The sequence below is a fragment of the Misgurnus anguillicaudatus genome, chromosome 24, assembly GCF_027580225.2.
Source record: "Misgurnus anguillicaudatus chromosome 24, ASM2758022v2, whole genome shotgun sequence".
NCBI classification, from domain to species: domain Eukaryota; kingdom Metazoa; phylum Chordata; class Actinopteri; order Cypriniformes; family Cobitidae; genus Misgurnus; species Misgurnus anguillicaudatus.
Genome location: NC_073360.2, coordinates 36,272,292 through 36,344,380, shown reverse-complemented (window position 1 = coordinate 36,344,380; position 72,089 = coordinate 36,272,292). Strand labels below are relative to the sequence as shown.

The 72,089-nt window shown below is 39.6% G+C and overlaps 1 long non-coding RNA gene across 2 annotated transcripts; it reads left to right on the top strand.

Moving 5' to 3' along the window:
- Positions 1-37,917: 37,917 nt before the first annotated feature.
- LOC141361423 (uncharacterized) lies at positions 37,918-57,098 on the top strand. Of its 2 annotated transcripts, XR_012367482.1 has the most exons (4): positions 37,918-39,194; positions 44,151-44,215; positions 54,379-54,437; positions 54,564-57,098. It is a non-coding gene; the product is annotated as an uncharacterized lncRNA (long non-coding RNA). The 2 variants fall into 2 exon arrangements; XR_012367481.1 differs by having other exon boundaries at positions 54,379-57,098.
- Positions 57,099-72,089: the final 14,991 nt, after the last annotated feature.

The window sequence follows — 72,089 nt, the reverse complement described above, 5'->3', positions numbered from 1 at the left end:
GTGGGGGGCCACGTGCGATGGGCTTGCGGCTTCGGGGGTCTGGACGACACCCCAGCTGCATTGGCATGTAAACTGCTGGGAAATGTGGGCTGTATATCTTGCGCTCGTCTGTTTCAGCAACGGGTTACGTGGCAAAGACGTATTAGTTCGCACAGACAACACTGCGACCGTGGCGTACATCAATCTTCAAGGCGGTTTACGCTCACGTCACCTGCGCATCTCGCCCATCACCTCCTCACTTGGAGTCAGAAGAATTTGAGGTCTCTTCGTGCCACTTACATTCCGGGCACGCTTAATGCAGAGGCGGATGCGCTCTCTCGGGCTGCGCGTCCCGGCGAATGGCGGCTCCACCCCATAGCAGTTCAGCAGATTTGGAGACGTTTCGGCAAAACGCAGATAGATCTGTTTGCTTCCCCAGAGACGACCCATTGTCGCCTGTTCTATTCACAAGCCGACGACTCGCTCGGTGTAGATGCATTGGCACACGCGTTCCCTCCGGTAAGCCTCATTGCGCAAACCCTATGCAAAATCCGGGAGGACGAGGAGAGTGTGCTGTTGGTGGCACCGTATTAGACAACCAGGAGTTGGTTTCCAGAACTCTCTCTCCTCGCGACAGCCCCTCCTTGGAAGATTCCCCTGAGGAAGGACCTTCTTTCTCAACAAGAGGGCACATTATGGCACCCGCGCCCCGACCTGTGGAACCTCCATGTGTGGTCTCTGGACGGGGCACAGAGGATGTGAGTGATTTATCGCAAGAGGCATCTAACACTATTGCTGCTGCGCGAGCGCCGTCTACGAGACAGGCTTACGCGCTTAAATGGAACCTGTTTGTCGACTGGTGTTCTTCCCAACGTGAGAACCCCCGAGAATGCCCGATTAGTGTTGTGCTTTTGTATCTCCAGCATAGTTTGGAGAATAGGCTGTCACCATCCACTATTAAGGTCGATATCGCTGCGATATCAGCTCACCATTCACCCGTAAACGGTAGGACAGTGCGTCAGCACGATCTGGTCATTAGATTTCTCAGAGGCGCTCGAAGGCTGAATCTTTCGCGTCCTCCCTCTATTCCTCCTTGGGACCCGTCCTTGGTGCTGAAATCACTCCAGGAAGCCCCATTTGAGCCTCTGCATAGTTTGAGTGTTAAATTTCTTACTATGAAGACGTTAACTCTCCTTGCTTTTGCTTCTGTTAAGAGGATATGGGATATTCATGCATTTTCGGTCGATGATTCGTGCCTTCAGTTCGGGCCAGCTGCATCCAGCATAACACTGAGACCCCGGCCCGGCTTCGTGCCCAAAGTTCCCACCACTCCTTTCAGAGATCAGGTGGTGAACCTGCAAGCGCTGCCTTTGGAGGGGGCAGACCCAGCCATGGCTTTGTTATGCCCTGTTCGTGCACTACGTGTGTATATAGACAGGACACAAAGCTTTAGGACCTCAGATCAGCTCTTTGTTTGTTACGGTGGTCAGCAGAAAGGAAAAGCTGTCACCAAGCAGAGGATGTCCCATTGGATTGTGGATACTATAGCCCTTGCATATCAAAAGCAGGACGTGCCTTGTCCATTTAACGCAGTGTGGCATCATCTTGGGCACTGGCTCGCGGTTCCTCGCTAACAGATATTTGTAGAGCTGCAGGCTGGGCGACACCTAATATGTTCACAAGGTTCTATAGTGTTCGTGTCGAGCCGATATCCACTGGGGTTCTTTCTACAAACTAGTTAAGAACACAGAGGGTTGGCTCGTGTGTCGGCTTGGAGCTTCTATTTTGGTGCTGCACATTTGCACCATTATGGAAGGCCATCTGGGCAAAAACGTAACAAAAACTGTTTTTGCCTCTCCTCCACCGCCCTGATAGCCGATGTTGCGGAGCATCTGCTGTCAACCTATCACTGATGTATTTTCTGTAAACCTGTGTAGGCTAGGCGCCCACATTTGTCCCCTACGTGGGGTTCATTTGTGTGTATAATCCGTGGGGTTCTAATCCTCCAAGTTTTTCCTTAGCAGAGCCTGCTCTGCATCTCTCTGCATACCATGTATTGTTCAGAGACTTTTTTGAGCAACCTGTCGGTTGTTTCATATATTTATCCATCCTTAGGGGATGGCTTTCGCAGTGTTCTAGCTCCGCTCAGTTTAGACGCTTCCCCAGTTCACTGGTTCACTATCGTGGGTTACGGAACAGGTAGTGACCGGCCTTCTGCATTTCGCCTTAGGTTCCGCCACTTTATGTGGAGGGCAGAGGGCTTTTGCAGGCACTGGAAGGGTTAAGCTGCAGTGGCGTTTTGGTAGGGATTCCCAATTCGTATATTCGAATATTTAATCCCAGTGTGTGCATTGTCTCGTGTCGGTGATTGTTAAATGCTCTGTCTGTCTACCTGTTTGAATTTATATTAAATACTGCACTTGGATCCTCTGCCTCTGATTGCATGCTTAAGCATATCATTACAGTACCAAATATATACATACAGTTTCAAAATGGGACATATTAGTACCTTTTTAAAGGATACATGTCACGATCTTGGTCTGATCGGATGCTTTGCTTTGGGTTTTGTCATGTGTCTGTGTGTTTTGACAGCCTTCATGTGCGCGTCTCTCACTCCAGTGCTCCTCCTCCCACTCATTACTCTCACCTGTGCCCCGCACCTGTCTTCGTCGCACCCTGTCATCGTACAGCGGACTCTTCACCCTGTCATTGTACAGCGGAAACATCACCCTGTCTTCGTACAGTGGATTCATCACGCGGACATCGTCCAGCGGTATCATCACCCTGTCTACATACAGTGGAGCCCTTCTCAGTCTGTATCCAGTGGAGGTCACATCTATCATCGGGTCACGGAATCTTCACTCTGTCTATGTGCAGCGGAGACTTCATCCTGTCTATGCACAGGCAGAGATTACTTCTAGACTCTAGCAGCAGGTTTGTCCAGCAGAAACTTTAACTCTGTCACCAAGCAGCGGAACAATATTGTTATTTAGCATTGGAACTTACACCCTGTCACCCAGCAGTGGATCCCTCTCAGCGCCCTCCTCTCTCTTTCCTTATTGTGCAATAAATATTCACATTTGCAATTGGATCTGTGTTTGTGTTTCTTACCCTGACAATACTGCCCCAGTGACAGAATAGTACTGTTTAGGCCAAATAGCACACACATTTTCATTCACTTCATCCCACATAGAAGACTTGACTGTCATACACCAGAGGGAATAGTAAGCAGTGAATGGTTTCAGATACCACACACATTATGTCCATCTCTGTGTTGATGCATAAGGAAGTGGCAACACATTTGTGGTTCCAAATGGACAAAAGCTCTCATCTGCAAACCACATGAAAGCTTTTTAATGGGTAGCATTTGTGCAACACTTTCTTACAGATGAGTTCATTATAAAAGGGTTTGAATAAGAATCTGTGCCATACCAAGACCTGTAGGAGTGAAGGTAAGATCAATATTTCAGTTCTCAATACCGATTGCATGAATAATCTGACAGCACAAGAATCTTTATGAGTATGATGAGTATTATGAGTGTGGCAGAATGGGTTTGTGCCCCTCCTATTTTTGTAATGTGAGGGTTTAGCCAATGGGTAGTGAGTTTTAAGGTATAAAAGCGCAGCGCGTCAATCGTAGGTGTGCGTCATTGAGGGGGGCCGTTACGTCATCAGCGCGCCGCCGCTTGTTTGCTCGAGTGGTTTGTTTACATCTGTGGTGAGTGTATTCTGTTTGGTCTCACGACACTTCAAAACAAGCTTTATTGGGGAGCTAATATGGACTATTTTCTAGTTGGTAGAGACTGCTGAAGCTGCTAACCACTGTTATAAACGTCTATTTGCTGTATGAGGAACCGAGTGTGGACAATTGAGACGGTAAGGAGAGCGTACCGTGTGTATAATGGCGTGTGTGTATAAAATGTTTTGATTTAAATCGCTAGTGCTCTGACGTGCCTGCTTTATATTTAAAGGGTAATTTAGTCTCTGCTTAGCTGGTGCTGCGCTCTTTTGGGGGTGGGATCACTAACTGATTAACCTCCAGCGTCTCTCAGTGTTTCCGATTGTGAGTATCATTGGCTGCGTGAGCATTAAGCTAAGGGAGAAGAACGAGCAGCGTAACATCATCTTGCTTTATGTTTGTAGGCGCGAGGTGAAGGCAATGGCTGCGTACTACTAAGTGCTGCGTTGCAGGCTGTATATTTCATGCTGCATACTTCCTGCTTTGGGCTGCATATTCCATACGCTGCGCTGCATGCTTCATGTTGCATATTCGATGCTCTGTGCCTCAGCGGGCGCTGCTGTTTTGTTCCTGTTTTGTTCCTGTTTTGTTCTTGTTTTGTTTCTATTTTGTTTCTACTGTTTTGTTTTCTGTGTGTGTCCTTAAACAAGGCTGAAGCGGCTCTGTATTGAGTGCCTGAAAGTTCTTTTTCTAATTTTGTTTTCAGCAGGGTTTCCCTGTCATGTTAAACTCTTTCTTTTCTTTGGCTGATATATTAATCATTTAACTTTATTTGTTTTGGTGTTCTAACTCATTTGATCTGAATCTAAGTTAATTGTTTATTCAATTTCTTTTCTTATTACTTTTACTATTATTCATATTATTTGGTTGTGAAGTCAAGGACATTTTCTATAAAAGTTTTTGGTTTTGTTTATTTGATTTGTGCAGACTCAGAGACTGGGCATTGCATTATTCCCTACACATACATATATTTGAAGCTGCGTAATGTTTTGTGACTTAATTTAGTCTAGCAAGAATCTTTATTTTGTGCAATTCAGTCTTTTGAGCTGCACTAAGTTTATTATTTTGTTATTTCTTTACTATTTTTCTCTAAACTTTCTCTGCTTGCCGCGCTCATTTCAGACACAGCGCTTGCATTCAGTGCCATTATTGTTTATTTTAATACCTCTCTTTGTTTTGGCAGGATCTGGGCGCTGGGTGCAGACGAGTGGCTCTATTGTGGTGGTGGTGTGTCCCTCACCGTGTGTTGTGCTTCTCACTGACACCAGTCTGTGTGTGTGTGTGCTATGTTCACCTGCGTGTAGTGATTTAAATTTGGCATATGAGACTGCCCCAGTTGGTAAGCCCCAGCTCCTTGCCCACAAAAGAAGTGTTTTATGTGTGATGAGTGGCCATATTTTTAATTGTACAACTCAATAAAAATATATTTTTGTACCATTTACTTCTGTCTCTGACTCCTGGCGATTCGAACCTGTGCGTGCCTCTAGGGGGCACTGTTTGTTCTTTGGTTAAAATCCCAAAGTGGCGTAGTCGGAAATAAATTTCATATTGACTGTTACGACGGTTGTTTAATTGAGTTTGTGTGCATTTGGTGCACCCCGCTAAGGACCCCTCCTGCCACATAGTGGCGTAGTCGGCAGGGTTCGCAACATTGGGTCAGAGACATTAGCTAGCTTGCTTGTTTGTATGTTGTGTTTGTGTTGACTTTTTCATTCCTTTTGGAAACAGAACAGCAGCGTGGTGCTGATTGGTGACGATTTCTCCGTGGTGGTAAGTTCATTTTTCTTTTTCTTGAGATGGAGGAAGAATTAAATGAGCTGCGAGAACTAGTAGCGCAATTAAGAGCCGATAATGCCAGATTGCAGCAGGCGCACGCGCCGGCCGAGCCGTCTAATGCACCGGCCGGGCCGTCTAATGTCGATGCCGCTTTGCCTGTTGCTCCACCAGTCATGCCTCAACCATCTGGTGCTAATGCACCAGAGCGATTAGTTTTTGTGCCTCGGGAGCGTCGGTGCCCGAAGTTTAATGGCAAGTCTGGCGTAAGCATTGACGAATGGGTCGAGGAGGCACAGGCATGCATGAGGGCGCGTTATATGGGTACATCCGAACAGGCGTTCTTTTTATTTGATCACCTAGAAGGTGAGGCCCGAGAGGAGATTCGGTATCGTCCTGAGGCGGAGCGTGGAGATCCGGTTAAAGTTATTAAAGCATTGCAGGATCTTTATGGGTGTTCACAGTCGTACGTCGCTTTGCAAGAGGCTTTCTTCTCTAGGAAGCAACAGGAAGGTGAGACGCTGTTAGAATTCTCCCTTGCGCTTATGGCTCTTTTAGAAAGGGTTAGGACTCAAGCACCCAATGCTATTACGGACGCAGAGACTGTATTACGGGATCAATTCGTGGAACACGTCTCCGATAGCGCGTTGCGACGTGAACTTAAGCAGCTGGTTCGTCGCCAGCCTTCTCTTACGATATTGGAGGTCCGTGGAGAAGCGATTAGGTGGGAACGCGAGGGGATGCCAGGGGGAGCGAGAGGGCGTAGCCAATCCGTTCCATTAGCATACGGTCTTCAGTATGGGGTACGTGGAGGGACCTCTGCGGCTGGGGAAAAGTCTCCGCAGCGGTCAGAGATGCGTGAGCTGCAAGAAATGTTACGACAGCAGCAGCAACAGCTAAATCATCTCGCCCAAACCGTTGCTCGTCTTCAACCTCCAAATGTGCGTAACCGTTCGCCACGTTCTGGTCCAGTCATATGTAGACGGTGTCAGCGTCCAGGCCATTTTGCTCGGGAGTGCGATGGGGGACGTGGTTCTCCACGCCCTCCACCGCCTGTGGTTGGACCCTCTACTAGTATGACTGGACAGTTGCGTTTTTCAAGGCCGTCGGAAAACTAGCACCCGCCGGGCCGCAGAGTCACGGTTCTGGTGGGGAAGTAATAGACTCACGTCAGGTGGGCGCACAGGGTCCGCTCTCCCATTTAATCTCCTCTTGTCCACATTTAATTGCCTCTATAGGAGGGGTCTCAGTACCTTGTTTAGTTGACACCGGTTCGATGGTGTCCACAATTACAGAGAGTTGTTTCCGACAACATTTTGAGCCTTGGGGATGGGACCATTTACAAGGCTGTCAGTGGTTGCAGCTTCGAGCGGCTAACGGGCTAGCAATCCCGTATATCGGCTATTTGGAATTAGATGTCGAACTTTGCGGCAGGTTGGTCCTTGGGTGTGGTGTCCTGGTGGTTCGGGATCCTCCTGGTGGTTTGAGTGTAGATGTCCCTGGTGTGTTAGGGATGAATATACTTAGCCGGTGTTACCAGGAGCTCTTCGGCCAGCATGGCACCGCACTCTTTGACCTCCCTGTGGTCACGCAACTCCCAAATGTATCGAAAGCTTTTCAGTATTGTCAGCACGTTGGTGTTAACAACCACTCCAAGCAGGTAGGTGGGGTGCGGATGCGTGGAAGTAGGGTGCAGCGCATCCCAGGTGGTACTATCAAGTGGGTAGCCGCAACTTGCTCAGCCCAGTATGACGACCGTGTTGTTTTGTTTGAACCCCCCGAGTCAGGCCTTCCAGCTGGACTTTTGGCCTCGCCTGCTTTAGTACGGGTCAGTCGAGGTACTGTTTATGTGCCAGTGGTAAATGTTGGCACAGTGGATGTGGTGCTTCGCCCTACCACATTAGTGGGAAATTTGAGGGAGGTCTATTTAGTTAATCTGCCTCAGGGGGTAGTTGAAGTTAAGGCAGCGTCTGCCACAGTGCACTCCCATAGTGCAGGGGAAGAGTTTTCCTTATCCAGCCAGATTGAGTCTATTGATTTAACTGCATTGTCTGATGTAGAACAGGGTGATGTCAGAGCCCTTTTACAGAGGTATCAATCAGTGTTCTCATGTCATGAGGGGGATATAGGCTGTACTCAGCTGATTTCCCATGATATACCTGTGTTGGATGATGTCCCCGTGCGCCAGCGGTACCGGCGAATACCACCATCTGAATATGAGGTTGTAAAAACCCATATCAACCAACTGATGGAAGCAGGTATAGTTCGTGAGAGTAGCAGTCCATATGCTTCACCGATTGTCTTGGTTAAAAAGAAGGACGGTAGTCTGCGCATGTGTGTAGACTACCGTCACTTAACTGCCAAGACAAGGAAGGATGCGTTCCCCCTTCCTCGGATTGAGGAGTCACTAGACTCACTGTCTGGTGCCCGCTGGTTTTCCACTTTGGACTTAGCCAGCGGGTACTTGCAGGTTCCCGTATCAGAACAGGATAGGTCCAAGACTGCATTCTGTACACCGTTCGGGCTATTTGAATTCAACCGGATGCCCTTTGGCCTTTGTAATGCGCCAAGCACATTTCAAAGGCTGATGGAGCGCCTGTTCGGTGACCAGCAATGCCAGTCTTTGTTGTTATACCTCGATGATGTCGTTGTGTTTTCCTCCTCTGTAGTTCAGCATTTGGAGAGGTTGGGTATGGTCTTGGGCCGTTTGGAAAAAGAAGGGCTCAAGGCAAAGTTGGAGAAGTGCGCATTCTTTAAGCAGGAGGTAAAGTACTTGGGGCATGTCATATCAGCACAGGGTGTAGCAACTGACCCAGGAAAAATTGAGGCTGTTGCACAGTGGCGTTGCCCTACAACTGTCTCAGAGCTAAGGACTTTCCTTGGGTTCGCCAGCTATTATAGGCGCTTTGTCGAGGGGTTCGCCAAGTTGGCGGCTCCTCTACATAGGCTGGTAGCTGAAGTCAGTGGGGGTAAGTCAGGGAAACGCAAGGGGCAGAGTTTAGCTGCAGTATGGACACCACAGTGTGAGGAGGCATTTGAGGCCTTAAAGGGACGTTTAACTTCTGCACCTATACTGGCATACGCAGATTTTTCCCGAACCTTCATTTTGGAGGTGGATGCCAGCCATGGAGGTCTGGGCGCAGTGCTCTCCCAAGAGTTCGATGGGAAAATACGACCCATAGCCTATGCCAGCAGAAGCCTGAGACCGTCCGAGCGTAACATGAACAACTACAGCTCGATGAAACTAGAGTTTCTAGCACTTAAGTGGGCCATGGTTGAAAAGTTCAGGGAGTATTTGTTGGGACATAAGTGTATCGTGTTTACTGACAATAATCCCTTGAGTCACTTGACCACTGCGAAGCTAGGGGCTACCGAACAACGCTGGGCTGCTGAGCTGGCTGCCTTTGACTTTGAGGTAAGGTATAGGTCTGGGAGGAGTAATGGCAATGCTGATGCCCTTTCCCGCCAGAACCCAGTTAGTCGGGAACTTATTGAGAGTATTGCTGCAGGTGTCTCAGTACCTGAATCATTGCAGCAGGCCGTAAGGGAAAGTAGTGTTGTGCAAGCTACAGTAAGTGAGGTGAGTGCATTGCCTGGTCATTCTGTTTCTGACATACGGGTTATGCAGGAGGCTGACTCCATCATAGGTCCCGTGTTGAAGTTTTGGGAACAGGGTAAGCGCCCAGTGGCCGAGGAACGGCACCGGCTGGCTAAGCCAGTTCTTACCCTACTGCAGCAGTGGGACCGCTTGGTAGAGGAAGAGGGAGTACTTTATCGGCAAATTTTCCGCCCTGACGGGGGGGAAGATTGTTATCAGTTAGTATTACCCAGTGTATTAAAACATGAGGTGTTAGCACAACTGCACCAACAACATGGCCATCAGGGAGTTGAACGCACTACTGAGCTCATTAGACGGCGATGTTATTGGCCAAGTATGTCCGATGACATTATACGTTGGTGCAGGGAGTGTGAACGTTGCCAGTTAGCTAAAGAGAGTCAACCAGTTGCACGGGGTTACATGGGCCATTTGTTAGCGTCAAGGCCCAACGAGGTCCTTGCTATTGATTTCACTGTGCTCGAACCATCCCATTCTGGGCACGAAAATGTTCTGGTCATGACGGATGTTTTTAGCAAATTTGCCATGGCGGTGCCTACTCGTGACCAGCGAGCCGAGACAGTTGCTCAGGTCCTGGTCGAAGAGTGGTTTTATAAGTTTGGGGTCCCGGGCCGTATTCACTCAGACCAGGGCCGCAACTTTGAGTCTGCTCTTATTCGCCAGCTCTGTGAATTATATCAGGTGAAGAAGTCTCGTACGACCCCCTACCACCCGGCTGGCAATGGGCAGTGCGAGCGGTTCAATCGCACTTTATACACCTTGTTGCGAACCCTGCCTGGCCCTAGGAAGAGGGATTGGGCCACTTGTCTTTCACAGGTACTCTTCTGCTATAATACTACCCCCCACCAGGGCACGGGAGAGTCCCCGCATTATTTAATGTTTGGACAAGAGCCTCGATTGCCAGTGGATTTTCTGCTTGGTACCGTGCCAGAGCCGATGGCAGGTAGTGTCCATAGTTGGGTCGTAGAACATCGTAGGCGGTTGCAGGTTGCCTTTGAGGGGGCACGAGAGCGCCTTAAGACCGCAGCCGGTCGACGGAAAGAACGGCATGATTTAAATGTTCATGACCAACCTTTCACAGAAGGTCAGTTAGTTTACTTAAGGGATCATTCATTTAAGGGCCGTCATAAGATTCAAGACTTGTGGAGTCCGGTGCCATACCAAGTGGTTTGTGCCCCCGAGGCTGGAGGAGTGGTGTATACTATTGCGCCAGAGACAGATTGAGCAATGTGCGACGTGTTCATCGCTCTGCACTGAAGGCTTGTGTTCGGAAAGAGGCCCTTCCAAATGGTCAGCCTGGAGTTGGGTTAGGAGATCGGGAAGAGCCCCGAGTAGATGAAGAGGGAGATGATGTTGATCTGGTTGTGCTGGTACCAGAAACCCCTTGTGTTGCTCGAGGGAGTGGATTTCCAGCACTAGCTGATTCTGTTAAAGATCAGTTACCATTAGGCCCACCCCCTGTAGTTGCCGTTAGAGAAGAGTCGGTTGGACTGGACGTAAGACCCATGGTGAGGGTAACTGATTCTGTTAACGATCAGTTACCAGTAGGGCTACCTCCTGTAGTTACTGTTCGAGAAGAGTCGGGTGGACTGGACGTAAGACCCATAGTGAGGGGAGCAGTAGGGTCTTCTAGTTCCCAGGGTGATAGGGTTGTTGCTCCTCGGCGGACAGGCCGGGCTGGAGCAGGTCAGCATTCGAACCTGCACCACCTTCCCCGGACTGTGGGTGAGATCGGAAGCAGGGCCGCAATTGGTGCAGAAGCAATTGCTGATGATACGTCAGTCTTGTTCAGACCTTGGACATAAATTATGTGGGTGACCCCGTATTGAGTCCATCGTCGGGGCGACGATGCAAAAGGGAGGGGTAGATGTGGCAGAATGGGTTTGTGCCCCTCCTATTTTTGTAATGTGAGGGTTTAGCCAATGGGTAGTGAGTTTTAAGGTATAAAAGCGCAGCGCGTCAATCGTAAGTGTGCGTCATTGAGGGGGGCCGTTACGTCATCAGCGCGCCGCCGCTTGTTTGCTCGAGTGGTTTGTTTACATCTGTGGTGAGTGTATTCTGTTTGGTCTCACGACACTTCAAAACAAGCTTTATTGGGGAGCTAATATGGACTATTTTCTAGTTGGTAGAGACTGCTGAAGCTGCTAACCACTGTTATAAACGTCTATTTGCTGTATGAGGAACCGAGTGTGGACAATTGAGACGGTGGGGAGAGCGTACCGTGTGTATAATGGCGTGTGTGTATAAAATGTTTTGATTTAAATCGCTAGTGCTCTGACGTGCCTGCTTTATATTTAAAGGGTAATTTAGTCTCTGCTTAGCTGGTGCTGCGCTCTTTTGGGGGTGGGATCACTAACTGATTAACCTCCAGCGTCTCTCAGTGTTTCCGATTGTGAGTATCATTGGCTGCTTGAGCATTAAGCTGAGGGAGAAGAACGAGCAGCGTAACATCATCTTGCTTTATGTTTGTAGGCGCGAGGTGAAGGCAATGGCTGCGTACTACTAAGTGCTGCGTTGCAGGCTGTATATTTCATGCTGCAAACTTCCTGCTTTGGGCTGCATACTCCATACGCTGCGCTGCATGCTTCATGCTGCATATTTGATGCTCTGTGCCTCAGCTGGCGCTGCTGTTTTGTTCCTGTTTTGTTCCTGTTTTGTTTCTGTTTTGTTTCTATTTTGTTTCTACTGTTTTGTTTTCTGTGTGTGCTGAAACGCGACTGCGCGTTCTCCTTAAACAAGGCTGAAGCGGCTCTGTATTGTAAGTGCCTGAAAGTTCTTTTTCTAAATTTGTTTTCAGCAGGGTTTCCCTGTCATGTTAAACTCTTTTCTTTGGTTGATATATAAATCATTTAACTTTATTTGTTTTGGTGTTCTAACTCATTTGATCTGAATCTAAGTTAATTGTTTATTCAATTTCTTTTCTTATTACTTTTACTATTATTCATATTATTTGGTTGTGAAGTCAAGGACATTTTCTATAAAAGTTTTTGGTTTTGTTTATTTGATTTGTGCAGACTCAGAGACTTTTGATTGACTTCAGATTGCATTATTCCCTACACATACATATATTTGAAGCTGTGTAATGTTTTGTGACTTAATTTAGTCTAGTAAGAATCTTTATTTTGTGCAATTCAGTCTTTTGCGCTGCACTAAGTTTATTATTTTATTTCTTTACTATTTTTCTCTAAACTTTCTCTGCTTGCCGCGCTCATTCCAGACACAGCGCTTCCATTCAGTGCCATTATTGTTTATTTTAATACCTCTCTTTGTTTTGGCAGGATCTGGGCGCTGGGTGCAGACGAGTGGCTCTATTGTGGTGGTGGTGTGTCCCTCACCGTGTGTTGTGCTTCTCACTGACACCAGTCTGTGTGTGTGTGTGCTATGTTCACCTGCGTGTAGTGATTTAAATTTGGCATATGAGACTGCCCCAGTTGGTAAGCCCCAGCTCCTTGCCCACAAAAGAAGTGTTTTATGTGTGATGAGTGGCCATATTTTTAATTGTACAACTCAATAAAAATATATTTTTGTACCATTTACTTCTGTCTCTGACTCCTGGCGATTCGAACCTGTGCGTGCCTCTAGGGGGCACTGTTTGTTCTTTGGTTAAAATCCCAAAGTGGCGTAGTCGGAAATAAATTTCATATTGACTGTTACGACAGTTGTTTAATTGAGTTTGTGTGCATTTTGTGCACCCCGCTAAGGACCCCTCATGCCACATGAGTATTTATAATGAGTATTTCATCATCAAGGATCTCCGGAATTTGTCATAAATGTACTAATTCCAGACCTCATACAAACGGTTAGCATTATCCTTGTTTATTTCGATAGAAGGATATAGAAGGATATCTTCTGATTGCTCATCCGATTTGGTACAGACATCGTCACCCAGTCAAATGTCTCGTCTGTACTTCTCTGACTGGCTGGTTGCTATCAGACATTTTATTATTGATTTGTGCTTTGTGGTGGATAAACCTGGGTTTTATCATAGCCCTCTCTTACTACCTAGTCATAGTTTTCTGTTTCGTAGGTGCATGCAGGGCTCTCTCTCATTCACAGTCGATCACTTCTCTAAAGAGACGATTGCTATTTGTATTGCTCAGTTGCACGTTTACAATCTTTCCCTTTGTAATTACGATGCTACTTCAAATGCTTGTTTTTAATTTTCAGTTACCTACCTTTATAAACAAGATTACATTTATTGTTTGCATGTTCAACCCGATTGTGGATTGTTTGTTGTATGTGTTCATGAGGACTGATGCCGGGGATGCTTTCAGGACGCCTCACTGCTGTTCCAGACAGAGAGAAATTCAAAGTGAAACTCAGTTCATAAACGTACAGGTGGACACAGTCGTCGTGTGTGATAACAGTGATATTTTTTTTTGTAAACAAACAGTTAAGTTCACAATATTTTTTCCCCATTGTGCCCATTGAAACCGACGGGGCACATTTCTGTATTATTATGTATGTTTGCACTACCTTATGTTATTGTTTTATGGTTTATGTCTGTATTTTCTTCTACACTGAAGGCTCTTGTGATAAAAAAACAATCTTTGTGTGTGTGAACACACTTGGCAATAAAACACTTTCTGATTTTGACCACTTATGGTTACTCAAGTTATTGTTAACGTCACCGTCTAAGATGGTAACAGCAATCTGACTGCGCATTAGAACCAGAGACGCTGGTTTGCTCACGGACAGTGTTTACTTTATCCAAATGAAGTTCTGAGTCACACATCCTTTTGCTCTCGTTCTGAAGACATGGTAAAATAGTTATCATCACTGGTTATTTAAATTAGAAGTGAAAACTTTCTGTTGATGGCTTTTATTTATGTTTGTCGAAATTATTAAAAAAATAAGACAATTCACTCAGTGCAACCCTGAATTGTGATGTCATTACTAATCAATTTATCAGTGATGTATGTACTGGCAATATCTGAGAAGTGCCGGAAAGCCAGAAAAAGTAAAGGTACGCTGAAGTGCCGGCCCACTTCAAGCACTGCCCTTACTGTATAACCATTTTATATCATTTATATCTACTATATCATACCACAACCAAACTATTTTATTTTAATAAATGGAAAATTTCAAACAAAATATAAATGTATTGAAATGTATGCTGCTGGAGACTTGTCATTGGCTGTTGTATTTGAATAAATAATGAGGTGAGTCTAAAAAAGTATAACAAGGGCTATTTTAAAGATGTTTTACTATAAATATAATTTTGTTTCATATCATTATGTTTTATAGACCTTTTGCGTGTTTGCAAACAGAGATGACGTTTTTTGTTGTTTTGTTCCCACATGGAAAGAACCTATATGTGGATATATGTGCATATATGAAACCTATATGCAGTTTATATGCACATATATGCTGCATATACAGCATATATGCACATATATAAAAATATATATGTGCATATATGAAACATATATACAGCTAATATGCACATATATGCAGCACATATACAGCATATATGCACACATATAATAATATATATGCACATATATGAAACCTATATGCAGCTAATATGCACATATATGCTGCACATATACAGCATATATGCCCATATATGATAATATATATGCTGCATATATGCAAAATTGAGGTGCATATATGTGCATATACAGGCCATATAGGTCTCCTGTATTGCTTCTTTATATCCACATATGAGGCCTATAAGTTATGTCTCCTATAAAGCACACTGTTTTTCTGCCACCACATTGCGCGCGTGACTTAACTGTGTTAAATAATAAGGCACGCTACGTCACCTGGGGGCACTGACCACTAATGACACCCCCCCCCCTCTTGTCAACAGGCCTGATACATATCTGTACCTAAATAGTACATATTAGGACCTCTTTAAAGGTACAACCACAGTGAAACCTTTTATACCCTTTGCTTACCCTTAGTGTACAATATATACAGTACAAGTTATGTAAAATGGCATCCTTCAATTGGGTGCAGTTAAGTAATACCAACAAATGCAAGACAATAAAAAGCCATTACTGTGTTAATATTAAATTAATGCTGAGATCAAGTTTGTTCATTTATTTTAAAATGCAGCCGCCACTCCTCATTCAAGAATCATTTATGCTTTTAGAAAAAAACTCTTGGCAACCTAATGGACAAAACTCCATTATTACCAATCCTTTCCACACCCTTTCCTGTTGATCTGTATTAATACACTTACACTGCCAGAAAGAAATTGTCAAAAAATAGTCCTTAGCTGTCACTGGTGCGGTACCCTTTTAAAAAGTAAACCTTTTTACCTAAAGAGTTTATAAAAGGCACATAAATTGGTACCAAAGTGTGCATATTAGTGACTCAAGGTTGGTTATTAAATAAATGTATATGTACTGTACCTAATTGGCACATATTAGGATCTTTTTAAAGGGTATTGCCCCAGTGACAGGTAGAAACAGCACACTACTGTTTAGATCAAATATAGGACAAAATAGTTTTTCGCTCTCATCTGCAAACCACATGATGAAAGATTTTAATGGATAGCATTTGTGCAATGCTTTATTTGTTTACAGATCAGTTCATTATAAAAGAGTTTCAACCAGAAGCTGTGCCATTACCAAAACCTGTAGGAGTGAAGGTAAGATAAATATTTTATCTCTCAATACCCACTGCATGAATAATCTGACAGCACAAGAAACTTTGAGTTTCAATATGATGAGTATACAAGTATTACAGTATGTGATTTTTTTTATTTTAAGTTGGTTATGTACATTACCAAACACCTTATAGCTATTAACACGTCTTGAACCTTGACGTGTGATCTTAGAATTGAGGAGCTGGGATGTAAAAGCCACTAAACTCCTTCAAAAAAGGGGCGATGATATTAATCAAATGCTCTTGGCTTGTATTAGGTTCATCAAATACTTTCACTTCAAAAACAGAAATATTGCTTTGTGGGCAGAATCCATTAAGAGTTTGAAAAATTCTCCTTTACAAGAAAACATGTCAGACGCACTTAGAGGGTTTTGCATCAGAGCTCTACAATTTTACTTTAACATGTAATAAATAAATATCATGGATTGCATGCAGAGATGTTTATTGATGTTAACAATGGAAAAAAACTCAAATTAAACACGCAATAAAATACTGCATGAAAATATCAATAAAAGTCAAAGTTGTTGGTCAAATTTTAATTCATCTTCCAAACCTGACCATCTGTGTTTAATTAGCAAAACAACTAACTACAGTTTAACACATCGCTCGACGAGCAAACACATATTTTAAAATTACAAACCACACACATGACGGGCTACATACATGTTGTGATTAACTTCACATCAAGTCCCCTCGAAAAAGAAGTCACCCGCCACTTCCATGTTTTATTAAGTTTGAATTCAAAATCTGTTAAGACCTCATAAAACACAGTTATTTAACTAATTTTACTGTTGCTTTTTATAACAAGTCAAGAGGAACATGTAAGAACAAGAAGTTAATGAAGATAAAACCAAGAGGCATCACATTCTCAAGTATGAGACACTTTTATATTGCTTCTTATATAAAAGGTCTTGGTTACGTATGTAACCCTCGTTCCTTGAAAGAAGGGAACGGAGATGTCACGTCATGACTGATGAACTGGAAACTCGCTTAGAGAGACCAATATACTTTGAGTAACTACTAAAACGCCAATGAACTTGGCATGCAGGTATTTGCACATTGCAGTCACCGCCCCGCCAGGTGCGTATATAAGCCGCAGGTGCAAAAATCAAACATTTACGCATTTTTGACCGGATGGCCTTCCATACTGGTACTACAGTGTAGCGTCAGTAGGAGGCTGCAAGCCGGTGCTCAGTTTTCCCCAGATAAGGAGAAAACACGAGAGGATACCGGCTCGATACGAACACTGTAAAATCTAATGAACGTGTTAGGTGTTGCCCAACCAGCAGCTCTGCTGATGTCTGTCAGTGAGGAACCACGAGCAAGAGCCCAAGATAAGGCAACACTTCTAGTGCAGTGTGCTCTCAAATTAAATGGACATGGAGTGCTCTGCAGTTTATAAGCAAGGGCAATGGTGGCTACAATCCAATGAAACATCCTCTGCTTGGTGACAGCTTTCCCTCTCTGCTGACCACCGTAACAGACAAAGATCTGAGGTCCTGAGGCTTTGTGTTTGATCCACATAGAGGCGAAGCGTGTGTACAGGACACAACAATGCCATGTTTGGGTCTGCCTCCTCCGGGGGCAGCGCTTGCAAGCTCACCACCTGATCAATGTTACACTAGAGACAGCAGGTCCAAACTGAAGGCACGACTCGTCGACTGAAAATGCATGGAGCTCCCGTACCCTCTTAACTGAAGCCAACGCGAGCAGGGTCAGAGTTTTCATAGAGGAATTATGTTATCTCATAGATAGTTCCATTTGAGTGCATAAGCGTGTCTCATAGACGGCGCTCTCGCAGCAGCAATAGTGTTAGATACCGCTTGCGGTAAATCACTTAAAACCTCCGCGCTTCAAGGGATCAAACCTGGAGATTCCACAGGTCAGGTGTGGGTGGCATGACATGCCCCCTCCTTGAGAAAGAAGGTCCTTCCTCAGGGGAATCTGCCAGGAAGGGGCTGTCGTGAGGAGCATGAGTTCGGGAAACCAGTTCCTGGTGGGCCAATAAGGAGCAACCAGTAAAAGTGTCTCTCCGTCCTCCCTGACTTTGCCCAGAGTCTGTGCAATAAGGCTCAGTGGGGGAAATGTGTATTTGTGCACACCCCGTGGCCAGCTGTGTGCCAGCGCATCCACGCCGAGGTTGCCCTCGGTTAGTGAATAAAACAGGCGACAATGGGTTGTGTCTGAAGAGGCAAACAGGTCTATTTGCACTCTGCCAAAACGCTTCCAAATCGGCTGAACCGTCTTGGGGTGGAATCGCCATTCGCGGGGGGCGCTGCTCGTGAAAGCGTGTCTGCGCTGTGTTGAGCGAGCCCGGGATTCCTCAAGAAGAGGAGATGACAGGCGAGATGTGACAGGTGACGAGAGCGCAAACCACTTTGGCGATTGAAATACGCAACGGTCGCAATGTTGTCGGTGCAAACTAATACATCCTTCCCTCGCAGCTCGGATACGAGACAAACGAGTGCTAGAAATACAGCCCACAGCTCGCGGCAGTTGATATGCCAGTGCAGTTGGGGTGCTGTCCACCCCCCCGAAACTGCAAACCTGTCGGACGTGGCATCCCACCCCATGTTGGAGGCATCTGTGTGAACTACAGCATGACAGGAGACCTGTCTCAGGGGCACATTTGCCCTCAAAAACGTTGGGTCTGACCATGGAGTGAAAGTGAGTCGATACGCAGGTGTAATGGTTACACAGTGAATGCCGGCGTGCCACACTCTCCTCGGGAATCGATGGTGAAGCCAACGCTGAAGCGGTCTCATATGGAGTAACCCGAGCGGTGTCACCGCCGCAGCTGCAGCCATATGCCCCAGGAGCTTCTGAAATTGTTTCAGCTGGGCCGCGCTCTTGCCTCGAAATTTATTCAGGCAAGTCAGGATTGAATGGACACGCACTTCTGTTAAACGTGCCGATAAATCGGTCGAGTCCAGTTCCATACTGAGAAAAGAGATCATCTGCATGGGGCAAAGTTTGCTCTTTCCGAGTTGACCCTTAGACCCAAACGAGCGAGATGCTGAAGGGTTAAGTCTCTGTGTTCGCACAGAGTCTGCCGAGATTGAGCTATAAGCCAATCATCGAGATAAGCCAAAATGGGCACACCTCTCTCAGGGGTTTTAATGCCGCCTCCACTACTTTCGTGAAAACACGGGGAGAGAGAGACAGCCTGAATGGTAAAACTTTTTACTATTATGCCCTCCCCTCCAACGCAAAGCAGAGAAACGGCCTGTGACGAGGGAGAATGGACACATAAAAGTATGCGTCTTTCAGGTCTATGGCTGCAAACCAATCTTGTGGGCGAATACATTGAAATATGTGTTTCGGCATTATCATCCTGAAGGACCTGTTTTGGAGAGTCCAATTCAGTACACGTAAATCCAAGATCAGTCGTAACCCACCACCTTTTTTGGGGACTATGAAGTAAGGGCTGTAAAACCCTGACATCATCTCAGTTGGAGGGACCGGCTCTACCGCGTCCTTCGCCAGCAGGACGTCGTCTTCTGCACACAGTACATGTGCATCAGATGCTTTCACTGTGGTGAAACGAATGCCCGAAAGTTTTGGAGTATGCCGGTTGAATTGAATTTCGTAACTGAGGCGGATAGTGCATACTAACCAACGGGACAGGCTGGAGAGCTGTTGTCAGGCACCCAGAGACCACACAAGTGAAATTAACATCACCACCGAGGTCCCCGAGGTGGGGCAGCCGAGCAAAACAGGTGAAACTGTCGGTGCGTGTGCCGTGACAGCACACACATCTCCAGTGTGTGGTGTGACACTGACCTGAGACCGCTGAAGGGTGAGATGGTCGTCTGGCCTCAGAGACGAAGTGCCCAGACTACAAAAAACACCTGCTGGTGAAAGAGGAAGAGGAGGGTGAGTTGGTGTGTGACTGTTCACGGCTCTCTCTATCCTCAGGAGACCTGGGGGAGAAAGAGGAATGCACTCTTTTTGTGGTTTTCTGGGTGCTGGCTGAGAAGCCGGCGGAACAGAAACCAAATTAAACTAAGGATTCTCCACCCGGCCCTCCTCCGGGGGAGGGAGCGGTGCGTTCACTGTCTCCCGAAAAGTAATCCCCACCATCTCCAGGTCGCCCATTTCAGGGCCGCTTGGACTTACGTTTACCTCCACGGTAGCGGGCTGAGAGGAGGGGCGAGGAAGATGTGGTCCAAGAAAGGGGAGCGGTGGCCGGACACAGTTGCATTGCAACCCCCCACTCCACCGTAGGGATCCCGACGTAACCCTTAGCGGCTCCATCGGTGAGAGAGGTGAGGGGGGAAGGCTGAAACGGCCGTAAACGGCTTGAGAATGGCAATCTCCATGTACAAGTCAGCTCTTCATGCACCTCGGGGAAGAAAGGCACGGGAGGTGTGGGCTGGGAGGCCCGGGCAGCTTCGAAGTACCAGTCATCCAGATGGATGGTTCGGGAGGAGGGGGGTTAACCCACTTCAGCCCTACCTCCTCTCAAGCGAGCGGCTGCCATCTCCGGGTCAAACTCCGCAACCTGACCAGATGGAGGAAGGATGTCCGAGTCCACTTTGGAGGGAGGGGGCCCATCCTCTGATGCTGCTGAAGTGGCGGGTCCAGAAGGAGGCCTCACGGATTCTGCAGAAATCGTAGAAAACGACTCTGCTGTCTCCATGGGGATCTCAACCGGCTGAGGACGAGGAGGCTGAGAGCTGGAGGACGAATCCCCCAACCTGTTCAACATGGTGATGCGAAGATCGTCCTTAGAGAACTTCGCAACCGCTCTGTGGCAGCGTTCAGCACTCTCAGGACGCGGGCACCATTCTCGTAGAAATGACAACCATCTCCTCAAATCCAAGAGGGTCATGCTCTCGCAGTGAGAACAAGAACCCCCCACGAACGCTGCCTCCTCGTGCTCGATGCCCAAAGACAGCATTGGTGACTGTCTTTCGAACCCATGTACTTCCCGCATCCAAGCTTACATGGACGCATAGCCATCCTGAAAAGGACGCTGATCTCCGGAAATACGAGAGAGTGACTGTTTTTAACAAGACACAAAGCTCTCTGTATCACTCTTTTAGGAAAAACACTCTTATAGATGCTCAGTTGATGATGCGCACAGGGAGAGGCAACGCACACACTGGAACTCAAAACAATAATGAAGATCACTGGAAACTGCGAGCATCCGCTGTGGTACTGCTTGTCCAAGCAACTTCAGCAATCGTTCCCAGAAGAGCAGAGTAGTAGCTTCTTAGTAGCAGATACTGTCGGCTTTAAAGCGAAAAAAGCTAATTTGTTATGTTGCACCTGCGGCTTATATACGCACCTGGCGGGGCGGCGCCTGCATTAAGCAAATACCTGCATGTCAAGTTCATTGCTGTTTTAGTAGTTACTGAAAGTAGATTGGTCTCTCTAAGCGAGTTCCCAGTTCGTCGGTCATGACATGACGTCGTAGTGACCGACTGAAAGGGAACCTGCTTATATAAATTACTGATTTAAAATGCTTATATTGTCAACCAATGTGTTGTTATGTGTATCTCTAAAAATCTAATTCTACTGTAGGTCTGGCAACTATATCAGAAGTCAAGATTTTGAGGTTAAAGAACAACAAACATCTTCATCAGTTCATCCACCACTTCTACATTTTAAAAAGTCACCTGCAATGGAAACTGAGGAAAATTTGACAACAACTCGTTATGAAAACACTTGGATTTCAAACAATTACACTTTTTTTTATATAAGGATCATTTTGAGTCTTGAATCTCCCCTCCTTTGTTTGGCCATTTACACTGTTTGCTTTCTCACCAAATCCGGTCAAGGAGCTCCGGTATTTGCCATGAATTTGCTCATTTCAGACCTCATACAGACTGTTAGCATTATCCTTGTTTATTTTGAGGGTATATCTTATGCTATGATTCCTTTAGTTGTGTCTTTTTTGGCTTCTCTGTATTTCATGACATGTATAGCTGTAGAAAGATATCTTCTGATTGCCCATCCGATTTGGTACAGACATCGTCACCCAGTCAAATGTCTCGTCTGTACTTCTCTGACTGGTTGGTTGCTATCGGGCATTTTATATTTGATTCATTATTGGTGGTGGGTTCAACTGCTATTTATCATAGCTCTCTTTTACTACCTGGTCATAGTTTTCTGTTTTGTAGGTGCATGCAGGGCTCTCTCTCAGTCACAGTCGATCACTTCTCTAAAGAGACGATTGGTTATAGCGACTCTGCTATTTGTACTGCTGAGTTACACGTTTATCGTCCTTCCCTTGGTTATTACATGTTTGATAGATTATTATTTTCATTTTATGCTTATTTACTATATACTCAATATGGCAAAGGTTTATTTTATGTTAAACCCGATTGTGGATTGTTTGTTGTATGTGTTCATGAGGTCTGATGCCGGGGATGCTTTCAGGACGCCTCGCTGCTGTTCCAGACAGAGAGAAATTCAGAGTGAAACTCAGCTCACAAACTTAACCGGTGTAAACAGTCATCAAGTGTGATTATAGTGATATTATTATTTGTTAACAAATAGTTAAGTGCATATTTCACCTGATGATGTGCACATGACAGCAGTCACATATGTTTGTGAGCATGGTCCCAAACATGGTTTTGTAATGCATTTCTACAGTGATGCTGTGATCGTATCTGTTGTGATATAATGCCTCATGGACATCACTTAGTTGTAAGCGGTTTATCAATATGTCAGTGTGTTATGATATTTGCATGTGTAAATTATCTTAAAGTGAAGAAAATTAAGAAATTTGGGAATAATATTAACAATAAAGAAGTCCCATTTGTAATCCATTAACAGTTTATGTTAGAAAGATAACTTGCGTCATCGTTTACTTCGGGGTTTGTACCTTTTGCATATCGTTAACATGTACTAATACAGACTTGCACACCAAAGAAAATGTAAAATCATGAATGGGACCATTGGTGCTCTTTAAAAAATATATTAATTATTAATCCATTAATATTTGTCTATTATGTGTATATTCTTATTCTACATGTCTACAATAATAACTAATAAATAATTATTATCACGCATCCTTATGTCCTGAAGACAGGGTAAAATAGTTATCATCACTGTTTTTTTAAATTAGAAATGTAATCTTCCTATCGACGGCTTTTATTGATGTTTGTCAAAATAAAAAATAAATCTGATAATTCACTCAGTGCCTCCCTGTAGTGTGATGTCATTACTAATCACTCATTCACTGACGCTTTGACTTGGAGAGGAACAGTACCGACAACATCTAAGAAGTGCCGGAACACAAGAAAAAGGAAAGGTACACTAAACAGAGGTGGGTGGAGTACCCAAAATCTGTACTCAAGTAAAAGTAAAAGTATCAAATGAAAAAACTACTCAAGTAGTTAGTTACTCGTTACTTCCGATCGATAGAGAAGTAGCACAAAAGCACTGAATTTCAGACTACTTAGAGGGTTTTCACAAACCTCTCCTTAAAAGTCTCATTGTTCTGCTTATATACAAGTAAGGCAGCCTATCTCAGTCCTGCAATGGGTACATTAACATCACATAACGTGTCATTTGAGAAAAAATCTCAAACACACACACACACACACACACACACACACACACACACACACACACACACACACACACACACACACACACACACACACACACACACACACACACACAGATGTTTTTCTGACGGTTACCTCTCTATTTATTTTTATGTTCACAACACAAACTTGTCAGCATCTGCCTTTAAACATGCAAACAGTAAACCAAGAAGAATGTGTGTGTCTGTTTGTTATCATGTTTTTATATGAATAGGTACATTTATCGTAATATATAATACATGTTTCTTTAAAGGTGACATAGAATGATTGAACGGGGTATTTATCCTTGTTCTGTGATGTGACATGTAGACAAAAATGTTTTTGTTTGGGTCCGTAATGGCTTAGAAGCTTCCTAAAACCCTCTCTCAAATAGCTCTATTAGGGTGGGGGAATTTAAACTAGTGGTTTTGCACCTATTTGGCTCCCCCTACTGGCTTAACTTGCAATCTCATTACTGATTGGCTGACTTTGCTGCCACTCTAAAAATGTAGCCAATTATTTTAAAGTGGAGGGGCAGTTAGATGCCTGTGATGTCATAAGCATCAGTTTTTCAGATTGGGCTGTTTTCTGGCTGACATTTCTAAAAGAGGAATTTCTATGAGACTGAGATGTTTAGCATGTATAGAACTTTTTGTATGTTTGTGAATGCGGGTAGACTACCATTATTCAACAAAGACAAGGTAAAAATGGTTTTTCATTCTCTGTCCCCTTTAAAATCAAACTTTATTCTTTTATTTTTATTCATTCAATCTTTAGGAAGGATTTAAATAAAATACAATCCCGTTTTTATTTGAATGTATTTTCTACACATTAGTGAGGTGTCGGGATTTGTGTATAAATGCAAGACGTCCTTACATTATGCTGTTCAGTTTGTTTAGTTGTGGGGAAATGATATGGAAATGTCCAGATGAACGTGCTGTTTGTATGGTTTAACTTACACTAGGTTTTGTCATCGCTTGCACAAGAGTGCATAAGGCAAAAAAACTCGGACAGTGTGTGAAATAGACACACTGTGACACTTACCTTCAGGTTGGATCTTTAATTTCTGTACGCTGATATGTCAGCTTGTTTATTGAACAAAGCATGCATCGCATATGAAACTATTCTTTTTGAACTCTTGAAATGAAAACATAGACCGAACTTGAAGCCATGCATGATCTGCCTCCGATATCTCGCAACAACGCACACGCGCCCTCATCTGCTTCTCCTATCATCTACGCGCGGTCGCACGCACTAAAGGGTGACCACGCGGTCGCTCGCTAAAGGGTGACGCAGCCTGTCTCGCAAAACTTTCAAACACGCCCTATAAACTTTAAAAATATATATATTCATTAATTATTACCATTTGACAGTAGCGCAGTAACACTGCCAAATGTAGCGAAGTAAAAGTACAGTTTTTTCACTTGAAATGTACTTGAGTAAGAGTAAAAAGTACCCATCCTTAAATTTACTCTAAAAGTACTACCCAAAAAATGTACTCAAGTAAATGTAACGAAGTAAATGTAATTCGTCGATGTTTTATTAAACATATAAATTTGTTTCATATTATTATGTTTTATATTATTACATTAAATGCAATAATGCATTCAATTTACAGATTTATATTTTAAAATAAAATGAAAAAACTGTCATTTGTTTTGCAATATTGTGGTATTTTTGTATTTGTGAGCTTCCTGATTTTTAAAAAATGAATGTGCCCTCATAATCTTTAATCAAGAACGCAAATCTTCTACCCTCTTCAAAACGATTGCTCTTCACTTCCGATTCATATGGTACGGAAAGGTGGGCGGGGTCTGAGAAAAGATCGCTCTGGTTAGCAACACGACCCAACTTCAAACAATCCAATCAGATCTCGATGGACAAATTCAAATGCAGCCCTGCCTTATTTAATTTCATAAGCCGGTTTTACTCAGATATACATCACCACGGGGTAAAATAGGCAATCGCTACTTCCGTTTCATGGCAACTTTAAATTCCGTTTTTCCAAGTTTAAGTGACTTGTTTTGTTATAAATAACAAGTTTGACAATATGATTAGGAGGGCATGCTAAGTCATCTGAGGGGGGGGCACTCCACCCTAATGCCCCCTCTTGGCGTCGGGCTTGATACATACAGTATACTGTATGTAAATAAATAGTACATATTGGGACCTCTTTAAAGGGTACTGCCCCAGTGACAGCTTTTGTACCCTTTTCTGAGAGTGTACAGTATATAGAGTACAGGTTATGTAAAATGGCATCATATAATTCAGAATTGGGTGCAGTTAAAGGTTCTCTAAGATAATTCACGCGTTTTAGACCATAAAACATTTTTTGTTACATACAGCAAACATCTCCTCACTATCTGCTTGCTTCCTGTCCGCTGATCAAACTGTAAAAAAACACGATCTCTGTAGACAGCCCAGCCTCCACAAACTGCAATAATAACAAACTGGCCAAACCTACACCTGAAACCATAACAAAGTATTCTAACCAATAAACGCCAAGAAGGATTTGGGGGTTGGGTTTGGGCGTGTTCATGAAAGCACGGAAGGGAGGGGGAGGGGGAGGAGTTCACTACGCTCAGTTTATTTGAAAACACATTTCAAAAATCAACACACAGATTCGCTTAGAGAACCTTTAAGTAATACCAACAAATGCAAGACAATAAACAGCCATTAGTGTGTTAATATTAATTGAATGATAAGATCAAGTCTGTCCATTTATTTTATAATGCAGCCGCCACTCCTCATTCAAGAATCATTTATGCTTTCAGAAAAAACTCTTGGCAACCTAACGGACAAAACTCCATTAATACCAATCTTTTCCACACCCTTTCCTGTTGATCTGTATTAATACACTTACACTGTCAGAAAAAAATTGTCAAAAAATAGTATTTAGCTGTCACTGGTGCGGTACCCTTTCAAAAGGTAAACTAGTTAAAGAGTTTATAATTGTACCTCAAAGGTACATAAATTGGTATGCATATTAGTGACTCAAGGTTGGTAGCAAATAAATGTATATGTACTGTACCTAAATGATACATATTAGGACCTTTTAAAAGGTTATTGCCCCAGTAACAGGTAGAAACGCACTACTGTTTAGATCAAATTGCCAATTTATTTTTATTCACTTCTTGCCCCATCATGGACTAAAATTTACTAGATATGGAATAGTTGAGGAGTGAATGGTTTCAGATACCACACATGTCATGTCCATCTCTGTGTCGATGCATAAGGAAGTGGCAACACATTTGTGGTTCCAAACAGTTTTTAGCTCTCATCTGCAAACCACATGATGAAAGATTTTAATGGGTAGCATTTGTGCAATGCTTTATTTGTGTACAGATCAGTTCATTATAAAAGAGTTTCAACCAGAAGCTGTGCCATTACCAAGACCTGTAGAAGTGAAGGTAAGATCAATATTTTATTTCTCAATACCAACTGCATAAATAATCTGACAGCAAACTCTGAGTATCATGAACATAAAGAGTATACGAGTATTATAAATATTTATAATAAGTATTTAATCTTAATTATGCTACGAACATTATAAAACACCTTACAGATTTTAACAAGTCTTGAACCTTGATCAAATTATTCAAATGCTCTTGGCTTGTATTACGTTCATCAAATACTTTCACTTTAAAATCAGAAATACTGCTTTGTTGGCAGAATGCATTAAGAGAATTGAAAAATTCTAATTTACAAGAAAACATGTCAGACGCACTTAGAGGGAGTATTTTACTTTAACATGTAATAAATAAATATCATGGATTGCATGCAGAGATGTTTATTGATGTTAACAATGGAAAAAACTCAAACATGCAATAAAATACTGCATAAAGAAAATATAAATAAAAGAAAAGTCAAAGTTGTTGGTCAAATTTTAATTCATCTTCCAAACCTGACCTTAAACCATCTGTGTTTAATTAGCAAAACAACTAACTACAGTTTAACACTTTTCACATTAACTAACAGTGTTATCACAATGTGTAATACAAAAAAAAAAAACATATTTGGAAAAAACACTAATCCTTTTTAAAAACATAGTGGCATTTCTAAAGCTACTAGAAATGCTGTTTTAAAAAAGGGGACAAACACAGCCTTTGGATTTAATTAACCCAGAAAACTTTTATAGTTGACTCAACAATGGGTTAAAAACAACCCAGTCTTTTTAGAGTTTATAACAACATGTTTTATTAAAGGCGGAGTCCACGATGTTTGAAAAACGCGTTGGAAAAGGAGACGGGCCGTCTACCAAAACACACTTATAGCCAATCAAATCAAATCAAATGCCGGGTTGCGTATGTGTGGGGCGGGTCTATCAACAGAAGGTCCAGATTCTATTGGGGTAGGGGCGTGTTTGTTTAGGTGATTTCAAATATCAACATTGGCTTTCAAACATAATGGACTCCGCCTTTAAGTTTGTATACAAAATCTGTTAGGACCTCATAAAACACAGTTATTTAATTCATTTTAATTGTTGCTTTTTATAACAAGAGGAACACGTGAGAACAAGAAGTTCATGAAGATAAAACCAAGAGGCATCACATTCTCAAGTATGAGACACTTTTATATTGCTTCTTATATAAAACCTGCTTATACCGATTTAAAATGCTTATAATGTCAACCAATGTGTTGTTAGTCAATGTGTGTTTCTAAAAATCTAATCCTACTGTAGGTCTGGCAACTTTATCAGAAGTCAACAACATCTTCATCAGTTCATCCACTTGTTCTACATTTAAAAAGTCACCTGCAATGGAAACTCAGGAAAATTTTACCACAACTCATTATGAAAACACTTCGATTTCAAACGCGTACACACCTGATGAGTCTAAAAACAAAGCACTTAGTGTCTACATATGTATCATCTTGAGCCTTCAATCTCCCCTCCTCTGTTTGGCCATTTACACAGTTTTCTTTCTCACCAAATCTGGTCAAGGAGCTCCAGTATTTGTCATAAATTTACTCATTTCAGACCTCATACAGACTGTTAGCTTTGTCATTGCATATTTTGAATATATATATATTGCTATGATTCCTGTAGGTGTGTCTTTTTTGGCTGCTTTGTATTTTATGACATGTATTGCTGTAGAAAGATATCTTCTGATTGCTCATCCGATTTGGTACAGACATCGTCACCCAGTCAAATGTCTCGTCTGTACTTCTCTGACTGGCTGGTTGCTATCGTGCATTTTATTGTTCCTTTGTGCTGTCTGGTTGGAATACCTGATATTTATCATTCCCTTCTTTTACTACCTGGTGATAGTTTTCTGTTTCGTAGGTGCATGCAGGGCTCTCTCTCAGTCACAGTCGATCACTTCTCTAAAGAGACGATTGGTTATAGCGACTCTGCTATTTGTACTGCTGAGTTACACGTTTACAATCCTTCCCTTGGTTATTACATCTTTTCTACTGTATTATTTTTATTCTATGTTCCTTCGCTATACACGCAGGATTGCAATTACTTTTTTTATGTTAAACCCGATTGTGGATTGTATGTTGTATGTGTTCATGAGGACTGATGCCGGGGATGCTTTCAGGACGCCTCGCTGCTGTTCCAGACGGAGAGAAATTCCGATTGAAATTCCGCTCACAAACTTAACTGGTGTACGTAGTCATCATGTGTGATTACAGTGATATTATTATTGTTAACAAATAGTTAAGTGCATATTTCACCTGATAGTATGCACATGACAGCGGTCACATATGTTTGTGGGCATGGTCCTTAAATTTTGTTGTGATATTATGACTTATGGACATCACTTAATCGTAAGCGGTTTATCAATATGTCAGTGTGTTATGATATTTGCATGTGTAAATTATCTTAAAGTGAAGAAAATTAAGAAATTTGGGAATAATGTTAACAAAGAAAATGTCCCACTTGTAATCCATTAACAGTTCAATACATTTAATTTAATAAGTTTAATTTTTAAAGTGCACCAATTTAATTTCTAAAAAAACAATGTTATTTTGTGTATTTGGTACAATGTGTTTGCATGGTTTATGGTTAAAAAAACAGATTATTTTCCACATAACTTACATTTTTGTAGCTCCAGATATACTGCTTTCCTCAATCACCAATCCCAGGAAGTAAATTGTTGCCTACAATCCGTGTGTTTGTTGTAGTCCAAGAAAAGAGATTTATGTTGGAGATAACTCGCGTCATTGTTTACTTCAGGGTTTGTACCTTTTTCATATTGTTAACATACAAATACACACTTACACACAGAAAGAAATGTAAATAATGTATTTATTATAAATCCATTAATATTTGTCTTTCTGTGTATATTCTTATTCTACATGTCTACAATATTAACTATTATTATCATCACGCATCCTTATGTCTCTGAAGACAGGGTAAAATAGTTATCATCAATGGTTATTTAAATTAGAAATGTAATCTTCAGATTGACGGCTTTTATTGATGTTTGTCGAAATAATAAATAAATCTGATAATTCACTCAGTGCCTTCCTGTAGTGTGATGTCATTACTAATCACTCATTCACTGACGCTTTGACTCGGAGAAGAACAGTACCACCAACATCTAAGAAGTGCAGGAACGCAAGAAAAAGGGAAGGTACGCTAAAGATAAAAATATTTTTCATTTTATTTTAAAATATAAATCAGTAAATTGAATGCATTATTGCATTTAATATAATAATATAAAACATAATAATATGAAACAAAATTATATTTTTATTAAAAAATCCCTAAATGGGGCCGCTGTTATAATTTTTTTAAACCTCATTATTTATTCAAATACAACAGCCAATGGTAAGTCTCCAGCAGCATACCTTTCTTTACATTTATATATAAAGATACATTTGCTTTACAAATAAGCCCAAAGACTTAACTTTAGCCATAACATGTTTGAAAGCAACATCAATAATTCCATCCAAGCATACTTCCAATCTTTTCCACACCCTTTCCTGTTGATCTGTATTAATACACTTACACTGTCAGAAAGAAATTGTCAAAAAAAAAAGTATCAGTTGTCATTGGGCTGGTACCCTTTTAAAAAGTAAACTTTTCTAAGTTGCACACTAATTTTCATTCACTTCTTCCCCCTATAGTGGACAAACATTCACTAGATAGGGAATAGTCAAGCAGTGAATGGTTTCAGACAATGCACATGTCATGTTTATCTCTGTGTTGATGCAAAAGGAAGTGGCAGCGCATTTGTGGTTCCAAATGGACAAAAGCTCTCATCTGCAAACCACATGATGAAAGATTTTAATGGGTAGCATTTGTGCAATGCTTTATTTGTTCACAGATCAGTTCATTATACAAGAGTTTCAACCAGAAGCTGTGCCATTACCAAGACTTGTCGGAGTGAAGGTAAGATCAATATTTTATCTCTCAATGAATATAATGACTTTACAAGTATAATGAGTTTTTCATTTTAAGTTTGCTATGAACATTATAAAACACTATACAGCTGTTAACACGTTTTGAACATTGAAATGTGATCTTAGAATTGAGGAGCTTGGATGCAAAAGCCCCTAAATGCTAATAATGATATTAACTGAATGCTCTTGGCACGTATTATACGTTTAGCATATACTTTCATTTTAAATTGGCTTAATCCCGGCCCGAGGTCATTTAGAAATACAGCTCTGTTTGCAGAATCTATTTAATAGTCTGATAAAAAAAATGCTCATTTACAAAACATGTGACGTGTAATAAACACTGCATATATGTTTTTAGATGCTAAGAATGAAAGAAAAAACTATTAAACATGCAATAAAATACTGAATGAAGAAAAAGTAAACAGATTTTTTTTATCTTCCAAACCTGACCTTAAACCATCATTGATTGATTAGTAAAACAACTACAGTTTAACACTTGTCGCATTAACTAACAAAAGTATGTGATGAACGTATAATACGTGCCAAGAGCATTCAGTTGTTGTTTTTTAACAAGAGAAATGTGAGAACATAACACCAAGAGTCATCACATTCTCAAGTATGAGACACTTTTGTATTGTTTTTTAATAATATCTGCTCATATTGATTTAAAATGCTTATAATGTCAATAATGTGTTTTTAGTCAGTGTTTTTGAAAATCAAATAGGTCTGGCAACTGTGTTAGAAGTCAAGATTTTGAGGTTGAGGAACGACACGCATCTTCATCGGTTCATCCACTTGTTCTGCATTTTAAAAGGTCGCCTGCAATGGAAACATTTAATATTATTAAATTTATCTCATTATGAACACTCTTGGAATTTATACCATAACACACTCTATGACTCTAAAAACAAACCATTTACCTGTCAAGTTTTGGATAGGAAAATAAAGGAAATTTCCTGGCAGCCTCAGTATCCTTTACTATATATATATATATATATATATATATATATATATATATATATATATATATATATATATATATATATATATATATATATATAAAGGCTTATTTGCATGTTTCTGTTAATTTAACATTGCTTGTTTATACATTTTAACGTTAAATTTTATTTTTATTCCACACAATCTTTTCATTTCATATTGCTTTTCTTTTAGTTTTTCTTTTCATTTCACATAACTTTTCTTTATTTTTTTAGTGAGTTATTGTACAAATTTGTAAGACATTCTTTAAGACTGTTTTGGAAGGAGTGTATTTGTGGGCTTGGCCAAAGTGATTAATTTTAATGAGAGTAGAGCGCAAACAGTTTTGTTGTCTAACGTCATCCTATTCTTTCCTTCCCCCGTGTGAGATGCTAAAGTCGCAGTTACAAAACTTTAAAAACGCTTGACTGTCCCCCACCCTGCTCCTCTTCAGAGAAGTAAATTTGCCGTCCCATTGATCGCGTTATTTACATGAGGGTTTTGTTTTTTGTCAGGAGTGCCTTCTGTCTCTGTTGTAGCTTTGATCATCCGTCTGTTTTTTTTTCCGTTGTCACTCATCGTCTGACCTCACACATTAACCTCACGACAACTTTTTCACGGGAGATTAACGGAAAAATACTAATTCGGGAGGACGGCTGGGGAAAGAAGGGTAAAATAAAATAAGTTTTTAGCACTTGTATAGAACACCGACAGCAAATCATTACCGGAAGAAATACATAAACAAACTTTCAAACAAACGTAATTCTGCGGTTTAACAACTGATATATAATTTAATAAATCTACCTGTTAATACAACGAACTTCAGAAACTGTCATCTTTGCTCTCCAGGCAGAGAGTGCACACAGAGATGCTGCGGAGCGGGCGGGAAAACACAAAGTGGATTACCGGAATAAGTGGATCTTTTGCGTGAGGCTAGTGACAGAGCTCAGATTGGGAATGTTTTTTTTACTCCGCCCGGGCATTATTATTTTTGTAATAACAGAGGTTAAAATACGGGAGATTTACGGGAAAATACTAATACGGGAGGACGGCGGGAAAGAAGGGTAAAATACGGGACTTTCCCGGCCAAAACGGGATACTTGACAGGTATGGCATTTATGGTCTACACAAGGATCATCTTAAGCCTTGAATTTCCCTTCATCTGTTTGGCCATTTACACCGTTTTCTTTCTCACCAAATCCGGTCAAGGAGCTCCAGTATTTGTCATAAATTTACTCATTTCAGACCTCATACAGACTGTTAGCTTTATCCTTGTTTATTTCGAAAATATAGATTGCTGTAGAAAGATATCTTCTGATTGTCCATCCAAGTTGGTACAGACATCATCAGCCAGTCAAATGTCTCGTCTGCTTTATATACATCAGTTGTAAGTAGTTTATCAATACGTCAGTGTTTTGTATGATATTTGCATGTGTAAATTATCTTAAAATACCACAGGGAGCACCATGAAACTTGGATTTATGTTAACAGATTAGAGTTTTCTTGTAATTCATCAACAGTTTAAAACAGTACACCCTTGTAAAGACTTGATATTAGTACCTCAAATGTACATATTGGTACCTGTCATGAACTCTGTCTGTGTCTCCCCTGTCATGTCTCTTATTTTGAAGTCTTGTTTGTGTCTGCCATGTTTTGTAGTTCTGTGTAGTTCTTTTGTTTCTTTGGTCTTCGTGCTGATTGTTCCCCTATGTGTTCTCCATTACCCAGTGTAAAATCTACAATAAGTTACTGGCAGCTAGTTGCCAGTAATACCCAGTAATACTGTCATTTTTACAGATTTTTTTTTAAGTGTGGTTTCAGATATCACACACATTATGTCCATCTCTGTGATGACGCATAAGGGAGTGGCAACACATTTTTGGTTCTAAATGGACAAAAGCTCTCATCTGCAAACCACATGAAAGATTTTAGCATTTGTGCAACGCCTTCTTACAAAAAGGGTTTGAACGAGAATCTGTGCCATATCAAGACCTGTAGGAGTAGAGGTAAGATCAATATTTTAGTTCTCAATACCGACTGCATGAAGGTATCAGGGCTCTCTCTCAGTCACAGTCGATCACTTCTCTAAAGAGACGATTGGTTGTGGTGACTCTGCTATTTGTACTGCTCAGTTGCACATTTTGCATCCTTCCCTTTCTAATTACGATGCTGCTTCAATTGCTTGTTTTTATTTTCAGTTACCTACCTTTTATAAACAAGATTACATTTATTGTTTACATGTTCAACCCGATAGTGGATTGTTTGTTGTATGTGTTCATGAGGACTGATGCCGGGGATGCTTTCAGGACGCCTCACTGCTGTTCCAGATGAAGAGAAAATGAAAGTGAAACTCAGTCATCATGTGTGATTACAGTGCTATTATTTTTTGTAAACAAAGAGTTAAGTGCATATACCTGATGATATGCACATGACAGTGGCAGTGGCGAACCGTGAGTACTTTAGCTGGGCCTTCAAAATATGCAATGAAGTGCAAATGCCTCTCCATGCGCAATTACGCATGGCGCAATAAATTAAATTCACAATTTTAATGGATAGGTTCTACTTACTACACCGCCTTAATTCTTAAAAACAGGGAAACGGAGACAAGTGAGCATGGGTGGAATAAACACCCAAATAAATTGAGAGTATTTTGTTTTTCCTAAATTTTTCAATTCATAATATAATACTGTTCGTATTTCGTTAAATCATACAGTGAACGTGTAAAAATTCTGAGCACGCAAAGTTAAATTACAGAATGGGCATTGTCTGCCTTTAAATGCAGTTTTAAAGTTTAAAATTACTTTAAATGATCAACACAAATACAGACTCTGCTGCTCTGTAATGACAGACGCTCTGTAAAATTGCATTTAACATTATGTTCTTTAATTTATTTTTGTTTTTTTTGTAAATATATATTTAGCTGTAGGATAGCTTGTTAATCTTTTTTCATGAGGGGAAATATAGCACCCTGCGTTCTCAGTGCACCTCATGGCTTATAACTGATATAATATAACCAGGGCTCGCAAAATCGCTAGCCCGAGCCCCGAGGTCCCTGGGCTATTGCGAATTCTTGTCGGGCTACCAAAATGTATCTCCGCCCTGCCCATCGGGTATATGGAGGAAAAAATATTTGAATGTTTTTGCATTCTCTCAGATTTAGTTAAGTAATTATATTGTATGTAATTCGGCGTCGTCTTGTCAGTCATTACTATCCTCACGTAACAAGTGAAACTGTCAAGAAAAGAAAAGTATAATTAAACCCATTTTTTCGTGTTCACATCTGAAATGTGCAGCGCTTCTCTGCACGCGCTACTCCCGGATGTGCTCTTCACGAGTACCCGCTTAAGTAATTTCGTTTTTACCTCAGCCCTATCAAGCTAGCCACAACGTCAATCACGTTTTCCGTCATTTACCTCAACCACTCTCACCGCAAAGATTCAGGTCATTAGATTGTATTTACGGCAGCTCACATCCAGTTTGTTGCATGATTAGGACTTCATGAAGGCTTACAATGTTTTGTTTTTTACCTGCCCACTTGAAATCAAAGCGTGATTGGTCGATTTGCCCGTCACTCTCCACACCAAAACACATAGCTTGGCCTTCTCTGGGATTCGTGAAGTCCTAACCAATGAATGAGCCAGCTAACCGGGCCTTTATAGAGACAGAGGATTTTGATTGGATAAGATGTTTTCATGACATGAACCTGACAGTAAGCTTAACGTTTAAACATAGATGAGAGAAAATATATTACATGTATTGTATCAAATTAAATTAAATAGAAATTTAAAAATGTAAAAACATATTTTTATTGAATACTTTATTATTTATTAGAATTATTATTATAAAAAAAATATTCTTAATTTTTTTAGGCCTTCTCTGAAGGTGTAGAAGGCCCTGAAGGTTCCCCACTGCAGTGTTGTATGATATTTGCATGTGTAAATTATCTTAAAATACCACAGGGGGCACCATGAAACTTAAGAAAATTTGGATTTATGTTAACAGAGTTTTCTTGTAATTCATCAACAGTTTAAAGCTGTCAGTGGGGTGGTACAATTTCAAAACAGTACACCCTTATAAAGACTACATATTAGTACCTCAAACAGTACCTCAAATACCAGAGGAACTTAAATCAAGTAATGGTATACGATTTTTCCATCTTAATGTGAGAAGTTTAGTAAATAAGGTTGATGCAGTTCGAATTTGGGCAGATTCGACCGATGCTGACATTATAATTCTCACAGAGACTACAAAAAACGATTACAGATAGATGATATGGTGCATATTAATGGATATAATATGTTTAGAGCTGATCGTAGTAAAAAAGGAGGAGGGGTTGCAGTTTATATTAAGGTAAATATGAATTGTATTGAGTCGGTTAGTATTTTAAAATGTTTTGAACTTTTAGCTATTAAAGTATTTTTACCGAATGGGTCTGATATGATGGTAGTCGACCGACAGCTTCAAGCGATGCTATTTCATTACTTACAGATAAGTTGCACAATTGGTCTAACTTTGACTTAGTTTTAATGGGTGATTTAAACTTGGACTGGTTGTCTCAGTCATCGGACTCATTTAAGGACATTTGTAACTCATTGTGTTTGGAACAATTGATACAAATTTACCAACTCGCTTAAATGGAAAGAGTATGAGTAACTCATGTTTGATTGATATAATTTTAACTAATATACCACATGTTTTTTCTGCGATAGGAATTTTTTGTAATGACCTCAGTGATCATTGTGCAATATCTTGTGTGAGAAATTTTAAGATGCCTAAGAGTTCACCCAGATTTATATTTAAACGTCAATTTAAAAATTTTAATGAACAAGCTTTTTTGCATGATATATATATAACAGTGACTTACAGCTAGTTTCGTTTATAGCTGATGTGGTTGATGCTTGGGATTATTTTAAATCTATTTTTCTGAAAATTTGTGATAAACATGCTCCGTTACGTAGATATCGGGTGAGTGGGAAAAATAATAATCCTTGGTTCAATGAATCTGTTTCTAATTATATTAAGCAAAAAAATGTGGCCTGGTCCAAAGCAAAGAAAACAAATAGTGATGAGGATTGGTTCAATTATAGATTACTACGAAATAAATGTACAAAATTGATAAAAATGTCCAAAATGTCCATTAAGTTACCTTAATTTAATTAATAACAATACAGGTATGAACGATCCCTCTTAATTTTGGAAAATAACAAAATCTATTGTAGGGTCAAATAAATCTACTGATCTTCCAAAAGTATTAAAAGTGGACCAAAGATTATTTACAGACAAGGCTGATATGGTTAATGTGTTTAATAATCATTTTATTTCGGCTAGCTTACAAACAGATACCAGTAATTCGTTGGTCACTGGCGAACAGAATATTGATGAGCCGTCAAGTTATAATGACTCGGATTTGTTTTCCTTTACCCCTATATTGTCAACTCAAGTTTATAAGTTACTCGCAAATTTAGACTGTAAGAAATCGGGTGGATCTGACAAAATTGAACCATTTTTTTTTTAAGTGTCTGCAGATATTATTGCTGAACCTATTGCATCAATTTTTAATTTGAGTCTGTCCACTGATAAAATTCCAACATCTTGGTAAAAATGGTTATGCCATTATTAAAAGAAGGAGATCCCTGTGATTTGAATAATTATCGCCCTATTTCTAAATTACCGGTTTTAGCAAAAGTTTTTGAATCTATAGTAAATGACCAGATTAAAGAATATCTAGTTAGTCATAATATTTTAAACGCATTTCAGTCAGGTTTTAGAGCGGGTCATAGTACATTAACAGCTACTACACTTATTACAAATGATTTAATAACTGCTCTCGATAAAAGACAGCATTGTGTGGCCTTGTTTGTTGATTTGACAAAAGCGTTTGACTTAGTGGATCATGACTTACTGTTACAGAGACTTAAATGTATAAGTCTATGTAATTCAGCCTTGAGTTGGTTTCAAAATTACTTTTTTGATCGGACGCAATGTGTTGCGGTAGATAATTATATTTCATCCGTGTTAAAAGTCAATACGGGTGTTCCACAAGGTTCTTTACTGGCACCACTTCTTTTTTCTATTTTTATAAATGATTTAGGGCAGGGAATAAAATCCACAAAGTTACATTTCTATGCTGATGATACAATTATTTACTCAACTGCATCCTCTTTTGCTACAAGCTATTGAAATTGTCCAGAACTCTTTTAACATAAGCATACAAACATAAGCTTTCAGCATAATTCAATCAAATTGAAATTAGTTTTAAATGTTAATAAAACTAAGTATATTATTTTTTCGCGTAGTCGCTCTATAATCACTGTTCCGTCTATCCTTACTATTGATGACGTGCAAATAGAAAGAGTAACAACTCACAAATATTTAGGAATATGGATCGATGAGAAGTTGGCATTCAATGTTCACATTGATTACTTGGTAAAAAGACTAAAACCAAGACTGGGTTTTCTCTTTCGTCAAAAAAAAGTGTTTTTCATTTGGAGCTAGAATGAAAATTATACAAAGTACTTTTTTACCAATTTTAGATTATGGTGATATTATTTATATGCATGCTTCTATATATTTATTAAAAAGATTAGATTGTGTTTATTATGCCGCATTGCGTTTTATAACAAATGCTTGTTCACGTACTCATCATTGTTTGTTATATAACGGTGTAGGTTGGACCTGTTTATATCAAAGAAGGAAATCGCATATATTAGTATTTACTGTAAAGGCACTTCTTGGTATGCTTCCAAATTATATTACTAGGCTTTTATGCTAGTGTAAAAAGAATTACAGCACCAGATCGTCAATTGGCATTACACTAGATGTACCTAGAGTACATCCAGAACATGGAAAATCGTGCTCCATGGCTGTGGAATGAATGTCAAGCCATTTCTCCTTTAGAAATAATTCCTTCTTTGAATACATTTAAAAATATATTGTGCTGTAAAATGAGTGAAGTATGTTGCTGTTTTAATTAACTTACATTTGCAAATGTGTGTGGTTTTTTTTTTGTGTGTATAATGTGTTAATGTGTTTCTGTGATACTTTGGTACGGCCATCTTGGCCAGGACTCCCTGGAAGAAGAGATTTCTTTAATCTCAATGGGACCTTCCTGGAAAAATAAAGGTTAAATAAATAAAATAAAATAAATAAAATGTACATATTGGTACCTGTCATGAACTCTGTCTGTGTCTCCCCTGTCATGTCTCTTATTTTGAAGTCCTGTTTGTGTCTGCCATGTTTTGTAGTTCTGTGTAGTTCTTTTGTTTCTTTGGTCTTCGTGCTGATTGTTCGCCTATGTGTTCTCCATTACCCAGTGTAAAATCTACAATAAGTTACTGGCAGCTAGTTGCCAGTAATACCCAGTAATACTGTAATTTTTACAGAATTTTTTTACAGTGTGGTTTCAGATCACACACATTATGTCCATCTCTGTGATGACGCATAAGGGAGTGGCAACACATTTGTGGATCTAAATGGACAAAAGCTCTCATCTGCAAACCACATGAAAGCTTTTTAATGGGTAGCATTTGTGCAACGCCTTCTTACAAAAAGGGTTTGAACGAGAATCTGCGCCATACCAAGACCTGTAGGAGTAGAGGTAAGATCAATATTTTAGTTCTCAATACCGACTGCATGAATAATCTGACAGCACAAGAAAATTTTAGTATTATGAGTATTTTATCAAGAAGGATCTCCGGTATTTGTCATAAATTTACTCATTTCAGACCTCATACAGACTGTTAGCATTATCCTTGTTTATTTCAATGTAAGTATATATTTTGCTATGATTTCTTTAGGTGTCTTATTTGGCTTCTCAGTACTTCATGACATGTATTGCTGTAGAAAGATATCTTCTGATTGTAAGAGAGGGCTGTTTTGTAGGTGCATGCAGGGCTCTCTCTCAGTCACAGTCGATCACTTCTCTAAAGAGACGATTGGTTGTGGTGACTCTGCTATTTGTACTCCTGAGTTACATGTTTTGCATCCTTCCCTTTGCTGCTTCAAATGCTTGTTTTTAATTTTCAGTTACCTACCTTTTATAAACAAGATTACATTTATTGTTTACATGTTCAACCCGATAGTGGATTGTTTGTTGTATGTGTTCATGAGGACTGATGTCCGGGATGCTTTCAGGACGCCTCACTGCTGTTCCAGATGAAGAGAAAATGAAAGTGAAACTCAGTCATCATGTGTGATTACAGTGATATTATTTTTTGTAAACAAACAGTTAAGTGCATATACCTGATGATATGCACATGACAGTGGTCACATGTTTGTGGGCATGGTCCTAATATTTTTTGATGCATGTTTACAGTGATGCTGTGATGGTATCTCTTGTGATATTATGCCTCATGGACATCACTTAGATGTCAGTGTGGTTTGAAATTTGCATGTGTAAATGATTTTAAAGTGAAGAAAATAAAGACATTTTGGATTTATGTTAACAAATAAGAGGTCCCACTCAGGGCCGGCCCTGGGCATAGGCGGAATAGGCAAATGCTAAGGGCGCCGCCCACCCCTTGGGTCCCCTGGGCGCCCAAATTATTATTTTTTATTAATATTTATGTATATATACATTTAACTTATAATATTTAATTTTGTGCATGAAAACAGCCCTTATTGGTGAATTGTTAGCAGCATATTGTAGTGTCTCGGGAGATCGTGCTCATTGTTAAATAGCTCTGTGGCTATACTGCACTGAAGCGGCAGTTTAAGATATAAACCCAGAATTCAGCGAACGTCAAGAACAAGAAAACAACTATCAGACCGAGACGCAGGATTTAGCCTACATAACGTTGCACAGACCATGTTTAAATTTCGATGTTTCTGGCCAGAAATACCAACTTGTTCATTGTTTGTCTGGTATTAATAAGATACACATTGGAGTGCTGCTGGCTGCTCGCCGCGGTGCTGCAACGTGCTACTAATGATTCATTAATAAGGGCTGTTTTCTTGTACAAAATTAAATATTTTAAGGTAATGTACGGTGTTTAAACATGTAAAAAAGACAAGATTCGAACAATGTCAAGATCAAATGCCTGACTGTGTGTGTGTGTGTGTGTGTGTGTGTTTCCAAAATATTTTCAAAATAAAGAAAAACAAGACAAAGCTGTGCAGTTTGTTTCTGTGTAAGTTTATGAACAAAATGATCGGAACACAATTGTGACCCGTCACGGAAACCAGTGACACAAGTCGGCAGCACAAGTTTAGAGAAAATGAGAAACAATGTTTATTTTTCAAAATTTGTGATTTTCGTTTTATTGCAGAATCTGTTAGTTGAGATCACGAAGAAGCCTCTCCATGTTTGAGATAGCAGTTTTTGTATATTTAAACACGTACATTTTGCGGATAAAATACGCTTGTTTTTTTAAGAGATTCTAACGTGCAGCAGGGGGCGTCATTGTCTGTGTGTATATTTACATACGGTATAAGCTTGTGTTTTCGCCTCCGCCCCCAAAGGGAACAGCGTGACTACTAAATAAGGATAGTTCGCCCAAAAATGAAAATAATGTAATTAATGAGCTTTCTGTCCCCTTCATTGAAAATCTATGTACGGTTTCCATGTCTAGATAAAAACATCATCAAAGTGGTCCATGTGACATCAGTGGGTCAGTAAGATTGTGTTGAAGCATCCAAAATACAGTTTGGTCCAAAAATAGCAGAATTACGACTTTATTCAGCATTGTCTTCTCTTCCGGCTCGAGCGTGAAGTCACGTGACTGTAGTGACGCGGCTGCCCTGTTCCTCAGACATGTTTGCTAAGTTTTTTTTTCAAACTTATAGCGTGCGTCTCCCCAGACTGTAAAGCTCAGGCGCACAAAACAAAAGAAAAATAAAAGAAGCTGGGGGCCTGGGGCGGCACAAATAACAGTCAGCCGCATCGTACGTCAGCCGCATCACTGACTTTATACGGCGCCGCAGTCGGATGACGTCAAAGTACCGCGAGAGCTCCTCAAGAAATCTTACGGAGTAGTTTAATTTCGACTCGCTCTCGTGGTACTTTGTGAGTCATCTCTTTGTCAGTTCTCGCAGCGCAGCATGAGTCCAAACACATAGAAGTTACACAGAGATCCTTGTATTCTTTATATAATTGGCTTCATGTTTTGTATATCAATATTTTCCATGAAGTCATTGGCTGATGGAGGAACGAGCGAGCGATTGGTTAAGGACGTCACGTTTTCGACGGCACTGTTTGGATGATCTATTATACTACCTCCCTATTTTAAATACAAACTTTGAAGGCGGGTTCATGTGTTTAACGGAGTGTAATCTGATATACCCTTACATGTTACGATGTAAATAGTCCTCAGATTGTATGTTATATTCTATTACTAGACATTCATGCGAAATCTGAGGTAAACAATAGACTATACATCTACATTTCACGGATTATACGCATTTTTGGACAAAAATGGTCGTTGGATAATCTGAAAAAGACTGGATTCGACTTGTGATCCCCACAAAGGTAAAAAGAGTCATGTTTATTTTTGCATGTTGTCATTTGGACTTCTGTCATAAAATACAACATATGATGGTAGAACATCTGTATCTATCTATAAACGGCTTTACAGGGGGTATGGCTTAGCTAAATGAGATGTAAATGAGCCCTATTGTCTCCCCCAGTTGGAAAGAAGAGTCCCTTTCATCTCGATTTTCTCGGTTTGAGTATTTCTGAGTTCCTATATTCAAATGGCCACAACTTCTCCAAATCTTATCAGATTTCCATGTGTTACAAATCGTTGGAAAGCTTAGCACTTTCAGAATCTGTGAATAACTCAAAATGGCCCAGATCCGACTTGTGTCACTACTTTCCGTGACTGGTCACAATTGTCTGTGACTCTAGGGGCACTAGGTGAAATTTTGCCTAGGGCAGCAAATTGGCCAGGGCTGGCCCTGGTCCCACTTGTAACCCATTAACAGTTTTATAAGTTGAATTTATTAATAAGTATTTATTTTTTATTATTATTATTATCTTTTATTATATTCTTTTTCAACATGTCTACAATAATCATAATAATAATGAAAGTCATCAGAATATCTTTTCCCCATTGTGCCCATTGAAACTGACAGGGAAAATTTCTGTATTATTATGTATGTTTGCACTACCTTATATGTTATCGTTTTATAGTTTATGTCTGTATTTTCTTCTACACTGAAGGCTCCTATGATATAAAACAATCTTTGTGTGTGTGAACACACTTGGCAATAAAACACTTTCTGATTTTGACCACTCATGGTTACTCAAGTATTGTTAACGTCACCGTCTAAGATAATAGCAGTGGTAACAGCTATGAAAACTTTCTATTGACAGCTTTTATGTTTGTCAAAATGATACAAAAATAAGACAGTTCACTTAGTGCAACCCATAGTGTGATACCGGCAACATCTAAGAAGTGCCGGAACGCAAGAAAAAGGAAAGGTACACTGAAGTGTAGGCCTACTTCAAGCACTGCACTTACTGTATAACCATCTTATATCATTTAGATGTATACAGGTATGTATCATACTACAACCAAAGTAATTTATTTTAATAAACAAAACATTTAAAACAACATATAAATGTATAGAAAGGTATACTCCTGGGTCTTTCCATTGGCGGTTGTATTTGAATAAATAATGAGGTGAGTCTAATAAAGAATACCAGGGGCTATTTTAGGGGTATTTTATTATAAATATAATTTTGTTTCATATCATTATGTTTTATATTATCATGTTTAACGTAATAATGCTTTAACTTACTGATTTATATTTTTAAAATCCTTTTATTCCAAGTTTTTAAATAATTCGTTTGACCATACGATTAGGTGGGCACACTACGTCATCTGGGGGGCATTGCCCCCCCTTGTCGACAGGCCTGATACAAATCTGGACCTAAATCGTACATATTAGGATATCTTCAAAGGTACAACTCCAATGAAAGCTTTTGTACCCTTTGCTTACCCTTGGTGTACAATATATCCAGCACAAGTTATATAAAATGGCATCATACAATTGGGTGGACTTAAGTAATACCAACAAATGCAAGACAATAAACAGCTATTAGTGTGTTAATATTAACTGAATGCTGAGATCAAGTTTGTCAATTTATTTTAAAATGCAGTTACCACTCCTCATTCAAGAATCATTTATGCTTTTAGAAAAAAAAACTATTGGCAATCTAATGGACAAAACTCCATTTTTACCAATCATTTCCACACCCTTTCCTGTTGATCTGTATTCGTACACTTACACTATCAGAAAGAAATTGTCAAAAAATAGTACTTAGCTATCACTGTGGCGGTACCCTTTCAAAAAGTAAACCTTTCTACCTAAAAAGTTTGTAAAAGTCATATAAATTGGTACCAAAGAATTCATATTAGTCACTCAAGGTTGGTTATTAAATAAATGTATATGTACTGTACATAATTTTAAAGGGTATTGCCCCAGTGACAGGTAGAAACAGAGCACTACTAAGATAAAATATAGGACAAAATATTTTTTAGCTCTCATCTGCAAACCACATGATGAAAGATTTTAATGGGTAGCATTTGTGCAATGCTTTATTTGTTCACAGATCAGTTCATTATAAAAGAGTTTCAACCAGAAGCTGTGCCATTACCAAGACCTGTAGGAGTGAAGGTAAGATCAATATTTTATCTCTCAATACCAACTGCATGAATATTCTGACCGCACAAGAAACTTTGAGTTTCAATATGATGAGTATACGGGTATTACAGTATGTGATTTTTTATTTTAAGTTGGCTATGTACATTACAAAACACCTTTATAGCTATTAACATCTTAAACCTTGAAGTGTGATCTTAGAATTGAGGAGCTGGGATGCAAAAGCCACTAAAGGTCATCTCCTTCCAAAAAGGGACAATGATATTAACCAAATGCTCTTGGCATGTATTATATGTTCATCAAATACTTTCACTTCAAAATCCTGGCCTGAGGTCATTTAGAAATACTGCTTTGTTGGCAGAATCCATTAAGAGTTTGAAAAATTCTAATTTACAAGAAAACATGTCAGACGCACTTAGAGGGTTTTGCATCAGAGCTCTACAATTTTAATAGGTTGTCATAATCCTGCCCTCCTGTCATAGTTATTATAGTTGTTCATAGTCATGTGGCAGGATTGTGGCGGTACCCATGTTTTGTGTTGTAGCACATGGCCTTGGTTTGGGCTGTGTGCTGCTGTGTCTCGTTTGTGTCCCCACCCCCCTTGTCTCCTCGTTAGCTCTCCCATCAGTGAGTGCGTTTACATGCACAGTCTTACGCCGATTATGCTGAATAAACTGAACACACGTGGGGTCATGTAAACACATAAAACAGTTTTCTTTAATCGAGGAAAGCCCATAAACGGCGTATGAAAAAACCGATCGGCACAGGTAGTTTTTTGCTCATTACCCCGATTTCGCGTGGCATGTAAACACCTTAACCGGGTTTCTCACGGTTTTGTCCATGTGCGCATGTCTCCGCGTGTGAAAGTTAAACGTCAGACGCGCAAGTAAGCGAAAAGTAACCCATGTAAGTCTCTGTTCTACTAAAGCAGTTAGCAGAGAAACTGCAAAAATAAAAACTGATGTTATATTTACAGGTTCTAGAGACACGAAAAGAGATAAAACAATATAGCTTAAGACAGATATGCCGTCGGGTTTTTGATCGACTATTATGTACTATAGGCGTTGACATCACTACCTGCGAGAAACCTGTCAAAGCTGTTTTTTTATTTGCATGTAAACGCATGAAAACTGTTTTATAATAAGCAGATTTTTGATAGTTATCCGCTTATTCTGTGCATGTAAACATACTCAGTGTTTGATTAGTTTCCACTGTTCCCTCTTGATATGTTCCCTTATATAATGCCCCGTTGTCTAGTGTCCTGTGCTTGTGCGTTGTGTATTTATGTATATTTATCATGTCCTTGATCATGTCATGTCGTGTCGTCTATCAGGTCTCCCTGGATCGCGTTGAATGGCTTGTGTCCAGTCGGTGTTTGGGTTGAGTCCTTGTTTCAGTGCTGTTTGTTAGAGTCAGTCCTGTCTAGTCTGTTTATTTCTAGTGCTGTTTTCCCCATCGTGGGTTTTTGCTTTGTGTTTGTCTTATAATAAAGTCTTGTTTCATGTACCTCAACCTCGTCTGCGATTGGGTTCGTTCCCCGTTGTCTCGCTCGGTCATGATGGAGGGACCGGGCGGGCAGTTCATGACACATGTAATAAATACATATCATGGATTGCATGCAAAGATGTTTATTGATGTGAAAAAAACCCTCTCGGTTATGTATGTAACCCTCGTTCCCTGAAGGAAGGGAATGGGGACGTCACGTCGTGTTTGGGAACTGCACCTGCCTCTCGTTAAATACTCAACCGGTGTGGCGGCGCCGGCAGGTGCAAATACCTGCATGCCAAGTTCATTGGCGTTTTAGTAGTTTCTCGAAGTAGATTGGTCCCGCTAGGCACGTTCCCAATTCGTCGGTCACGACGTGACGTCGTAGTGACCAACTGAAAGGGAACTAAAATTAAACATGCAATAAAATACTGCATGAAGAAAATATCAATAAAAGAAAAGTCAAAGTTGTTAGTCAAATTTTAATTCATCTTCCAAACCTGACCTTAAACCATCTGTGTTTAATGAGCAAAACAATTAACTACAGTTTAACACTTGTCACATTAAATAACAGTGTTATCACAACGTGTAACCAAAAACATATAAACATATATAAACATATAACTTTTTTTAAATATAGTGGCATTTCTAAAGCTAATAAAAATGCTGTTTTAAAATAGGGGACAAACACAGCATTTGGGTTTACTTAACCCAGAAAACATCTTATTTTTGACCCAACAATGGTTTAAAACAACCCAGTATAGGTTAATTTATAAACCAACAGGTTGGGTTTGTCCCTTTTGCATGGGCGTGTCTAGAGGGGGGGCATGGGGTGGCAACCCCCCCCCGGGATATGATTGGCCCCCCTGGTGCCCCCCCTCCAATCTCATTGGGCCAGCTAGATTTACTGTCCTGAAAATGCCCACCGCACCATTGGACCAGAGAGCTGTTTGATTTGAGACTCGCGCGAACGTGAAGAAGCAGCAGCACAGTAGTTGCATGTTTTTAAAACAGGAGAAAAGAGACACCACGACACCCACCGCACCATTGGACCAGTATTCAATCACTGTTTGATTTGAGACTCGTGCGGGCGCCCCGCCACAGACTCAACACTGGCACAAATCAACACAAATCAAATAGATTTTTCATGATTACCATTTACATTTTATATTACTATTTAAAACGGCTTCGTTCCCTGTTGCAAGCGCTCAGCAGCGCCTCTCTCGCGTGCACGCTTTCTCACTGCTGCGTGCGGAACCTCGACAGTAGTCTCGCATAGCCAGACCTTCAATACTTTAGCCAACAGTCTGTGGGCGTGACGTCTGAAACTACCTCGACAGTGCCTCTCTTACATGACACTGAAGGAATTAAAAGTTGGCGGTGTTTTCCACCTGGGTTCCTCCGTGTACTTGTCTTTTCACGTAAAAGTAACAGTCAACAGATGTTACTGACAGAGAAGACGGTTGATCGAGTATTATAACTTAACGAAAGGTTAGTAGTGCCCCCCCCACATACACCAGTTCTCTGTGCACGAGCTCTCTCCCTCCCTATGGTGTGGTATGCGCATGCGCGTAACAGTATTCTCTGATATTTTTGATTTTTTTCCCAAACGGTCCTCCCTTACGAAAATTAACCATGGTTTTACTACAGTTAAAACCAAAAAACCATGGTTAGTGTAGTAAAACCATGGTAACCACAAAATAACCATGGTTTTGACAACCATGGTTTTCAAAAACCATAGTTAAACCATGGTTAGTGTAGTAAAACCATGGTTTTGCTCATAGTAATCAATTCACCAAAAAACCATGGTTACTACACTTTTACCACAATAAAACCATGGTTAACAAAAATACGGCTACTAACCAACAGCACTACTTTGTTTAACTTAATATGTTTTGTTTATTTAAAATGTTAAATTTTAGAGCAGAGTTTTGTCATACATTTTCTTTGGGGGGGCCGCGAAAGAAATGCATCGTACATAAGGGGGGGCCGCACGCGGAAAAAGTTTGAGAACCACTGATTTAGATAACCTACTTAAAGGAATAGTTCACTTAACTTAAATGGTCATATACCTAAACTTGTTTCAAACCTGTATGAGTTTCTTTCTTCTGCTGAACACAAAAAAAGAAAAGAGTTAAGAATATCGGTAACAAAAATCAGTTGATGGATCCCATTGACTTCATATGTAGGAACAAAATAACATGGCAGTCAAAGGGGTTCATCAACTTTCTGGCTACTAAGATTCCTCAAAATATTTTATTTTATGTTCAGCAGAAGAAAAACTCATAGAGGTTTGAAATAACTTGAGGATGAGTAAATTATGGCAGAAAGTGAACTATTCTGGAACAGAACTGTGTTGTCTAATCCAGGGGTTTTCAAACTGGGGGCCGCGAGATGGTGCCAGGGGGCCCCAGTTTTATGACATTTTATAAAATACATTAATTTATCATGAATTCTGTGTAATTAAACATAAAAAAATAAGGCTACTAACCAAAAGCACTACTTTTTTTGTATAATTTAATATGTGTTTCAGTAAAATGTTGAGTATAGAACAGTTTTTTGTCACAAATTTTCTTTGAGGGGCCACGAAGGAATGCACCATACACAAGGGGGGGCCGCACGCTGAAAAAGTTTGGGAACCACTGGTCTAATCCATGCAAAATACAAAAAATTGATAGAATTTCTTTGCAATGCACAAGATTTTGTGAACCATGCTTAATATTTTCTAAACCAGTATTTATTTTCATTTGAATTTTCTGATTGGCCCCCCCTGACTGGTTCTTGGTCCCCCCTGTGCCCCCCCATTTATAAAATCCTGGAATCGCCCATGCCCTTTTGGCCCAACAATGGCTTGAAAAGAACCCAGCATTTTTAGTGTATAACAACCAGTGGCGGCTCGTGACTGCTCATCCGAGAGGCGCAAATTCAAAATATTTGTTCGGAGTGTCGTGTGTGTTGCTCGGGTTTTCAAAGTGTGTGTTTGTTGCATCATGTAAACCATGTGCATCACGTGTTTTGTCAAGGTGGGTGCCTGCTGCACACGCGTCAAAACCATTTATGATAAAAGAGACGCTCACGTTCACAAAACACGCAGGACACTCCCTTAACAGTAAACTCTGATTATGCATGAGATTATACAAGTATCTGGCAAACACGAGCATCTCTTTTATCATAAACCAGTGGCGAAGCCAAAAATGTTCAAGTGGGTGGGCCTTTATAAAACAGGGTGAGCAAAGCATAGAATGTACATAAACTGGGGGCGTGCACAACAAAGTGTTTACGCCCGTGGCCGGCGTATGTTTTTTTCCCAATAGAAGCACAGCTTTTCTCAAAACAGCCAGCAGCTTTCCGTTTTTTCCGCGCTGTGGTCGAAAAATATTCAACTTTGGGGGAAAAGCTCAGCTCGTCAATGTAAGTTCTCACACGGCCGTTCAATCACAGTGGACGAAGGGCGGGACAAATATCACAACAACCAACCGGCTCACAGCTCAAGTATCACAGCAACAAAGCTCTTGGCTGAAAAAACAGCTGGCATTCCGCGTCCTCCAGGCGTTTTCAGCCGCGTTTAAAAGCTTTGGTGTGCACGCTACCTAAGCCAAGTTACCTTGATGCCATGCAGGCAGCACAATGTTTCAAAGGGAAAATTATAAAACAACTTATAAATAACCAACAGTAGTTTGTAGTGGTGTGACGAGATCTCGTGCGACGAGATTAAATGTGTCTCGTGAGATTAAGTGTGTCTCGCGAGATTTCTTGTGGAGGTGAAATGCTGGCCGTTTCTCAAATAAAAGACTGCATCCTTCTGAGGTCGCATTTACTTCATAAAGACTGTCTTATTAGAGACTATTAACAATTATAAAGTTTACTAATAATTGAGTTAATCGCAAATTGTTGTAATATGCTCACGACTTGCGAATCTAATGCTCAGTTAATGATCTGAAATAAACCTTGATGACGTATGCAGCCTGCATATGCGACCTCCGGAGGATGCAGCTTTTTGACCCTTTTAGGGGCCAGTTACACCAAAAGCGTTTATGGCAGTTGCAGGCGCTGAGAGCGGAGAGCAGAGAAGCGCTCGACGTCAGAGTCGTATAATAAGAGAGTTACGACACTCACATAGACGTCCGTTGTAAGAATGGAATGCGGAAGTAACAGCGTGTCATGGAGTGACGCATGGTTACAAACGCAGCACTGAAGCCCATTCATTTCAATGGCACCTGCTGGTAAATCGATGAAATTACCGTTTCTCTTTACATTTTCAGACATTTTATGAATATAGTCAACAGTGATATTTTATGAACTCTGCTGTAGGTAATGATTATCGTTAATAATAACTAGTAAAAAATTTTTATTTTAATGAGTTGTGTATAATGTGTGAATAATATAGATTTAATGGTTTAATATTTTATTACTGGTGGCCATCTACTTTATACTTAGGGGGCAACAGCGACAAGCTAAATGCCTTATAAGAAAGTCACACTGCTTCACAATGCTGCTATGTGTTTCATTGTGTTTGGTAAGTAATACGAGTGATGTATCCTCGAAAATCACGTATAATTATATTAACATTTAATGTGTACTATAAATACAATTAAATATGAATTTAGTGTGTTTCTGTTATGCTTCATTGTTACAAATAACCGCGTTGGCGATCTTTTTTGTGATTTTAATATAGTAAAAGTGTAGGAATTATGTTTTTAGCAGATTGATAGCCATTTATATAGCCATATTCTTGCTACAAAAATAAAAGATAAACTGTGTTGCTGTAGTTGGTAGAGATAACCACAGTTATCTTTGGGTCATCATCAGTGATGCCGGTAACGCGTTACTTAGTAACGCGTTACTCTAATTTTACCACTTTTTTTTAGTAACGAGTAATCTAACGCGTTAATATTTCCAAACCAGTAATCAGATTAAAGTTACTTATCCAAGTCACTGTGCGTTACTATTTTTGAAATTTTCCTTAGTAAAATATATATTTTCTTGTATATTTCTTCTTGCATCTCGGGAAGTGAAGTCAGGTGTGCGACAAGTCACGTTTTCAGCACGAGGACAATTCAGGTCACGTGTAAGGGACACAAACGTAAACAACGTACAATGGAGAGAGAAGAGAGATGCAGCTACAAAGACACTACGTCAATTTAAAAAAACAAAAAAAACATTTGGAGTCGCGGCATGGCGCAGACAGTCAAACTAAGAGCAAGTCCCACCTGGTGATGCGAAGCAGTGAGCAGGAGTTCATCCACTACCCAAACAACAAAAGCTGGACTTCAGTGCAAAACCAGTAAGTGTGGGAGAGTTGAAGAACGAAAGTAACAAAGCGATTTTCTCCGAGCCCTGATAACATCTCCATCTCAGTATGACAGCATATTAGCACATAACCTCTGAAAGGATTGACAAATATCGCGTTATTTACTCACCGATTTCCACGTGTAGATCCAGAACTGTGTTTTCAACCATGATAAGTACATTCCAAAAGCGGTCTTTTTTTTCTTACAACGCGTTGTTTTCTCGTTTCATGTGTTACAATACTGATAAATCTACAAGGTATATAACATCCTGAAGACTTCTCAGTTTTTCAAAATAAAAGTAAGTCGAGTTTATAGAGTAAGTAGATCCTGTGTCGGGTCAAAAGTAACACTTGTTAGTTTTGTCCCGCTGCTAATACTGTGTATAATATGGTAAAAAATTGATATTATTCTAATTTGATTTAATTTTATTTTCATAGTGTTCAAACTATTGAATTTTTTTTAGTCTCAGCAATTTAAGTTTGTACTGTTGGTTGCTTTTGAAACATTTGATAAAACTGAAATTTAAAATAAAAATGTAATTTAATTATTTTTTACAAAGATAAATGACAAAATAAGTTTGCAGTTACATATTAAAGAGGTCATAGTCATATATATTTAATAAAAACAAGTGTAACACAAAAATCTATCATGTTTTGTTGTGTTACTTTTGACCCACCTGTGTGTTACTTTCGTCCCTGCTGTCAAGGTCAAAAGTAACAATTTACTACTCTTGTTTAAAGTGAAATTACAGAAGTCGTTTTACATTTGTTCAAAATTCCAGCTGGTTTTGATAGACCACACTTGTGAGTTATTGACCACAGCAAAAATATATCTCTGTCTAAAACATTAACTTTTAAAATTAAGTTTTTCTGAAAATGGCCCCTGCTCACCCCTATTACATTTACTTAAAATGTCAGGAGATACATTGTTGACGTTTCTGTTAAAAATGCACTTCCAATAAAGTGAGTGTTGGCAAAACCGGTTGTCATTTTTAATGTTGAGGCAGTGGGGGTGTTGGCAGCTACTGGAATGTAACTAACAAAGTAACTTGTAATCTAACTTAATTTCTTTTAAAATCAAGTAATCTGTAAAGTAACTTAGTTACTTTTTAAAGGAGTAATCAGTAATCAGTAATCAGATTACTTTTTCAAAGTAACTGTGGCATCACTGGTCATCATTAACTGTTTATCTTTATTAACTGATTTACTGTATTTCCATCACTCCCTAGTAAAAACACGTTATAAACATAGTAAGTATAGTGATCAATTCACATTACAAGCTAATATTTACCTAAAATAGCTGAAAACCTATGCAAACAGATTGACAAGACAGCTGACTCGGTGGTTGCTTAGCAATATGAAAATCCGCGTCGCTCTGCTCTTTTTTAAAACAGGCAGTGTGTCGTGCCTTGCATTTCGAAGCGTTTAAAGCGCGGTTGGTGTGATTAGCCCCTTAGGGGCCAGTCACACCAAAAGCGTTTATGGCAGTTGCAGGCGCCTTTTTTGAATGATATTCTATGGGCAGGGCGCGTTTGCGCGCTGTTTATGCGCGCCGAGCGCCTTGCGTTTTTTTGCCGCCTGCCGCGCACGCATTTTTGAAGGAGTGCTGAGAGCGGAAAAGCGCCTGATGTCATTCGTGTCTTTCCATTGTCCAATCGAATGAGGGGAGAGGCAAGCCCGCGTCTGCCAAATTTGTGACCAGGATGCCCGCAACCTGTGAGTTCCACTTCCGCAATGTTTGTGTCCAAACCTGCGGATTTTCTCTGGGCATTTGTGTACAGTTTTCACAAGCTCCGACTAAACATTCGTTCAGATTAACATCCAGAATAACAGACATTAAACATGATTGCTTTTAAAATTAGGGATGTGCACGAATGGTCAAATATTCGATCTGCAATAATAATTAGAATGGGGAAAAAAATGATATTCAAATGTTTTTAATCCGCCACCGCAGCATTACGGTTACTGCTTATTTAATAATTTTTCACTTCACCTGTACGGTCTTTTACAGACTTTAATGGAAAAATACATTAAAATTAATATGTATGTATTTCTGATTGTTTTGGTTATTCAGATTGCAGACTAATTTAAGTGTTTAGAGTTTTAATGCCGGGTATTAGACGTGCTTCTCCGCCGCCGCATCAGCATCCATCATGAAAGATTTGTTAGCTTCCTTATATAAGCCTAGTTTATTTCGTTGTTAAAACAACATGAGGCACACATGGAAAGCGAAACGGAGAACATGTATTTTATCTGTGGATATGGTTATAACGAGCCCGATGCAAATGCCGTAACAGCAAACAATAGCTCCGTTTTGTGAAGTGTTGTTAAATTAAGCTCTTAACTTTGCACCCTCAGCAATAATGTATCAAGCCAGCTTGCGTTATTTGTAACAAAATATTAAATTCAGATATATTTGTTAGATCCGTTTGTTGTTCTCACTGGAGTTTTTTCTGCAGCTGGCATTAATGAGAAAAACGGGTTTCACAATATGATTTTCTTTCTAAACAAAAACATGTCAGACTAAATAAAGAAGATATTCATATTTGACTGAGCCTTCGATCCATGCGGGGTTTTAACGTGCATTAAATGCCATAATTTTTTTTATTAGCATTAACGTTAAAACAAAAACACAACTAGCACATCTCAGTTTTTAAATGTATACTGCATGGTAAACAAGCACCAAAGGATTAATTAAACAAACAGTTTAACTTTTAAAAACCTGATGTGTCACTAGTAGCCTACTCACCAGTTTTTCCAGACGTGAGGCAGATATAACTGAAGTTGGGTTTGTTATGCCACATGTTGTTTGGCTTAATTTTCTTCCCAAATTGTGTGTGTTGACTCCATTTCTATTACACACAAAAATACCATAACTGCAATGGTAGGATTAATAATTGGCATCATTTCTTTCGGTGTTTCGGCTTACGGATTTCGGCCTAGGTTTCCTCGTTTTCGGTTCCGACCAAGAATTTTCATTTTGGTGCATCCCTAGTGATAAGACGTCTATTCGTAGTACTATTATTTATTTTTGTTAAATTATTTACACATTTGTCTGGAAAATGGCCTTTTGATTGGGTGTGCCACAACTCAAAGTGCCCACCCGTAGCTTCGCCACTGTCATAAACCCTTTAGACGCGTCTGCAGTAGGCACTTGTTTTGACAAGACACGTGAGGCACATATAATCTCTCAAAGCGCAGAACACATATTTTGAAATAAGGAACCACACACATGACGGGCTACATACATGTTGTGATGAACTTCACATCGAGTGCCCTTGAAAAAAGAAGTCACCGGCCGCCACTGATAACAACATGTTTTATTAAGTTTGAATTCAAAATCTGTTAGGACCTCATTAAACACAGTTATTTAACTCATTTTACTGTTGCTTTTCATTACAAGAGGAACACGTGAGAACAAGAAGTTCATGAAGATAAAACCAAGAGGCATCACATTCTCAAGTATGAGACACTTTTATATTGTTTCTTATATAAAACCTGCTTATATAAAATACTGATTTAAAATGCTTATAATGTCAACCAATGTGTTGTTAGTTAATGTGTATCACTAAAAATCTAATCCTACAGAAGTCAAGAACATCTTCATCAGTTCATCCACTTGTTCTACATTTTAAAAAGTCACCTGCAATGGAAACTGAGGAAAATTTGACCACAACTCATTATGCAAATAATACGATTTTTTTTAATTCCGCAACCACAATATTTAATGTCTACACATGTATCATCTTAAGCATTGAGTCTCCCTTCCTTTGTTTGGCCATTTACACAGTTTTCTTTCTCACCAAATCTGGTCAAGGAGCTCCGGTATTTGCCATAAATTTACTCATTTCAGACCTCATACAGACTTTTAGCATTATCCTTGTTTATTTCGGGAAAATATATGCTAATATATATACTATATTTGCTATGATTCCTTTAGGTGTGTCTTTTTTGGCTTCTCTGTACTTCATGACATGTATTGCTGTAGAAAGATATCTTCTGATTGCTCATCCGATTTGGTACAGACATCGTCACCCAGTCAAATGTCTCGTCTGTACTTCTCTGACTGGCTGGTTGCTATCCTGCATTTTATTTTTGTTTCTTGGGGGATACCTGCTATTAATCATACCTCTGTCTTACTACCTGGTGATAGTTTTCTGTTTCGTAGGTGCATGCAGGGCTCTCTCTCAGTCACAGTCGATCACTTCTCTAAAGAAACGATTGGTTATACCGACTCTGCTATTTGTACTGCTGAGTTACACGTTTACCATCCTTCCCTATGTTATTATATCTTTTCTACAGTATTATTTTGATTCTATGATCCTTTACCATACAACGATACAAATTGCATTGGCTTTTTATATGTTAAACCCGATTATGGATTGTTTGTTATATGTGTTCATGAGGACTGACGCCGGGGATGCTTTCAGGACGCCTCACTGCTGTTCCAGACGGAGAGAAATTCAGAGTGAAACTCAGCTCACAAACTTAACCGGTGAACACAGTCATCATGTGTGATTACAGTGATATTATTATTGTTAACAAATAGTTCAGTGCATATTTCACCGGATAGTATGCACATGACAGCAGTCACATATGTTTGTGAGCATGGTCCTAAAATTGTGTAATGCATTTGTACTGTAATGCTGTGATCGTATCTGTTGTGATCGTATGTCTTGTGGACATCACTTAGTTGTAAGCGGTTTATCAATATGTCAGTGTCTTATGATATTTGCATGTGTAAATTATCTTAAAGTGAAGAAAACATTTGTGAATAATGTTATCAAATAAGAAGTCCCACTTGTAATCTATTAACAGTTTAATACATTTAATTTAATAACTTTAATTTTTAAAGTGCACCTATTTAATTTCTAAAAAACAACATTATTTTGTGTATTTGGTATATGTGTTTGCATGGTTTATGGTGCAAAAACACATACCGTACATTTTTTGTAGCTCCAGATATACTGCTTTCCTTAAAACGCACTGATTTTGTACAAAACTCGTCGATTTGAAAAGCACTGTGTCACTGATTGGCCAGCTAATCTGTACGTTGTGATTGGCTTGAATACCTCTGACGTCAGCTAGAAATGTGACGCTCCTTACCATGTTTGAAAGATTCGCTCACAATGCAATGCTAACAGGAGTTAACTTACAGGCTGTGAGTCCGAAGCGGGAGGAATTATGATAATGTCGGTCTTTACTACATCACCAATCCCAGGAAGTAAACTGTTGCCTACAATCTGTGTGTAAGTTGTAGTCCAAGAAAAAGATTTATGTTGGAAATGATAACTTGCGTCATCGTTTACTTCAGAGTTTTTACCTTTTGCATATCACTAACATGTACTAACACACTTACACACCAAAGGAAATGTAAAATCATGAATGGGACCATTGGTGCTCTTCAAATAATGTATTTATTAATCCATTAATATTTGTCTTTTATGTGTATATTCTTATTCTACATGTCTACAATAATAACTGTTATTATTATCACACATCCTTATGTCTCTGAAGACAGGGTAAAATAGTTATCATCACTGGTTATTTAAATTAGAAATGTAATCTTCCTATTGATGTCTTTTATTGATGTTTGTCAAAATAATAAATAAATCTGATAATTCACTCAGTGTCTCACTGTAGTGTGATGTCATTACTAATCACTCATTCACTGACGCTTTAACTCGGAGAGGAACAGTACCACCAACATCTAAGAAGTGCCGGAACGCCAGAAAAAGGGAAGGTACACTAAAGATAAAAATATAAAAGTGCCGGCCCACTTCAAGCACTGCACTTACTGTCTCTTATATCATTTATATCTACTATGTATTATATCAAACTCTTTTATTTAAATAAACAAAACATATAAAACAATATATAAATGTAAAGAAAGGTATGCTGCTGGAGACTTGCCATTGGCTGTTGTATTTGAATAAATAATGAGGTGAGTCTATAAAAGTATAACAGGGGCCATTTCAGGGATGTTTTATTAAAAATATAATTTTGTATATTATATTTTAAAATAAAATGAAAATCTGTCATCTGTTTTGCAATATTGTGGTATTTTTTTATTTGTGAGCTTCACTATTCTTAAAAAATGTATGTGCCCTTATAGGGTGACCAGATGAGTTGGCTGAAATTCGGGACGGGGGGTTGGGGTTCATCCAATAATAGTTTTATTTATTAATTTTATTTAATAATAAAAGACAGTGAATTTCAAACTGAATCAATCATATTAATATAAGTACATATGCATGTAAATAAATTTATATAATACGTATAGAAGTATTTTATACTTTATACAATATAGTTAGATCATATAGTTTTCTTTATTTTACTTAATAATAAAAATAAGGAATTTCAAACTGAAGTTAATGAACTAATCATATTTTTTAATATAAGTACATATGCGTATAAATTTATATTATACGTATAGATGTATTTTTTGGAACAAAGTGCCTTGACATCGACCAATATGACTCCTTCACGCGACTGACTGTCAATGCCTACACTTTCAACTGTCCTCGCGCTGCTGCAACTTTCGCTCTCTTAATCAACTCTATAAAACAAAAAGGTCCTATTGTCTTTGTGCACATAGATGAATTAGATAAATTAATAGAAACAATACAACGTTACGTCAGCATATTTCGCGGAGGTTTTAACTGCTGCCAGCACAATGAGAGCCTACAGTATAAAAACAAGATGCTGCAGCCAATGAGCAGCCGGCGGGGGCTGGCTGCAGGATGACTCAACCCCCTCGCTCATGTTTTATCAGACAACTACTACTCAAGATTTGCTTTAGTATAAGTTTCGGGGAAATTAAAGCGGGATTAAGATTTAGCTTCAGTATGATTTTCGGGACAATTAGAGCAGGATTCGGAATTCGTGACAGCAGCTTAGATTTCGGGACTGTCCCAAATTTTTCGGGACATCTGGTCACCCTATGCCCTTATAATCTTTAATCAAGAATGCAAATCTTCTCCCCTCTTCAAAACGATCTCTCTTTACTTCCGGTCATATGGTACGACAAGGTGGGCGGGGTCCGAGAGAAGATCGCTCTGGTTGGCAATTAGCAACACAACACAACTTCAAATGATCCAATCAGATCTCAATTAACAAATTCAAATCCAGCCCTGCTTTATTTCATTTTAGAAGCCGGTTTCACTCAGATATACATCACCACGGGGAAAATTAGGCAATCGCTACTCCCATTTCATGGCAACTTTAAATTCCTTTTTTCCAAGTTTAAGTGACTTGTTTTGTCATAAATAACAAGTTTGACAATACGATTAGGAGGACACGCTATGTCATCTGGGGTGGGTGGGGGGGGGGTAACCCCTCTTGGCGACAAGCCTGTTACATAAAGTATATGTACCTAAATAGTACATATTAAGACCTTTTCAAAGGTACTGCCCCAGTGACAGCTTTTGTACCCTTTTTCTGAGAGTGTACAGTATGTAGAGTACAGGTTATGTAAAATGGAATCATATAATTCAGAATTGGGTGCAGTTATAAAACCAACAAATGCAAGACAATAAACAGCTATCAGTGCGTTAATATTAAATGAATGCTGAGTTCAAGTCTGTCCATTTATTTTATAATGCAGCTGCCACTCCTCATTCAAGAATCATTTATGCTTTCAGAAAAAAAAACTCTTTGCAACCTAATGGACAAAACTCCAAAAAAAGTCCTTGCTTCTTATATAAAACCTGCTTATAAAAAATACTGATTTAAAATGCTTATAATGTCAACCAGTGTGTTGTTAGTTAATGTGTGTTTCTAAAATTCTAATCCTACTGTAGGTCTGCCAACTATATCAGAAGTCAAGAACATCTTCATCAGTTCGTCCACTTGTTCTATATTTACAAAGTCACCTGCAATGGAAACTGAGGAAAATTTGACTTTTTATGAAAACACTTGGATTTCAAACAATAGGCTCTTACACCGGACTTGACTCTTTTATACGTCTAATAATAAATCTATTTCTAAAATGTTTTCATGTAAATATTTTATGATGAATGTTTCTATTTGCAATAGTTTCTTGTAAATACTTTATAATTGATGTTCTATGATTTTGCTAGACATTTACTTACCAGAATTTTATTTTTTTTATTTTATTTAACCTTTATTTTTCCAGGAAGGTCCCATTGAGATTAAAGAAATCTCTTCTTCCAGGGAGTCCTGGCCAAGATGGCCGTACCAAAGTATCACTGAAACACATTAACACATTATACACAAACTAATTCTAAACAAGCAAGAGAAAAGAAAAAAAACACACATTTGCAAATGTAAGTTAATTAAAACAGCAACATACTTCACTCATTTTACAGCACAATATATTTTTAAATGTATTCAAAGAAGGAATTATTTCTAAAGGAGAAATGGCTTGAAATTCATTCCACAGCCATGGACCAAAATAAGAAAAAGCCGATTTTCCATGTTCTGAATGTACTCTAGGTACATCTAGTGTAATGCCAATTGACGATCTGGTGCTGTAATTCTTTTTACACAAGCATAAAAGCCTAGTAATATAATTTGGAAGCATACCAAGAAGTGCCTTTACAGTAAATACTAATATATGCGATTTCCTTCTTTGATATAAAGAGGTCCAACCTACACCGTTATATAACAAACAATGATGAGTACGTGAACAAGCATTTGTTATAAAACGCAATGCGGCATAATAAACACAATCTAATCTTTTTAATAGATATATAGAAGCATGCATATAAATAATATCACCATAATCTAAAATTGGTAAAAAAGTACTTTGTATAATTTTCATTCTAGCTCCAAATGAAAAACACTTTTTTTGACGAAAGAGAAAACCCAGTCTTGGTTTTAGTCTTTTTACCAAGTAATCAATGTGAACATTGAATGCCAACTTCTCATCGATCCATATTCCTAAATATTTGTAAGTTGTTACTCTTTCTATTTGCACGTCATCAATAGGAAGGATAGACGGAACAGTGATCATAGAGCGACTACGCGAAAAAATATATACTTAGTTTTATTAACATTTAAAACTAATTTCAATTTGATTAAATTATACTGAAAAATGTTAAAAGAGTTCTGGACAATTTCAATAGCTTGTAGCAAAAGAGGATGCAGTTGAGTAAATAATTGTATTATCAGCATAGAAATGTAACTTTGTGGATTTTATTCCCTGCCCTAAATCATTTATAAAAATAGTAAAAAGAAGTGGTGCCAGTAAAGAACCTTGTGGAACACCCTTATTGACTTTTAACACGGATGAAATATAATTATCTACGGCAACACATTGCGTCCGATCAGATAAGTAATTTTGAAACCAACTCAAGGCCGAATGACATAGACCTATACATTTAAGTCTCTGTAACAGTAAATCATGATCCACTAAGTCAAACGCTTTTGTCAAATCAACAAACAAGGCCACACAATGCTGTCTTTTATCGAGAGCAGTTATTAAATCATTTGTAATAAGTGTAGTAGCTGTTATTGTACTTTGACCCGCTCTAAATCCTGACTGAAATGCGTTTAAAATCTTATGACTAACTAGATGTTCTTTAATCTGGTCATTTACTATAGATTCAAAAACTTTTGCTAAAACCGGTAATTTAGAAATAGGGCAATAATTATTCAAATCACAGGGATCTCCTCCTTTTAATAATGGCATAACCATTTTTACCAAGATGTTGGAATTTTATTAGTGGACAGACTCAAATTAAAAATTGATGCAATAGGTTCAGCAATAATATCTGCAAACACTTAAAAAAAAATGGTTCAATTTTGTCAGATCCACCCGATATCTTACAGTCTAAATTTGCGAGTAACTTATAAACTTGAGTTGACAATATAGGGGTAAAGGAAAACAAATCCGAGTCATTATAACTTGACGGCTCATCAATATTCTGTTCGCCAGTGACCAACGAATTACTGGTATCTGTTTGTAAGCTAGCCGAAATAAAATGATTATTAAACACATTAACCATATCAGCCTTGTCTGTAAGTAATCTTTGGTCCACTTTTAATACTTTTGGAAGATCAGTAGATTTATTTGACCCTACAATAGATTTTGTTATTTTCCAAAATTTAGAGGGATCGTTCATATTGTTATTAATTAAATTAAGGTAATACTGACTTTTGGACATTTTTATCAATTTTGTACATTTATTTCGTAGTAATCTATAATTGGACCAATCCTCATCACTATTTGTTTTCTTTGCTTTGGACCAGGCCACATTTCTTTGCTTAATATAATTAGAAACAGATTCATTGAACCAAGGATTATTTTTCCCACTCACCCGATATCTACGTAACGGAGCATGTTTATCACAAATTTTCAGAAAAATAGATTTAAAATAATCCCAAGCATCAACCACATCAGGTATAAACGAAACTAGCTGTAAGTCACTATATACAGTATCATGCAAAAAGCTTGTTCATTAAAATTTTTAAATTGTCGTTTAAATATAAATCTGGGTGAACTCTTAGGCATCTTAAAATTTCTCACACAAGATATTGCACAATGATCACTGAGGTCATTACAAAAAATTCCTATCGCAGAAAAAACATGTGGTATATTAGTTAAAATTATATAAATCAAAGATGAGTTACTCATACTCTTTCCATTTAAGCGAGTTGGTAAATGTATCAATTGTTCCAAACACAATGAGTTACAAATGTCCTTAAATTAATAAAACAATATTATGTTTACATCCTTCACATTACTAAAAAGATTATTTTTTCCAACAACCGTATACATGTATACTGTATGACCCATTTAAACGCCATTCTCCAAAACTTATGAGATGGACAGTTACACGTTACAACTAAGGAAAGTTTAGCATTGCTTTGTACACCTGACCTGATAGCATTAAGAGGAGGCCACACATAGGAGCACATTAAAGTAATATATTTATTAAAGATGAAAAATGTAGTGCATATTAATCAAATTACATGCCATAAGTGATTCAAACATTCATGTAAAAATAATCTCCCTTATGGTTATAGCCACCTTACAGTCTCTCAGTAGATGTGTTGTATGAAAAAATCCTCCTCTGCAAAAACACCAAAATCACATCACTGTAAGCGACGGCTGGCCTTGCACCTGCGATAAGTAGCTGCGAGTCTGCTTAATTTCATCGTTACACAGGCGTTTTCAAGGAGCTACAGTCTACACATGGCTCTTGCGTTGGGACATTTAATTTCCATAAGCCCGAAGGGTAGGCTCTCAGTCGAGTGCTCTTCCAGCAACACAGGAACAGTCTGCCACTGAAATGTCAACTGGTGAGCAAACGTCAAAGACAATCTAAACATTAACACAATATATGTCATTTTCACATTCAGAATCAGGAGTCAATTTTTAATACTTCAAAGACAATGAGTATGCTAATCAGGTAAGTAGTGGGCCAGTTATAAAAATAGGCTAAGTCATGTCAGGTTATCAATTGCATAACACTGTACACAATACTGTAATGTAAGGACACCAAAAAAGTTACCTGTCTCAATTTACAGTTTCATATTGTTTTATAAAAACAGTGAACGCAAAATCAGTACTGGAAAACCATTAGCCAATGAACCTTAAAGATAACTGACTGTACATGGTTTATAATAACCATACAGTAAATAACAGTAGCCGTCAGAACCAAGTTTTATTTGAATCCTACGTTACAGGTTAAGGTTATCTCCCTCAGCGGTCGCCATATTGTGCACAGAGCCATTACACATCTCTTGACTTTGAAACCATCGGATCGCGTCCTCATAGAAAATACACTTATCTTTGCAAAGGCAAAGAGAGAAATTCAAATCTGCATGTTGCACACGAGCGATGGGTTATAAAAATGCTCGCATTGCATAAAAACGGCCTCTAACTGCATCCGCATTCAGGAGCCCTATGTTGACAAAAGTAAACTGAAAGATCGGTTTTGGAGATCGGCAAATTTAGCGAGGACCGATCGAGTCATTTAATGACGTTATCGGCCGATACCGATTGGCGGCCGATCGATCAGAGCATCCCTAGTATATTCCCACTAAACACAAGACGTCGGATAGGCATGCAGATCATGTCTATATTGGGTCTGTCGGTCCATGACCAATTCTGGACATCTATTCGACGTCCAAACTAGGTCCACTATTTGGATGTCCAACCATGACCCTACTTGGACATCATATTTACGGCAACATTTGACGTTTGAACTGGGTAATTTTTTGGACGTCATTAGGACGTCATATTTACGGCAACATTTGACGTTTGAACTGGGTAATTTTTTTTGGACGTCATATTTACAGGCAACATTTGACAGGCCTACGTCTATATAGGCCTATAAAAATGTGTTTATATATAAATATCAGCATTATTGTACCAACATGATTAATACATACGAATAGTCTATATTATTTATACAGTACTGTTTTTTCTGCTTTCTTGAATATACAAATTCATCTAAATTTACAATTAAAAATCTGTAATTAAATGTGTAGTTCGTTATATTAAAAGTATATGACCATACTAACAATTTAACATGAAAATATCCTCACCTATTCTCATAATGTTGAGTGCTATGAATGCAATAAGTGTGCCTTACATATAATGTTGAGATATAGCTGAGTGGTTAGCGAGACTTGCTTGTAACCCAGAGATCGAGAGTTTGAATCCCACAGCTGGCAGGAATTGACTGAAGTGTTTCGGTGTTGCGATGGGTGAAGTGCAGAGACAATCATCTCTTTTCGCTTTTTTCATGTCTCTTTTCCTTACACGGAGGTCCTACGGATGTAAACATTTAGTCGTGCAGAAGACGTCGAAAAAAAGACATCACCTGGCGTTACAAAACAACCCCTTTTATGGACCGGATTCGGACGTACAAAAATTACATGAAAAAGACGTCATTCCGACGTCACTTTGCGCAGTGGGTTATCTTGAAGTAATCAGAAATCAAGCATAGCGTTAGTTCAGGCATGCCACGTCAGTCAAGCATGCATCAGCTGATAATCAGCTGTTCATGACGCGCACCAATCATTTCACGACATCCGTAACAACCGACTTTTTAAATTCCCATTCCTTGAGCCGCTTTCTAGCGCATTGCTCCTGCCGTTTTTTGCTGCTGCTGCTGCTGCCATTTAAACTGAATGTAGGCAATGAAAATACTGCTACTATTAGCACTGCTCATACTCACCATGTCTGATCCGAGCTCCGAAGAAGATCTGATCATCTCAGAAAACTCCCCAGAAAACAACGATCCTGACCAGGGCCCATCTGTTCGCAGAAGCTCACGGCTGGCCAATAAAACGCCTCCTCCTATTTCAGATTGGCCCACTGAGAAAATTCTCGCAACCTTGTACAGCCAAAAAATCCAGGTGCCGCTGGGAATTAGTCATGATCAGTTATTTCAGATATTACTGGAAAACATCCCCGATTTACCTCCAACTCAATCTACTCCATCATCCGGCCCCAAAAAGGCCACCGCAAAAAGAAAACACCTCAACAACCCGTCGGTTTCAAAGAAAAAGACAAATCGACCTGAAAACACCTCTTCACTTCAGGAAGATCCCGTGATGTCAGCCCTTCAGAACATTCAATTATCTCTCTCCAATCTTGACACCAGGTTGCAAGTTCTGGAAAATCAACCTTCATCGATTCCCAATACGGCCATCGCTTCACCTACACCTGCTCAAATGGTTCCCGATGCTCCCGCTTTCTCTTCTGCAGCCACCACGGGACTAGGTCTCCTTCCACGTGGGACTTTAGCAACGGCTCTCCCAGCACCTACCGCCGGTACCCCCTTCTTTCCACCCGCTGCTGCTATTTCTCCCCATCTGCGTGCTCAGATCCTCGCAGGTAATGATGTTAATCTGATTAAGATCCTGCTGTGCTCAGAAGTTCAGGATAAACGCATGGTTGACTGTGGGGACATATCTGTTTTGTTAAAAGATAATGACCAAAGGCTGTCAAACTGTTTAACTATGCCTGAGTTTAATGTCGCTTTTGGTGTTTTTAGAGATGTAATTTGCGAAATGTATCCGGAGCGTAGGGCAGAACTGGACACCTATCTAGCTATCATCTCAGATCTCGCAATGACTTACGGCGGGACTCTATTTTATGAGTACCATAAATCTTTCTCAGCTAAGTCAGCTATGTATATTCAAAGGTTCAACCAAAGACTGGACTGGTCTGCCGTGGACTTAGCACTTATTAGTAGACATTTTACCGGGCATCGTGCATTGTCTTGCTCTTTATGCGGCTCTTTAACGCACACTCCTTCTCTGTGCCCGAGATCCGCAAAATCCACTACTTCACCAGGTCGCTTTTCTAAAGCCATTGATGAAGAAAAGGTCATACCTATGATTCATACTCCCATGTGTTATAATTTCAATGAAAGTGTGTGCAGGTTTCCTAACTGTAAGTTTATTCACGCTTGCAGTTATTGCGGAGACGGGCATCCAAAGTCCGTGTGTCCCAGGAGAATGCACGTTCAATCCAAAAAGAAAAAATAAAGCCAACGCCTGTCAATGTTCCTGAACTTGACAAAGCATTGAAGAAGCATCCAAATCGCTGTTTCGTACATTATTTGATAACCGGACTTGTTCAAGGTTTCCTAGCTGGTTTAACAATGCTTCCCCTTAAATCACACATTTGTAATAATCTTCAGTCATCTCTCAAAGAACCTGAAATAGTTGATAGTTTGCTGGCTAGAGAGATTGAAAAAGGCTATATGATCGGTCCCTTTGAAAATTCCCCATTTTCAGTCTTTAGGATTAACCCTTTAGGTGTAGCCACAAGGAAGTATTCGGGGAAAAAACGTTTAATCATAGACTTATCAGCTCCTCATAACAACGAACATGTTCCAAGCATTAACAGCTTAATTCCTCTCCCCAATTTTTCCTTGTTTTATGCTTCGGTGGACAATGCAATTCAGTTCATTAAAACAGTCGGGAAAGGGGCATGGCTGGGCAAAGCCGACATCGTAGATGCTTTTAAAATCATGCCGCTTCATCCGTCCCAATGGCATCTGTTCGGAGTACAATGGCGTAAAAAAATGTACTTTTCCGTCAGACTCACGTTCGGCTGTCGTAGTAGCCCACGTATCTTCGATACTTTGTCAGAAGCTTTATGCTGGATTCTTTTAAATAATTGCAAGCTGCCATTCGTGCTTCACCTGTTAGACGATTTCCTTGTCGTAGACTACCCAAATTCACAACCAGAGCGTTGCATCAATATTTTGAAAGAAACTTTTAAAAAACTAGGTATTCCCCTCTCAGTAGAAAAAACTGTGGGTCCAGCAAATACGATAGAATTCCTCGGAATTAATCTAGACAGCAACCTTATGCAAGCTTCGTTGCCCCTCGATAAACTCGATCGCATTAGGGAAGTTATGAGAGATTGCTTGAAGCGCGACTCTATTACTAAAAAAGAACTGCTTTCTCTTTTAGGGCATTTAAACTTTGCTATGCGGATCATCCCGCAAGGTCGGTCTTTCATTTCCAGACTCCTCGACCTCTCAAAAACGGTCGAGAAATTGCATGATTCTATTAAGTTAGATTCCGGTTGCAAATCCGATCTACATTTTTGGTCACTCTTATGCGAAGGATGGAACGGGATTTCTTTTTTTTACAATGATGCGGTAGAGACGTCCGTCGCGCTCAAATTCTTCACTGACGCCGCTCCTTCGAGCGGATTTGGAGGAATTTTTAATAATCAATGGTTCGCTAGCGCTTGGCCAAAAGAATTATCGACTCTCACCACAAACACTCTTTCTACAGCATTGTTAGAATTATATCCCGTCGTCGTGGCGTGCATTCTTTGGGGCGATCAGTGGTGCAGGAAACAAATTCTCGTGTACTGCGATAACGAAGCAACCGTTCACATTATTAATAAAGGGCGCTCCTCAGTTCCTTTTATTAACAAATTTTTGAGGCGTCTTATGTGGACGTGCATTACTGGCAACTTCATGCTGCGCGCAGCTCACATACCTGGCCTCGATAATAAAATAGCTGACTGTCTGTCTCGTTTTAAATTTCAGGAGTTCAAAACACTGTGCCCAGATGCCTCTCCTTCAAGCCTGCCTTGCCCAGCATTCGCCCTGACTGTTCTCGACTAAGCACCACTCTGCAGTCTTACCTTTCCGCAGCTTCACAGTATATGAGATCAAGTTTAGCCAAATCTACATTAAAAGTTTATGACTCTGCATGGATTCGATTCACTAGCTTCTGCGTAATTTTTTCAACCCCTGTTTTGCCTGTTAATATTTCAATGGTGTGTGCATATATCATGCATTGTCTTTTAACACACAAAATGCAACATTCCTCTATTAAAAGTCAAGTTTCAGGCATTCAGTTTCATCTAAGATGCTTGGATCCATCCGTTTGCAGTCTGCTGGGGCATCCATCTGTCCGCTTGCTCCTCGACGGCATCAAAAAAGAAGCACCAAAAGGCAAAGACAAACGACTCCCTCTCACTCTTTCTCTCGTTAAAAAATTGGTTACTAAACTGAGGCAGGGGTGCTTTAGTACTTACGTGGATTCACTCTTGGAAGCTGTGTTTCTCTGTGCTTTCTATGGTTTTCTCAGGGTTGGTGAATTCACTACACGCAATAATAATTTTGATGCCTCATATGACCTCACGGTGTCCGATATCACTCTCAATGAACATTATTTTTCTATTTTCCTTAAACACTCAAAATGTGACAAAGAGTCTAATGGTATTCCAGTCGTAATTTGCCCTTTTCATTCCATGTCCCGGTATCTGGGTTTTCGCCCTCATGCACGTCCTGCCGACCGTTATTCATAACTGAGGAGAGAAAAGCCATGTCGAGATCCTGGTTTGCCGCTCGTCTACGCTTGGTCTGCCAATCCTGCGGTCTCTCACCAGAACTTTACAGCTCGCACTCCTTTCGTATCGGAGCAGCTACAACAGCAGCTTCGGTTACAACGATCCCCACATTGAAAAATTTGGGACGATGGTCCTCTGTAGCATACGAACGTTACGTTCGTCCAGGAATCAAGAACATTTTAGATGCGCAAAAAGTTATGGATTCAATGTAATTATGGTCAGTCATTGATGTTTTTATATATATATATATATATATATATATATATATATTTTATTTTACCTTTATTTTGTCTGTTTTTTTGTTTTTGTTTTTTGTTATTTCTCTCCTCTCTGTATGTTTGAAAATCAAGCCGAATGAGCAACCAGCGTTTTCTGCAGGGCGCATGCTTCCCCTGTTGTGATATAGGGTTGGATGTGGATATAGGCTACAACATGCTTGTTGTTACATTGCTGCTGCAGGGGTGTAGCTTCACCCTTTACGATTCCCCCTTTAATTGACTCCGCAACATGCTTGTTGCAAATATGCCGCAATTTGCTCCGCACGGGGTGACGCTTCCCCCGATCTCGATTAGATCCGGTTGTACTAGCTTCATACTGCAACAGTTATGTTGGGGGTTTTTTCGGCATATGGTTTGTTTTGGGGGTCTATTTTATTTTTTATCCGCTGCTCTCCAGGCTCTGTCTATACATGCGCATGGACAGGCGAGTGAAATCTTTGCCCAGAACAGAACCATACCGCCAACACTAACTATATGCATATAATTTAATAAATAATTATGACAAAGTGGTCCTGACTGAAATCAAGCATAGCGTTAGTTCAGGCATGCCACGTCAGTCAAGCATGCATCAGCTGATAATCAGCTGTTCATGACGCGCACCAATCATTTCACGACATCCGTAACAACCGACTTTTTAAATTCCCATTCCTTGAGCCGCTTTCTAGCGCATTGCTCCTGCCGTTTTTTGCTGCTGCTGCTGCTGCCATTTAAAGTCCCTCCTCCAACCCCAACTCCACCTAGCCGGAACCTGTTGTTCGTTTGTACCAATATAACGCTATCTTCATCTTGCATTCTTCCCTCTCTCTCCCCCCCCCCCCCCCTCTCTCTCTCTTTATTTATCTATTATTTTTATGTATTATTATTATTATTTTACTCTTTTACTCTTTTATTTATTTATTTTATCAAACTTGTAAGTTTGCACTTTAATACTATGTATGATTATCCTATTGTTCTGCTGTTCTTCTGTTCTGGGGGGTCTTTTTATTTTCTATCCGCTGCTCTCCAGGCTCTGTCTATGCATGCGCATGGACAGGCGAGTGAAATCTTTGCCCAGAACAGAACCATACCGCCAACACTAACTGTATGTAATAAATCATTATTTGACAAAGTGGTCCTGACTGAAATCAAGCATAGCGTTAGTTCAGGCATGCCACGTCAGTCAAGCATGCATCAGCTGATAATCAGCCGTTCATGACGCGCACCAATCATTTCACGACATCCGTAACAACCGACTTTTTTAAATTCCCATTCATTGAGCCGCTTTCTAGCGCATTGCTCCTGCCGTTTTTTGCTGCTGCTGCCATTTAAAGTCCCTCCTCCAACCCCAACTCCACCTAGCCGGAACCTGTTGTTCGTTTGTACCAATATAACGCTATCTTCATCTTGCATTCTTCCCTCTCTCTCTCTCTCTCTCTCTCTCTCTCTCTCTCTCTCTCTCTCTCCCCCCCCCCCTCTCTCTCTTTATTTATCTATTATTTTTATGTATTATTATTATTATTTTACTCTTTTACTCTTTTATTTATTTATTTTATCAAACTTGTAAGTTTGCACTTTAATACTATGTATGATTATCCTATTGTTCTGCTGTTCTTCTGTTCTGGGGGGGTCTTTTTATTTTCTATCCGCTGCTCTCCAGGCTCTGTCTATGCATGCGCATGGACAGGCGAGTGAAATCTTTGCCCAGAACAGAACCATACCGCCAACACTAACTGTATGCATATAATGTAATAAATCATTATTTGACAAAGTGGTCCTGACTGAAATGTCTTTACATGTTTATAAAGGAAGCAACGAATATGATTAACTTATCCAAACAACTTCTGTAAGTGTCAAGTTGGTTTTGTGCAAATAAAATTATGTTATTATGTTAAACACTCGTTCTGAAAATTGTGTGGCCTCAGGGAGTTTTATCTTCTTAGATGCTAAATAATAAATAAATGCAAACTGAAAATGTAAGTACAATATCTAAAGACATTTAATGAACTATTACAATAATACACACATGACATATTGCTTTGAGAGAGGACATTTCAGGAATCTTCTATGCCATTTTCCTGTTGCAACATTGCATTGTAATCATTTGCTTTACATATAAGCCTACAGACTTAAATTTAGCCATAACATGTTTGAAAGCAGCATCAACAAATCTGTCCAAGCATACTACCAATCTTTTCCACACCCTTTCCTGTTGATCCGTATTGATACATTTACACTACCAGAAAGAAATTGTCAAAAAAGTCTCAGTTGTCATTGGGCTGGTACCCTTTTAAAAAGTAAACTTTCTAAGTTGCACACTCATTTTCATTCACTTCTTCCCCCCTATAGTGGACTTCAATTCACTAGATAGGGAATAGTCAAGCAGTGAATGGTTTCAGACAATGCACATGTCATGTTTATCTCTGTGTTGATGCATAAGGAAGTGGCAACGCATTTGTGGTTCCAAATGGACAAAAGCTCTCATCTGCAAACCACATGATGAAAGATTTTAACGGGTAGCATTTGTGCAATGCTTTATTTGTTTACAGATCAGTTCATCATAAAAGAGTTTCAACCAGAAGCTGTGCCATACAAACACCTGTACTGTAGGAGTGAAGGTAAGATCAATATTTTATCTCTCAATGAATAATCCGACAGCACAAGAAAAAATGAGTTTTTCATTTTAAGTTTGTAATGAACATTACAAAGCACTTTACAGCTGTTAACATGTTTTGAACCTTAAAGTGTGACATAAGAATTGAGGAGCTGGGACGCAAAAGCCCCTAAATGCTAATAATGATATTAACTGAATGCTCTTGGCACTGTAGTACAGCTGGTATATAATCAACTTTAAGTTTATTTATGAAGAGACACTATAAAACAATTAAACCTCAGGTGGTGTTGCTAACCCAAATTTGACTCTTAGGGGCTGTCCACACGGAGACGCGAATCACTGTATACGCATAAATTTGTTATCGTATTGGCGTTTCATCCACACGGATCCGGCGATTTCAGAGTGTGAAACCGCTATTTTTTGAAACCTGGTCCTAAAGTGGATAAATCTGAAACCGACACCCTTGCGGTTTCGTCTGTACAGCCAATCCGTATATTTTGTGAAGCGAAAACGTCATCACATCACGTGTCGGAAGCGTCACACGTAACAGCAACAACAATAACGGTGGACTACGTGATTGTGTTCATGCTACAGAAGCTACTAAAGCCTACTAGCTTTATTACAGCAAAATATATTGCTTCTATGCAATTGTGGTGACCAACAAGCGATAATGGACAACACCATACGTTGGTTATGCGCATGCTCAAAGTCTTCTTCTCCGTGTATAGTGTATATCTCTGTAGCAGAATTACAGCGCCCCATACTGGTCCGGCATATATACTACACCGGTTTCAGTCGGTTTCAGTGGTTTCGTGTTTACGGATTATTTTTTTAGAGCAAGGAAAAAAAATGATCGGATAGGTAATGCACCGGCTTCGTGTGGATATAGCCTTAGGTGGAACTGGTTACAGACATGAAACTCTTGGTGCTCCTAATCTCTTCATCACAAAGGCTTTTGCACCGTTAGCCTTAAGGCTCATATCACTGAGTTTCTGCTGAAATATATGATGTATATAAATTATGTGGTTCTAAGATTGTAATTTTATATTCATGTTTGGTTTCATTTTAAAGGTCATGGTGCGATGAGTAAAAAGGTCTCATTTCTATACGTCTAAGATCAGATGAATTAAGGTTTTAGAACTTTGGATAGAAGATGCATTTCTTGTAGAGGTGGGGTTTTGCCATGATATTTCTGGCTAGTTTGACCAGTTGCCAAGATACTCCTGGCTAGCAGGTGCTCTTTAGTATCACTTGGCACAGGTCAAACTGGATTTTGACCAGGTGTTCTTTAGTTTCACTTGGTACAGGTCAAACTAGATTTTGGTAGCTTTCTCAAGCTGTGTATAAAAGGTGGCGTGGCAAAATGTTCTGGGAGCTATTCTGTACCCAGAATCTCCCACACTTTGTGTGAATTCAAACCTTATGGAGCTATTCTGTAC